This window comes from Eretmochelys imbricata, chromosome 1, assembly GCF_965152235.1.
Source record: "Eretmochelys imbricata isolate rEreImb1 chromosome 1, rEreImb1.hap1, whole genome shotgun sequence".
NCBI classification, from domain to species: Eukaryota; Metazoa; Chordata; order Testudines; family Cheloniidae; genus Eretmochelys; species Eretmochelys imbricata.
Window position 1 is genome coordinate 61,587,406 of NC_135572.1, and position 51,249 is coordinate 61,638,654.

The following is a 51,249-nucleotide window of genomic DNA, read 5'->3' on the forward strand; positions in this document are numbered from 1 at the left end:
ATTCAGTTGATTAATTTGGCCTTTCTGAAAAGCCTGTGTAACCCATGTGCCTAATAGGGAGATATCTCTTTAAGAGACCCATTGGTGGGGAGGTAGAAGTGAGCTGTGTCTGTGTCAGTTTTTTTTATTAAATCTGAATATTTTCCCAGAAGCCCAAGAAATTCACAATCTTATTTCATTTCCAAAAGGATTGCATAGCCAGACTATACTTTTTGTTGATCTGCAGATGTACATGAATGCATACAGGGTTCAGAGTAGCAGCCGTGTTAGTCTGTATTCGCAAAAAGGAGTACTTGCGGCACCTTAGAGCCTAACAAATTTATTTGAGCATAACCTTTCGTGAGCTACAGCTCACTTCATCGGATGCATTCAGTGTCATCGGATACATTCAATGGAAATTTCCACTGAATGCATCCGATGAAATGAGCTGTAGCTCACAAAAGCTTCAAATAAATTTGTTAAATCTCTAAGGTGCCACAAGTACTCCTTTTCTTTTTGCATACAGGGTGAGGTTCATTTCTATGGGTATGTCTACACTACAAAATTAGGTCGAATTTATAGAAGTCAGTTTTGTAGAAAACGTTTTTATACAGTTGATTGTGTGTGTCCCCACACAAATGCTCTAAGCGCATTAACTCAGCGGAGTGCTTCCGCAGTACCAAGGCTAGAGTCGACTTCCGGAGCGTTGCACTGTGGGTGGCTATCCCACAGTTCCCGCAATCTCCGTCGCCCATTTGAATTCTGGGTAGAAATCCCAGTGCCTGATGGGGCTAAAACATTGTCATGGGTGGCTCTGGGTACCTATCATCAGGCCCCCGTTCCCTCCCTATCTCCGTGAAAGCAAGGGCAGACAATCGTTTTGCGCCTTTTTTCTTGAGTTACCTGTGCAGACGCCATACCGCGGCAAACATGGAGCCCGCTCAACTAACTGTCACCGTATGTCTCCTGGATGCTGGCAGATGTGGTACTGCATTGCTACACAGCAGCAATTTATTGCCTTTTAGCAGCAGACAGTGCAGTATGACTGGTAGCCGTCATTGAGGTAGTCCTGGGTGCTCTTTTAATCGGGCGCCTGGGCAAACATGGGAGTGACTCAGCCAGGTCATTTCCCTTGTTTCGTCTTGAGGCGATTGAGTCCTACTGGCAGTGCACTGTCTTTTAACCTCCAGCTAGCAGAAGATGATGGCTAGTCGTACTGCACCGTCTTCTGCCGAGCACCCAGGAGATGATGGCTAGCGGTCGTACTGCACAGTCTGCTGCCAGCAAGATGTATAAAGATAGATGAAGTGGTTCAAAACAAGAAATAAACCAGATTTGTTTTGTATTCATTTTCTCCTCCATCCCTCCGTGAAATCAACAGCCTGCTAAACCCAGTTTTGAGTTCTATCCTTGGGGGGCCATTCAGTTTCTCGCAAAGCCACCCCCTTTGTTGATTTTAATTCCCTGTAAGCCAAGTCATCAGTCGCACCTCCCTCCGTCAGGGCAACGGCAAACAATCGTTCCGCGCCTTTTTTCTGTGTAGATGCCATACCACGGCAAGCATGGAGCCCGCTCAGATCACTTTGGCAATTAGGAGCACATTAAACACCACGCGCATTATCCAGCAGTATATGCAGACAAGAACTTGGCAAAGAGATACCGGGCGAGTAGGCGACGTCAGCGCGGTAACGTGAGCGATGAGGACATGGACACAGACTTCTCTCAAAGCACAGGCCCTAGCAATGTGGGCATCATGGTGCAAATGGGACAGCTTCATGTGGTGGAATGCCAATTCTAGGCTCGGGAAACAAGCACAAACTGGTGGGACCGCATAGTGTTGAGGGTCTGGGACGATTCCCAGTGGTTGCGAAACTTTTGCATGCGTAAGGGCACTTTCATGGAACTTTGTGACCTGCTTTTCCCTGCTCTGAGGTGCAAGAATACCAAGATGAGAGCAGCCCTGACAGTTGAAAAGCGAGTGGCAATAGCCCTGTGGAAGCTTGCAACGCCGAACAGCTACCGGTCAGTCGGGAATCAATTTGGAGTGGGCAAATCTACTGTGGGGGCTGCTGTGATGCAAATAGCCAAAGCAATCAAAGATCTGCTGATATCAAGGGTAGTGATCCTGGGAAATGTGCAAGTCATGGTGGATGGCTTTGCTACAAGGGGATTCCCTACTGTGGTGGGGCCATAGACGGAACCCATATCCCTATCTTGGCACCGGAGCACCAAGCCGGCGAGTACATAAACCGCAAGGGGTACTTTTCAATAGTGCTGCAAGCTCTGGTGGATCACAAGGGACGTTTCACCAACATCAACGTGGGATGGCCGGGAAAGGTACATGACGCTCGCATCTTCAGGAACTCTGGTCTGTTTCAAAAGCTGCAGGAAGGGACTTTATTCCCAGACCAGAAAATAACTGTTGGGGATGCTGAAATGCCTATAGTTATCCTTGGGGACACAGCCTAACCCTTAATGCCATGGCTCACAAAGCCATACACAGGCAGCCTGGACAGTAGTCAGGAGCTGTTCAACTACAGGCTGAGCAAGTGCAGAATGGTGGCAGAATGTGCAGTTGGAAGTTTAAAAGCACGCTGATGCAGTTTACTGACTCGCTTAGACCTCAGCGAAACCAATATTCCCACTGTTATTACTGCTTGCTGTGCGCTCCACAATATCTGTGAGTAAGGGGGAGATGTTTATGGCAGGGTGGGAGGTTGAGGCAAATCGCCTGGCTGCTGGTTTCACACAGCCAGACACCAGGGCAGTTAGAAGAGCACAGGAGGGCGCAGTGTGCATCAGAGATGCTTTGAAAACCAGTTTCATGACTGGCCAGGCTACGGTGTGAAAGTTCTGTTTGTATCTCCTTGATAAACCCCCCACCCCTTGGTTCACTCTACTTCCCTGTAAGCTAATCACCCTCACCTCCTCCCTTCGATCACCGCTTGCAGAGGCAATAAAGTCACTGTTGCTTCACATTCATGCATTCTTTATTTATTCATCACACAAATAGGGGGATAACTACCAAGGTAGCCCAGGATGGGTGGTGGAGGAGAGAAGCACCAGGAGGGGTGGTGGAGGAGGGAAGGACAAGGCCACACAGCACTTTAAAAGTTTAAAACTTTAAAACTTATTGAATGCCAGCCTTCTGTTGCTTGGGCAGTCCTCTGGGGTGGAGTGGCCGGAGGCCCCCCACCACATTCTTGGACATCTGGGTGAGGAGGCTATGGTACTTGGGGAGGAGGGCGGTTGGTTACACAAGGGCTGTAGCGGCGGTCTGTGCTCCTGCTGCCTTTCCTGCAACTCAGCCATACGCTGGAGCATATTGGTTTGATCCTCTAGCAGCCTCAGGATTGAATCCTGCCTCCTCTCATCACACTGCTGCCACCTTTCAGTTTTAACCCTCTCTTCAGCCCACCACCTCTCCTCCCAGTCATTTTGTGCTTTCCTGCAGTCTGTCATTGTCTGCCTCCACGCATTCGTCTGTGCTCTGTCAGTGTGGGAGGACAGCAGGAGGACAGCAGGAGCTCAGAGAACATTTCATCACAAGTGCGTTTTTTTCGCCTTCTAATCTTCACTAGCCTCTGGGAAGGAGAAGATCCTGTGATCCTTGAAACACATGCAGCTGGTGGAGAAAAAAGGGGACAGTGATATTTAAAAAGACATTTTCTAGAACAATGGCTACACTCTTTCAAGGTAAATCTTGCTATTAGCATTACATACACAGCACATGTGTTTTCATTCCAAGGTCGCATTTTGCCTCCCCCCACCACGTGGCTAACCACTCACCCCTCCCCGTGGCTAACAGCGGGGAACATTTCTGTTCAGCCATAGGCAAACAGCCCAGCAGGAACGGGCACCTCTGAATGTCCCCTTAAGAAAAGCACCGTATTTCAGCCAGGTGACCATGAATGATATCACTCTCCTGAGGATAACACAGAGATAAAGAACGGATGTTGTTTGAATGCCAGCAAACATACACTGCAATGCCTTGTTCTACAATGATTCCCGAGTATGTGCTACTGGCCTGGAGTGGTAAAGTGTCCTACCATGGTGGACGAAATAAGGCTGCCCTCCCCAGAAACCTTTTGCAAAGGCTTTGGGAGTACATCCAGGAGAGCCGCGAATGCCAGGGCAAATTAATCATTAACCATGCTTGCTTTTAAACCATGTATAGTATTTTAAAAGGTACACTCACCAGAGGTCCCTTCTCTGCCTGGCGGGTACAGGAGGCAGCCTTGGGTGGGTTTGGGGGGTACTGGCTCCAGGTCCAGGGTGAGAAACAGTTCCTGGCTGTCGCGAAAACCGGTTTCTCCGCTTGCTTGCGGTAAGTTATGTACGACTTCATCATCATCATCATCTTCCTCATCCCCAAAACCTGCTTCTGTGTTGCCTCCATCTCCATTGAAGGAGTCAAACAACACAGCTGGGGTAGTGGTGGCTGAACCCCCTAAAATGGCATGCAGCTCATCATAGAAGCGGCATGTTTGGGGCTCTGACCCGGAGCAGCCGTTTGCCTCTCGGTTTTCTGGTAGGCCTGCCTCAGCTCCTTAAGTTTCACGCAGCATTGCTTCAGGTCCCTGTTATGGCCTCTGTCCTTCATGCCCTGGGAGATTTTGACAAATGTTTTGGCATTTCGAAAACTGGAACGGAGTTCTGATAGCACGGACTCCTCTCCCTATACAGCAATCAGATCCCGTACCTCCCATTCGGTCCATGCTGGAGCTCTTTTGCGATTCTGGGACTCCATCATGGTCACCTCTGCTGATGAGCTCTGGCCAGCGTGGCAAGCTGCAGGTGACCATGCAAACAGGAAATTGAAATTCAAAAGTTTGCGGGCCTTTTCCTGTCTACCTGACCAGTGCATCTGAGTTGAGAGTGCTGTCCAGAGCGGTCACAATAGAGCACTCTGGGATAGCTCCCGGAAGCCAATACCGTCGAATTGTGTCCACAGTACCCCAAATTCAACCCGGCAAGGCCAATTTAACCACTAATCCACTTGTCAGGGGTGGAGTAAGGAAATCAATTTTAAGGGCCCTTTAAGTCAAAAAAAAGGGGGCTTCATCATGTGGACGGGTGCATGTTTACATCCATTTAACGCTGCTCAATTCGACCTAAACTCCTAGTGTAGACCAGGGCTATGTGTAGAGGATCCTCATAGGTAGATTAATCACTGCACATCCAGAAGATACTGGAACTGGGTGTGGTAGTTTTGGGTCTGCTGCAGTACGTTCCCTGTTGCTGGGGTCAGACTCCATAAAGGCAAGCAGTCTGGGCATCTAGTGAGGAGCTGAGCCCAGAAGCAGAAAGCAGACTGTTGTCCCTAACTCTGAAGTATTTTGCAGCAGGGTTTTCTTTAACCAATCACTCAGTTAAGTGTATAGATTTAATCAGTTAGCTAACTGGCTAGTAGTGATTTCAGCAGAGGAAGTGTCTGCATGGATTCCAACTGAAGATTCCTACAAGCAAGTGGAAGGAAGATGTTATTTTAGACTCAACAGACTATAGATTTGATGATCAAAGACTGAGATTTAGGTGAACAAAACCTAAGCTTTTGGGAACTCTTTCTTCTCACTGTGTTTCTATGGGGAGTGAACTTTTCAGATCTTAATTTGTTTTCTTTATTTATGTTTCTGTATAACTGAAGGTAATGGCTGTGGATTATAAAACAGCCATGTCATTCTGTAAACATTAGATTTGTTTCTTTATCAGAAGATTTTATAAAGTTATTTAATTAAATTCATTTCTTTAGTTCCTTTTGGAACTTGAATGTGGGGAGGTTGACCCAGTGCAATTCCTGCTGAAAATCCTTAGAGACTGAACTTTAGGTCTCCAGCTATTTTCTGTGGAAGTTGGGGTTTTTTTTAAAAGACACTGGAGAAGGGCTATAACGTGAATGATAGCCCACCCAAAGGTTACACCTGCACAGACTACTACAATCAGTACAAAAAGCTATGTAACACTTCAGTTTAATGGCAATTATAACTACAGCTAACTATAAATGTAAGATCTTGATATCAAAAGGCATGGTTAGTACTGTTTTAGTAAACAAATTATACTTTAAATTTCATCTTTAAGTAATATATATCAAAATGATTAAGTATCTAAACATTCCTAAATGCTTTGTGTTCTGGTGCTGTGATCATGTTTAATCCAGATTGAAAACTCAAGAGACTTTCTTTATACTAATTATTTATAATAAATCACACTATACTCAGGCTTTATCTACTTCTATTATGGAATATCCTGCAGAATTGACTCCTTGGTATGGAGTTGTACTCGGAGTTCTCTCTCAAAAAAGAAATGTTTCTAGCCCTTGTAAGTACAGAGATAACCTTGAAAATGTAACCACAGTACAAACTGATGCAGTGGTGCCTGCCAGAGCCTGGAAAGAACTTGAAAACAAGTGAGGTCAAACTATATTATCGACCTTAAAAGGGTCTGCACTCTGATTCCACAGTTAGAGTTGGACTTTTCTAATACACAAATTTGGCATTTTTGCTATGGCATTTACCATTTGCTGCAGCTAGGCACGCTATATTGTTTTTTGCCCTTCCTGTCCTGCATCTTGCTCTCTAGTTTTCCCTACAAGATAAGGTTAGTCTGATTACAGTGCATACTTCCTCCTACACTGTTCCATGGAACCAAGCAGCAAAGGTTTAGGGAATGATAGCTCAAGTTTAGTTTGCAGCCAGGGAGTGACAGGAACCAGAAGCGTTGGTTTCAGAGTAACAGCCGTGTTAGTCTGTATTCGCAAAAAGAAAAGGAGTACTTGTGGCACCTTAGAGACTAACCAATTTATTTGAGCATGAGCTTTCGTGAGCTACAGTTTCCACGGTATGCATCTGATGAAGTGAGCTGTAGCTCACGAAAGCTCATGCTCAAATAAATTGGTTAGTCTCTAAGGTGCCACAAGTACTCCTTTTCTTTTTTCCAGAAGCGTTGGCTGTCTGAAGGAGATACTTCTTTGGAATATACAATGGAAATGAGGTTCTGGGGCGGGTTGCTTGGACAGTGCCCAAGGAGTGTGGCAAAAATCCCTCATCTTCAAAAATGGTCCAAAAATTGCTACATTTTACACTCCACTGTAAGCCACAGCTGTGTGGAGGTGAAAAATTCATGGTAGAATCAACATTGCTACATAACATGGTCTGATTGTGCCTGACCTCTAGGTGCTTAAAGGTACTATTTCAGACAGATGCTGGCTGAAGTATTTTATTACAGCCTGAGTCCCTCACAAGCACAATGCAAGTTGCCACTAGTCCCTAACTTTGGTTGTGCCCACCTGCTCCAACTTTATCTTTGATAGCCCAAATTATAAACATCCCAAATAACTGGCATTAGGGCAGTGTTTTTCAAACTTTTTTTCTGGCAACCCAGTTGAAGAAAATCGTTGATGCCTGTGACCCAACATTGCTGAGGATGAGGGTTTTGGAGCATGGGAAGGGCTCAGGGCTGGGGCAGAGGGTTGGGGTGCAGGGCTCAAGGTGTGGGAGAGGGCTCTGGGCTGGATGCAGGAGGGTGTCTGTGCTGGGGGTGCAAGCTCTGTGGTAGGGCTAGGGATTTGGGGTGCCAAAAAGGGCTCCAGGTTTGGGGGGGCTCAGGGCTGGGGCAAGGGAGTGAGGCACAGTGTTGGGGTGTGGGATTACCTCGGGTGGCTCCCGGTCAGCAGCTCAGCGGGGGTGCTAAGGCAGGCTTCCTGCCTGTCCTGGCACCATGCACCACATTGTGCACCAGAAGCAGCCAGCAGCAGGTCCGGCTCCAAGGCGGAGGCACGCAAGCAGCTCCACACAGCTCTTACCTACAGGCACCACCACCACCCACCCCCCCAAGCTCCCATTGGCTGGGAGTGAGGCCAATGTGAGTGCGGAGCCAGTGCTCAGGGCTGGGGCAGCATGCTGAGGCCCGTGGCCGCCCCACCTAGGAGCCAGACCTGCTGCTGGCCACTTCTGGAGTACAGCACAGTGTCAAAACAGGTAGGGATTAGCCTGCCTTAGTTGGGTATCACCACCGACGGGACTTTTAACAGACGGTTGGTGGTGCTGACCGGAGCCACTGCAACCCAGTGCCTTACATTCCTCAACCCAGTACTGGGTCACGACCTGCAGTTTGAAAACCACTGCCTTAGCACAGGACATTCCTTTCTTCCCCCTACTGAAGAAATGCCAGCTCAGGGCAGTTCTAGAGCTTCACGAATAGGCTGTCTTCCAAGAATAGGCTGCTCTTACTGCTTCAGAACTGACAGCCATCCTTAGGTCACATCCCCTTTCTCTACTACCCTAATTGGTAGGTCTCTGCTCCCTTCAAAATCTGCAGCAAGTTTGTAGTCCTCCCAGCATCTCCAAAATACGGGAGGAAGGAGACAGAAGGATGGCATTTTCCTTCAGCTACTGGAGTCTCCCAGCAGAGGAGGGGGGATACTAAAGTCCATCTTTTTAAAGGTATTTTGGTGCCTACATGCCTGCCTTCTTTCTTTCTTCTGTCCCAGCCAGTACAGCAGCATCTCCCTACTTCAAGCAGAGTTAGGGCATTTTAAAAACTCAGACAAAAAATGGTTAAACTTTCACGATATTAGTAAGTTGGTAGAATTAAATACACAATGTTTTACTTAGATCCAGGGGTGAAGAGGAATTACAAACAGTCTTGATTGTTAATTAGGCAATAAGCATTGTCGAAATGGGAAAACCAAGTTGAGTGAGTTTAGTTAAAAATTTATTTTAGATCCCCAAAGGCCAAAGCATCTTTACATTTGTGGGGAGAATGTTTTCTTATACTGAAATAAGACTTCTCCCATGCAGATAAGGCATGTGAACACAAAGCATAAAAACATTCCGTTTCCCTGTAACATTCCATATGAATAAATAACTTCACTAGCACAATAAATCTATGAGCAGCAGTAACAAACTGGGCTGAATGAAACATACATTCAATATTTCAGAACACACTGATATGATCTAATATGAAAACAAAGTGATGCAATTCTATAAGTCAATATTTTTGGCACAATAAAGATAATTGCTTTGGTGATTTTCTGAATATTTGCATATCCCTTTCAATGTGATAAGTTGCAGCATGAAAGGTTAGTAATGTCATTTGACAGGTGGTGCACATTACTGCAAATGAGACAATATACTTGCATATACATTACCCACAAACTCAACTTTTTGGTACAGTGGATTGGGGTAACCTGCCTATTCTGCATATCAAGCAGCAATGAAAATTCAGTCATACCTGAAAAATATAGAACATTTCTGCAAGAGGCTCATACTATTAATACTAACGTGTAGATGAAAGTACAATTACAACTTATAATTTCAAACATTTAACTTATCTTAAAATGTCTTTCTTCCCCCCCAGACTTTTCCTTAAGAAAAGTTGTTTAAGAGCCCTGGCACTGCTGGGCAAGGCTATTTTGATGCCTTCATGCCATTTAGGATTGTAGGCCAGTGTTTTAAGTATCTGTGGCATGGCTTCTCTCCAGGAAATTGCAAACACGGTTCCTTTTCTTTATAGTTAGATGGGAATGGAGTCCCAAGACTTTTCTGTTATAATGTGGACTCATGGTTTGGAAAAGGTTGGGAATCACTAATTCTTCCCTCATATCAGGGCAGCACAAGAGGGACAGTGAGAACTGTGAGGACTTCTAAACACTTGTAGTTACTGTCAGGATGTCCATTTTACCCACAGCAATCCTTTGCAAACAAAGGCATTCCAATTGGGATCAAAGATTCTGGTGTTAAGCAGCGGGGGGTACCGAACATGCAAAGGACTGTCTGACCTTTCTATCATGGAGCCCTTGGGTCTGCAATTGCAAGCCTGTCAAACTGGAAGTGAATTAGCTTGTCAGACTTCCCACCTGATTTCTGTTACTATTAACCTATTTCAGAGTAACAGCCGTGTTAGCCTGTATTCGCAAAAAGAAAAGGAGTACTTGTGGCACCTTAGAGACTAACCAATTTATTTGAGCATGAGCTTTCGTGAGCTGTAGCTCACGAAAGCTCATGCTCAGCTCACGAAAGCTCATGCTCAAATAAATTGGTTAGTCTCTAAGGTGCCACAAGTACTCCTTTTCTTTTTATTAACCTATTGACACTGTGTGACTGAAATATACATTATTAGTTACAGGAACTCTATTTTAATGTAGCTAAATGATGAATTACAACATACAGTTTGCAGTACCAGCGGAATATTCTCTTACTGACTATTCTAAGTACACTCTAACCAAATGCCTCAGAACCATCCCTAGGTTCCATTTGTAAGCAAATGTACCTCAACTTAGCAACAATGCATTTTATTCATTCTAAAAAGTGTTTAAGTTCTAAAAAGTTTAAATGATATATCCTTAATTTTGTTTTACATTCTGTACAAAAAATATTTTGCAAAGATGTCTACACAAAAGTTTAATTGCAGTAATACAGACAGCACAAACGAGCATAACTATGCATCATAATTTTTACCTTAAAACATTCGAACACTTTGAAAAGTAATGCTTTTACCTTAACACTTGGTATTTTCAGAAAAGTGCCTTGTGCATTTAAAAAATACCTACTTTGTGCATCTTGAAACCAACCATTTAAACACTGAAATATTAAGAGTGAAATCCACACTAGAACATGAATTGCTTTAAGTGCAACGTATGCCTATGCAGATATTGTAATGAATGTTTCAAGATGAAATCTCCATAGACCACAACTGTACACTTAATCCTACACTGCAAGCCGCAATGGATCCAGAATAGGCATTCACTTCACTCGCTCCCATGCTTTTGTAACTGAATAAACTGCATTCATACAGTAACCCTGATACTAATTTTCTTTAGTTTATGGCAGAAAGTTTTCCTGCACAAGTCAAAGGAAAAGTAGAACCTACAAAGAAGTCAACTCACACTGCTCTTAAAAGAAGTTCTATTAAAGTAACTTCAGCTGAACTCATTTTGCTGAATGAAAGCATCAGCACTGATGAGCACAATTCTCTAATTCTTGTTTAGGAAAGTAGCAATACATTAGACTGCCTCTTTTGGATGTATGCTCTCTGTATGTAAGCATCTGCATTTCTTGAGCTTTCAGTCATTCAACTGCCTCAATGTGTGGCATGCATCTTTCAGGTGATGTGTGACAGCCACTAACTGCTTAAAGCAGTTCCTCTTCATAAGACTCAAACAAGTATTGAAAAATTAAGTCCCTCTTTCACAGGAGGCAGATGGGAGAGTGAATGCTCTATTTTTACTACTTTTTTTGAAGTCTATAGATATTAATTTCTTGATAAAACCTGTTAGAATCCCTTCTATTGAAGACCAAGAATAAGGTATCTTAAAAAATGCCAGACCTTTCTCAAACATGGAAAATGGTGACAACAACAAGTCATGTCACTGAAGCGTCATTGCTCTCAACGTAAGTTACATATACATTTAAATGATAGACGGCAACAGAAATGTGCTCTGAATCCAGAAGTTCATTTAACAAGTATTTTTACAAAGTCCTGGAGTCACTTGGAATAAAATTTTCAATGTCCTGCACTTGAACTCCAAGACATCAAAAATTTCAGAAGCTTAATCAACTATTTATGACCACATTAATACATCAAGTTTCATCAGTATGGACAAAAGAGTGAGGCTCTTCCATTACCTACTTACCTCTGGACAAACAGATGTAGCTCTTTTCCTATTAAGATTTCATCCAGAAGTAAAACATTTCAGCAGAAAAACCTCTGGAGTTGTACCATACATTATGTCCAACAGCATTTAAACAGTTGATAGGAGTATTGCCAACTTTCGGTTCCATTTCAATAATTGGTGCATAGCATTTGGCACATCAGTTAAGCATCCACAGTTCTGAGATCATTTTATGTATGGTCTCGATTTACAATGTTCTTCTGATAGTCCTCCTGCTTTTTGCCAGCAAGTCCTATGCTCTGATGAGAAAACACTAAGGAGCATTTTTAAAAAGATGCCCTGAGTTCAAATACCATGTCAGCACAGTCTACTGATTTATTACACAATCTTGCATCTTTCAGAAATCCAGTTTCTTCAGCTGTTCGTATGTCAAAAAGAACTGTGCAATTAGTCAAGGAAAACAATTGCAGATATTTGCATTTTTTATTTAACACACTTGTGATGCGTAATTCCTACTGCATTCACTTAACTACTGACTGCAGCCCTGTGAAACTTTGGTCTCCCATTAAATGCCTCCTAACACAACCACCAGTCCACCACAAAACAAGTCACTCCTCTCCAGCAGTTGCTATAATGTTCCCTATAGTCCAGGGCACAGAGAACTCTAGGCAATATTGTAGCAAACTGCTAATGGGAAAACTTGTTTCAGTGCATGTTACTCTCACCAACAGGATCCTCCTAGTGCAGCCTAATTCTTCCCCAAGTTCTATCCCAAACACCTTAAACATGAAAGTTAGAATTGGGGAAAGGTCAGAGAGGCCACAATAGGAGAGGAACCCACAGCCTTTTTGACTCCTATCTTCTTAGTGGGTGAAACTCTGAAGCTGTGTAGATTCTTGTTTGTGGGAAGAGAGAAAGGAATATTACAGCTGTGCCTCATCTTCTCACAAAACAATGAACTTAAGGATAAACATATGCCAAATGGTCTACTGTACAAGTTGTATAATAAGGTAAAAATTGGTGTGTGAAAAGATCTTGTGACCATCTACAAACAGTTTTATTAATGCAGGAAATAGTTTCAAACAGAAACCTACCCACCCACCCTCCTCCACCCAAACTGCTAATTGACCTGATTACCATTTGCATGTTTTTAGATGTCAGTTTAGTTGACATAATAGTGAACTGAGAGCTAAAGGAAAAAATGTTTTGAAAAAGATTATATTTAGAGGTTCAGCTTTATATAAATCTTAGGGACTATTAATAGGTGCCATAGTACTCCATTTATAAAGAGATGGAAAATAAATTTACTTTTATACTGACAAGTTACACCAAATGTTTTATATGAAGCACAATTCACTAGTCAATTGTCTCTCTACTCAATGCCTACTGCTCTTCACAAAAAAGTTTAATAAATATTTCCAAATACTTCTGAAGAGGATACGATAATATTCCAAGGACCGAGTCTCAACCAGTTTGGCCAGAATCCTTTATATAAAGCAAAAAAGCCTTCATACCTCCAGGTCTGAAATAAATATTTTAAAAACGCATATGAATGAGAAAAGAGTAAAACAAAACTTTCATTGAAAGATTATATCCAAAGAACAGCTAATACTTTACATAATGAATGCAATTACAAGGTGCTCTGTGCTACCTCAGGAGGAAGACATTTGGTTCAATTCACAGTAATCGTCTCTTGTCTCATAGCAACTCAGACTGGGAATGTTGCAGAATTACTGCCCATCCAGTTTTGGGCAAAGACAAGAGTCGTGACTACCTTGATAAAACCTTTTAGGGGAAGTTTGGCACTTAAACCTGCTGATCAGTGACATTCTTGTGGAATCAGCAATAGGACAGCAGGAGTTTTCAACACCAGACTGAGTAAATTAAGATCTTACTTTAACCATAACAATGTGGATTATTTAATTTAAATATAGAGCATATATTTAAATTAAATAATCCACATTGACAGCAACATTACAGAACTAATTTAACTGTACTAGAAAAGACATATTAAAAACTAAATTTAAGCCCAGTAAGGGGGTTATTTTTGTCCAGTAAAGGAGCATGAAATATCAGACATAATATTAAGAATCAGACCTAGTCAAAAAGGGTAAGTTTGCGATTGTTTTTTGAAAACATTTCCCCACATTTTTGAAGTTTGAAAAGTTTCAGCTGCTCTCACAAGAAACATTTAACATATAACTTTAATTAAGACTCAAACAGAGCAAGTCATATGCGACTACAGGCAATAACTAGAGTCTTTTTGAAGAAATAATTTTCATTTTCAAAGATAATTTTATGTAGTGTTATTTTAAAAAGGGATCTTTCATTTACATTGGGCCCACAATTTCCCCTTCCCAGTCATCCACTACATACAAAGAACAATATTAGGTTTTATGCATTATGGGGAAAGATTAGTATATTTTTGAAACAGCTTGCATTGCAAAGTTTCTGGAGGGAGATTTAACTTCCCATGCGGCATTGTGAACCCAAATAGCAAGTTAATTCCCCATTCCACACCTTGCTCTGTTTAAACTTCTTCAGTGAAGACTGAAGACTAGGAAACCCACACCTGAAATCTATGACACAAAGGGTATGTCCACACCACAAATTAAGGAATAATTGTAGCAGGGCTAGGCGAACCCACTCTGGCTTTGATTTAGCTAGTGAGGGTAACAGCATGTGACAGCATGTGCTAGCCATCCCAACACAAGCCAACTGGGGATCCTAGGTATGTATTCCAGCAGCTAGCCCAAACCAAGGTCCATGCTACCATGTCTTCATTGCCACTGTTACCAGTACTAAATTAAAGCTGTAGCATAGGCAGGCATACCAACACTACTTGCCCCTTAATTTGCAGCAGAGACATACCCATGTTTCCTGTTGCTATTTGGGCTACAAAAAGCTGTTGGGTTTTTTTTAGCATGAACCTTTACAAACATATTTTAAAACACAAAGCAACATTTAATGACAAGACACCAGACCCTAAAAACAGCCATATTGGGTCAGACCAATGGCCCATACAACCCAGCAACCTGTCTCTGACTATGGCCAGTGGTAGACTCTTTTCAGAGGGAATGAAGACAACAGGGCAATCTTAAATGATCCTGCCTGTAGTCCAGTCCCAGGCTCTGGCAGTTGCAGGTTTAGGGACACCCAGCGTATGTGGTTACATCCCTGATCATCTCGGCTAATAGCCATTGATGGACCTACCCTCAGTGACCTTATCAAATTCTTTTGAACCTGTTTTACTTTTAGCCTTCACAACATCCTCTGGCAATGAGTTCCACAGGTTGACTGTGCATTGTGTGAAGTACTTATATTTGTTTTAATCCTGCTGCCCATGAATTTCATTGGAAGACCCCTAGTTTTTGTATTATGTGAAGGAGTAAATCACACTTCCCTATTCACTTTCCCCATATCATTCATGATTTTAGACCGCTATCATATCCCCCTTAGTTGTCTCTCTTTTAAGCTGAGCAGTCCCAATCTTTTTAATGTCTCCTTGTATGGAAGCTGTTCCATACTCCTAATTATTTTTATTACATTAGAATTGGAAAAGGTGTGACAAAAGGAATCTTTTTTGAAGTAACAACCAGAGCTGTATGTAATATTCAGCGTGGGCACACCATGCATTTATATAGTGGCATTCTGGATATTGAAAAAACCTGGATTTGTGCTGGAAATGGCCCAACTTGATCATCATACACATTGTAAGGAGAGTGATCACTTTAGATAAGCTATTACCAGCAGGAGAGTGGGGTGGGAGGAGGTATTGTTTCATGGTCTCTGTGTATATAATAAGATCTTCTAAACTTTCCACAGTATGCATCCGATGAAGTGAGCTGTAGCTCACGAAAGCTTATGCTCAAATAAATTGGTTAATCTCTAAGGTGCCACAAGTACTCCTTTTCTTTTTGCGAATACAGACTAACACAGCTGTTACTCTGAAACCTGGATATTTTCTGTCATCTTATCTTTCTTAAAAGTTCCTAACATTGTTAGCTTTTTTGACCTCTGCTGTATATTAAGCCAGTGTTTTCAGGGAACTATCCATGACGACTCCAAGATCTCTTCCTTGAGTGGTTAACAGCTAATTTAATGTGCATCATTGTGTATGCACAATTGGGATTTTTTTTTCAGTGTGTATTACTTTGCAGTTATCAACATTGAATTATTTCTGCCATTTTGTTTCCCAGTCACTGAATTTAGTGAGATCTGTTTGTAATTCTCTTCTCAGTCAGCTTTAGACTTAACTATCTTGAGTAATTTTATATTATCTGCAAATTTTGCCACCTCACTGTTTACCCCTTTTTCCAGATCAATTACGAATATGTTGAACAGTGATTTAGGCACAGGTGGGAGTTACTTAAAAACCTGCAACTGAAACAAATGGCCAGGTTGTATTTAATTCATGTTAGTTTCCAAGACAGCCTCCCCAAAAGACCTTGCAGGAGGTAATGACCCGTAATCCACTTACAGCAAAACAGCATTCAGCACCTTTAGACACCAATCACCAAAATCAGTCTTTCCTACTGGCCCTAGCAGCTTCTTCTGGTACCGTTTCCCTCCTTCACCAGCAGGTGGCCCTGTGTTAGATATGTTCCCCTATAAGACAGTGGTCTACAATCTTTTTACACATAAGATCACTTTTTGAATTTAAGATCCACTGAGGATCTATCCCACCCCTTCCCCAAGGCCCTGCCCTGCCCACTCCATTCCCCACTCTCTCCATCGCTCGCTCTTCCCCACCCTCACTCACTTTCACTGGGCTGGGAAGGGGGGCGGGCTCTAGGCTGGGGCCAAGGGATTTGGAGTGTGGGAGGGGACTCTGGGCTGAGCCTGGGACGGGGGGTTGGGGTGCAGGAGTGAGGGGTGCCAGGTGATCAACTGGCAGAGGCTCCAGGATCAACCAGTCAATCGTGATCAACAGGTTAGTGAACACTGCTGAAAAGTGGGTGGAGACAATACAGTAGCCACCACAGGGGGAAACTGCCAGTCTAAGCCATAGACTACAGCACCTGTAGCATAGAAATTTCTAGAGCGACACATTATCTACAGTGACAGAAAAACTGCTTCTATCTCCCCATGCAACAGTAGCTAGGTCTACAGAAGCTTTCTTCTATCTGCCTAGCCACATCTATACCAGGAGTTAGGTTGGCATAGGTACGGCACTCAGAGGTGTGAAGCTACATCGAACTAACTTAAGCATAGACCAGGGCTTAGTACCCATTAACGCAAGATGCAGCTGGTAACAGCAAAAGGTACTACACAAATGCCTCCACCTAAAAGAGGAATGGAGTTCATTATGTCCTGGTAAGAGCCTTTGGGTGACTGTCTCCTTGGAAGCAGCTTCCAATTACACTTACAAATACTCAGGAACAGGATGTTTAACTTTGTTTCCCATAACCCTTTCAAAAAGTTGCTGTTTGTTTCCTACCCACTTCTCTTTTGGAGCCCCGTCTCCCAGTCAGTACAATCCAGGCTCACTCCCTCCAAATAATCTAACTTGACTCCTTCTAGGGGAAGTCATTGTTTTTGGCACAGCCAGTCAAAACCTAGGATACAACAAACCACTTCCTGTCTGCTCTGGCTATAATTCTCCTGTCCCCTGCCTTCAAGCAGGAAGTAGAAGCAAGAACTGTGAAAAGTGAGAAATCTTTTTTTTTTTTAACTGATTGATTTCTGGCGATACTACACCTCTTCATCCCAACTGCAAATGCAAGCTATAAAGAACTGTCAACCTTGGTAGGTCCCTATATTCAGGGATTTGAAATATTCTCCTTTCTCCTTGTCCCAATATTTCAATAAATATTTTCATAAGTTATTCAGTACCTTTTTAAAAAGTGTGCTCACATCAGAAGAATTCCCTGTTAGTATACCTGACCTAAATACCAGCAGGAATGAATGCATATATGTTCCTCCATGTTGCAAGCAGACCTATTTCCATTTCATCAACACTGAGAACAGATTTTACATAGCAGAAGGTGGGAGAGATGGGGCAGGATTTGAGTCCAAATTTTTGAAAGATGCACATGGCACAGCAAGTTCAAAAGTTAAAATGTATTATTTCCAGAGTTCTCTCTACAAGTCCTAAACCACAGAAGTGGCTTTCTAGAACACCTACCTAGATTCTACATTCTACCTAGAACACTGTCTACCTACAATGCAGAAAACCCTCTAATTCATGTCTGATATCACAAGATTGTATAAAAGTTACCACTAGTTGCTATACACTTTGTACTTACTTGTAATAAGCAATCCAAAGTACCCTTGTACCCTGAATGTGTTCCATCTCGAAATTTTCTCTGATTCATCATCCGTGTCCTCACAACATCAACTGGATTTGATGCAAGTGCTCCAGCTAATCCACAGGTGAAGCTTGAGCTAATGAAAGATAAACCATTATAAAAATATGACCTACTACCACCAACTTAGAAGTATACAGAAACTTTCCCTCCCTTATGGAAAATTTTAGCTATAGCATAGACATTTTAAAGTTGTGTTTGCATTTTTATCAATAAACTACTTTTTCAGTTAGTTTTACCTGACAAAAATATATATCAAGCTAAGACTTGTTATACACACACACACACAGAGTAACAATCAGGAAGACGTTTCACACTTTAAAAATCCATCCCTTTATTTTCAAAGTAGTAAACACATTTTAGTTTCAGCCTTTATATACATACCTAATTTAGGTATTTTGAACCATAAAAATGTCTACACAGGTCAAAAATTACATAAATAGCACAAAAAAACTATTACCTTCCATGGCATGAAATGTCATTTGAAATAATACTACAAGTAAACATTTAAATACACTAGAAGTATATTTACATCTCAATTGATAGTGAGAAAAAAATGTGAGATCTAATTATATTCTCTGAAAAGTCTAACATTAAGAGATTAATGTGTAACCTCTGAAAGGGGATTTAATCATACAACTAGATCTTTCTAAACTTAACTCTTATGCTTGTTCAAACTTACAGGAAGTGAGTATACACAGTGTCTCCCATGAGTCCAGACATAATTATGTGCTTCTTGGTGAGATCATAGACTGGCAGCTCCACTCCCACAACAATAGCAGCTCTCTGAGCTGTTAAGGACACCCCCTGGCAAAACAAATGTATAATGTTTGAGATTTTAAAAACGGCATCATTTATGTCTGGTTGAAGATAACTCATATACCATTACATTTTAGATTAAAAGCACCTAGGAAATATTCATAGAACAAATTTTGTATACTGAGAAAATACACTTTATAAAGTTTTTTTAAAAAATAAAGTGGTGTATGGTATAAAGGTGTGTAAATGTACTGCTTGGAAAAGATCCCAGATGGACCAACCTGGTGACTGGAGTTAATTTGCAGAACAGAAAGCACAGCAGCAATACAAACTTCCCCATACTGCCCCACCAACATCTCAGCCATGACCTACAGCAGATGTTCTCAAACTGAAGTCTATGGACTGCTGCTGGTAGTCTGCTGAGAGCTGGCAGGCTGGTGCTGGCTCATCTTACAGTCAGCTTAGAGAAACCAAGAATATTGAGGGGGGGAGATAAAATGGAGAGCAAAAGTAGACTGACTGCATTTTTCAAAGACTAACCACTAATTGTCAACAGGTGGAAGTGCAAATATTTTTCATGCACAGAATTTCAGTAGCGGCCAGAGAGATTTTCTGTAATCATGAATGGTTTACGAGGCAGTCCATGACATGCTAAAATACAATCCACACTGAAAATTTGAAAACCCCCAATCAGTTACAGGTGAGAAGGTAAGTTCATTAAATATTATTTAATGCCAAGTACAGTTTATTTTAAATACCATAGTGCTTTTCATCAGCAGATAACATGTTTTACAAAGGACTTCCCACACCATTTAAATGGCTAATACCCAATTCCTCCACACTGCAGAAATTATTCCAATTTTGCAGAAGGGAAAAAGATGTGCACAGCTTAAGTAGCTACTTCAAGTTCACATGGTGCTTGGTAGAACTTGGAATAAAATCCTATTCTCGCAGGTCCCATTCTCCGAGACACATGCCTTAACCCACTGGATCACAAGAAACTGACCACTGAACAACTCCTCTACCATCATGGGCTAAATCTGAAACAGAAGATTATAAATCAAGAGTCTATTCAAATTATCAATCCCCAGAGCCATTTGGTCCCTGCCTTCACAGACATTCATCTAAGGAAGCAAGCTTCCCCATACTGAAGCTATTTAACAAAACAGCCTGCTCTTAAACCAAGATATAATATATTTAAAGGTGTCTTTCAATTTTAAGTCAGCCAGTAAAGGTATACATAGTTAAAATTAATTCTACATGGTCGCAATACTCCTTGTAAGTGTTATAACTTGAGGTTAATTAACTCAAGTTCATGGAAGAGTTCTATTCCCCATGCCAAGGAAATATTTTACCATCACCAATATAAGTAACAGTTTTCAGCTGGAGAGGATAACTTTTGTCAATAACTTATAGCAGAGCTAAGGTTGAGAAGCATCATTTAAAGGCTAACTCCAAGTGTTCTAATATCCACATGCTTATTCTGATTGCCTTGAAATTAGCTATACTTCAAAGGGTGAGCTAAGTATCCAAATTTGGGGTCATTTGAGCAAAGGAGTCCCTGAGGGAAAAAAAGAGACCCTTAAAAAAACAGAGCATTTAATGTTCACAAATTCTACTGATGTGTTTTGTGCAGATATGGGACTTAAATCATGGCTTTGATCACACCCCAGATTTAAACCAGATAGTGCATGCCATGCACTACCTCTTTGGAGAAGTAATATTGAAAATGTTGATAAAAAAGAGAAACTTTCTAGAGAGGTCTGCACTCAATGTTCACGTGCCAAACAGATTACAAAGTACACGTGCAGGAAATCTAGCCAAGAGGTTTCTAGTCAGCCAGTTTCCACATGACTTGGGTGGCTCCTGGGGACATGCTACGGTCATTGAACTTGAGCTGCACGCAGGCAATAAAGTTTGAAACCTACATTTGGCAGAAATCTTTGAAATATCTATATGCATATTTTGTACAATCCCCTTGTACCAGGGTATTTTTTTGTTCGGGGAAAATATAATCTGAGTACATCAGGTAATTCAGAAGGTGCTCAAACTATTTCTGAGAAGAAAATAAGATACACCTGCAAACAACTGCTGGGAGGATTAGAGGCAGAGGAGTTGGGGAGGGGCTGAAGTGAGCAAGAGGTTGGGGGCTCAAGTCAGAGGGAGTGGGAGGCAGGGGGCCTGTCAGCTCCCCATCCTCCCCCCCCGTGCCAGGATCTGGGAAAGTTCTACCAGATGGGGATAGGAGCCCCTCTCTGCTCTCCATGTGAGCCAGGATCAAGGAGCTCCTGAAGATAAAGCAAACTGAAACCTCTAAAAAACTAGGAAATGTGTCAAGGTGACTCCCCTGCAGGGGGTAGAACAGATAGGTTAGGGGAAAGCTGGGGAAACCTGCCTGAAGCAGGGGCAAAGGGGCCCAGTCTAACCAAGGAAGTGTGGAATCCTCCAGTAAGGTGCTGCCCATCATGTGTATGCAGCAGAGAGTGCCACATCATATTTATGCAGCAAGGAACAACCTTCTATGTGCTAATGGCTAAATGGGACTGGAAAGGGAGGCTGAGCTAGATGCTGGCTTGGGGCTAGATGTTGCAGGGAATGGTGGGGAAAGAGTGGAGAAGGACAGACACCAGTCTTCTCACACTTGCTTAGTTACTGAAAATGCCATGTAATAGACACAGTTTGTCCCAAACTCCTGATATAGCTGATGAGAGGAATCAAAACTGTAAGCAGTTATATCCTCCAAAACATTTCAAAGCATGACCACTGTCCCCATTCCACTATAACAACGTGCATAGGAAGGTCAAAGTGTATATAGGAATCACATAACTATGTGGCCCAGTAGACAGAGCCAAGGAACTGCGACTCAGCAGACCTGGGATCTATTTCTGGCTATGACACTGACCTGCTGGGTGAACAATATAATGTTGTTAACCTCCTTTGTAAAGTGTTTTGTGATCTTCTGATGAAAAATGCTGTGAGCTAGACATCACCACTAGCCGTGCTAGCATCTCAACTGCAAACCTATGAAATAACTACAACTGCGTAAATGACCACTAACTCCTACAAAAAATTACTCAAACTAGGAAGTTCACTGACAAGAAACTTCATTAATCTGGAGTTAACTTTGCTCAGTGATGTCTTGAACCCTTCCAGAATGTCAAGTTTAGTGACATTCAAACCTCTGAAAACCTGGAAGTGAAGAGTTAAGGGTCATGCCAACGTAACCCGAACAATGCCCTAGTATGTCCATAAACTCTCACTCTTGTACACTACACTTTTTGTAAAATGGAGATAATATTCCAAAGAGGTGATGAGTCTATCTACATACATTAATACTTCTCAAGTGCTTTTGAAATCCTTGAATGGCAAGTAATATAGCAGTTAAAAATATTAATATACATATATACAACTTTAGGTACATCTTACACCAATATTTTGGCAGACATTGCAGAGCTATATGCAACAATATGTAGAACAGTAAATGGATTTTTTTTAACGTACTATGGCAAGAACAACCTCGGAAGAGTTAGTGTAACAGCTGAAGAACTTACTTTCCATAGTCCTCTAGTGCCTTCTTTTTGGTAAATTTGTATGAAATTGCCCATCATTCCTCCTTGAATCACACTGCCTTGGGCCTGCATTCTGATCTAAGGCAGCCCAAAACAAAAAGCAGTTATCAGTTTTCAAACACTGAAAATTATAATTTAGTTTAGTTTCTCAACATTATGAAGAGGCGCTGCAAAATATTACAGTTTAAAACATTTTCAAAATATGATCTCTGCTTCTTAACTATACAAGTATGGACTGACTGCACCATGGTAGTACCACCTATCTGGAGATACATATCAGCTATCCTTCAAGTGCAGATGCTATATTTGGAACAGTTGAATTTGAACTAGTACTTGGTGTAGCTTTTAGATTAGTTACCACAAATCACTGCTATTTTTGAATTGGTGCACTAACATGTAGATTAGATTGACAGAAGACTTCTGCATGGTGTCCTTTACAGTGTTCTCCCTTGAACTCACCAGCTACATCTTAACACAAAAGGTCAATATGATGAAAGTTTCAGCTGGGAAGAACTATGTACTTTACTTTTTGGATTTGAAATTAAAGACTGATTTTTCAAGGACAAACTGCTGGATTCATGGTAAGTGTGACAAGCAAATGAGAATTCACCCCTAATTTTAGGAGTTAGTGTTGTCACCCAGCCCAGCATGCATATCATCACTCCAGAATAGAGCCTGTCACAAGTTCAGGGAAACCGCAGCTGTATTCTCCCTCTACGATGCAGCAAGGGCACACCCCTCTAGGCTTCCAGCTCCCCAACCATTGCCTCTTCGGGGGAGACATGCATCTCTCTCCCTTCTAACTGGGGTATTTACAGGCTGCACAGACTCCTGACCATGTGATTTTCTCAGAAAGAGGCTGTAAGCAGGCATGATTCAAGTCTCACCTGAGAGTACACAGTGTGATTGTCAGTTTTGAGTTACCACACGGCTATTTCTAAGCAAGCAGATTTATTCTTAAGGTAGAAAGCATTACAGAGAAAACACTAAAAACATTAAAACATACGTGCATGCTAAAAAGCTTGCCAGAGATCACCCCCACGCTACAACAAGTATTCTAATTGGTGATTAGTCCTTCAAATCCCACCCACATAGCAGTGCTCCCTATGGTCATAAGTTGATCACACCTTCAACTCAGAACAAGTGCTCAGATTATGTGCCCTCAGTAGGTCACAGTCCTTCCAACCCTTCCCTAAAGATTGGGACCCACCTTGGACCAGAAGTCCTGTCCGTTTCCAGGTTAGAAAGGCCCTGAACCTGTTTAAAACCAGGCTATTTATCCAAAAATCTTTCTTTGTCCATTGGTTCCTGGAGAAACCAGTTTGACCTAGTATATATGAAGTTCTGCAGAGGCAGCTTCAAAGGGCCAATAACCAAAGGAATTATGTTAGCATCACCCTCCTTCTAAAAAGTTGTACACAATCTCATAATGCAAACAATTGCATTTTCAAATACAATGAACTCCAGTGACATTTAACTTAATTCATTAAAGTTTGTCCAGGGTATTGTCCTCTGTCACACTGTATGCTATAATTCCAGAATAGAGCCAATAAAGGCTTACCTGTGTTGATACTTCCACTACCCCTTCTATGAAATGGGAAGTTTTAAACAATTTGTTTTCATTCTATTTTATTTGAAGGAAGGAGGACTAAAATTAGGCACTATGTAAAAAGCAACGTTTTTCCCCTCAATCCTCAGAAAACTTTAGCATGTGCAGAAGCAGCAAAGTAATCTCAGGCCATGATCTTGTAAGTTAAATAGGATCAACCTTACCAGTACTTGGACAGGAGATAATCACAAATTTTAAAACAGTTGCTGAAAATGTGGTGTGGGTGATTTCACTAAGTGGCACTCTGCTTAAGTCATTAATGCACCATGCAGGGGCATTGTTTCAAAGTGACATTGTGCTACTAGTTTGATAGGTGACAGAATAGAGATCCTGACCTACTGGATTTTTTTTCTAGAACCCTAATGCTTCTTCCAACCTAGAGATTTCTGGATGTCAGTGATTGGTAAGTAGTCCTTTACATACTTCCAAATGAACAGCATTGTAAGTTGTGTAGGTCAACTTACACTGATTTCTTTAAATTTAGAGTACAGCTTCAGCACGTCAAGTTTGGAGCAAAAGGGGGGCGGGGAAAGCAACTTTAGTAGTTCATTGTGTTCTGAAGCAAGAAAAAAGTAATCAATCAAGTGTTTCTCCTTGCCTCCAAGGACACTGATTTCATCAAATTGCATGCCTCCAGCTGACCAGCATGCCTGGAGGGAACCCCTGAATTACTGAGTAAGTAATTTCAAAGTGAGTATATTTAAAGCAATAGAACACAGCATGCAATAATCATCGTGTAAAAGAAGCAGTGAGAGATAAAGGCATCTTTTAAAAAGTGGAAGTCAAATCCTAGTGAGGTAAATAGAAAGGAGCATAAACACTGCCAAATTAAATGTAAAAATGTAATAAAAAAAGCCAAAAGGGAGTCTGAAGAACAGCTAGCCAAAAACTCAAAAGGTAATAACAAAATGTTTTGGTTTTTTTTAAGTACATCAGAAGCAGGAAGCCTGCTAAACAACCAGTGGGGCCCCTGGATGATCAAGATACAAAAGGAGCACTTAAAGATGATAAAGTCATCACAGAGAAACTATATGAATTCTTTGCTTCAGTCTTCACGGACGAGGATGTTAGGGAGATTCCCAAAGCTGAGCCATCTTTTGTAGGTGACAAATCTGAGGAATTGTCACAGATTGAAGTGTCACTAGAGGACGTTTTGGAATTAATTGAGAAATTTAACAGTAACAAGTCACTGGGACCAGATGGCTTTCACGCAAGAGTTCTGAAAGAACTCAAATGTGAAATTGCGGAACTATGGTTTGTAACCTGTCCTTTAAATCAGCTACTGTACCCAATGACTGGAAGGTAGCTAATATAACGCCAATATTTAAGAAGGGATCTAGAGGTGATCCTGGCAATTACAGACTGGTAAGTCTAACATCAGTACCGGGCAAATTAGTTGAAACAATAGTAAAGAATAAAATAGTCAACAACATAGAAGACCATAAATTGTTGCGCAAAAGTCAGCATGGTTTCTGTAAAGGGAGATCATGTCTTACTATCTAATAGAGTTCTTTGAAGGGGCCAACAAACATGTGGACAAGGGGGGATCCAGTGGACATAGTGTACTTAGATTTCCAGAAAGCCTTTGACAAGGTCCCTCACCAAAGGCTATTATGTAAATTAAGTTCTCATGGGATAAGAGGGAAGAGCCTTTCATGGATTGAGAACTGGTTAGAAGACATGGAACAAAGGGTAGGAATAAATGGTAAATATTCAGAATGGAGAGGGGTAACTAGTGGTGTTCCCCAAGGGTCAGTCCTAGGACCAATCCTATTCAACTTATTCATAAATGATCTGGAGAAAGGGGTAAACAGTGAAGTGGCAAAGTTTGCAGACAATACTAAACTGCTCAAGATAGTTAAGGCCAAAGCAGACTGTGAAGAACTTCAAAAAGATTTCATGAAACTAAGTGATTGGGCAACAAAAATGCAAATGAAATTTCATGAGGAAAAATGTAAGTAATGCACATGGGAAAAAAACCCCAAATATTATACATACAATATGATGGGGGCTAATTTAGCTACAACTAAACAGGAGAAAGATCTTGGAGTCATTGTAGATACTTCTCTGAAGACTTCCACATAGTGTGCAGTGGCAGTCAAAAAAGCAAACAGGATATTAGGAATCATTAAAAAAGGTATAGAGAATAAGACTGAGAATATCTTATTGCCCTTATAGAAATCCATGGCACGCCCACATCTTGAATACTGCGTACAGATATGGTCCCCTCATCTCAAAAAAAGATACTGGCATTAGAAAAGGTTCAGAAAAGGGCAACTAAAATGATTAGGGGTTTGGAACGGGTCCCATATGAGGAGAGATTAAAGAGGTGAGGATTTTTCAGCTTGGAAAAGAGGAGACTAAGGGGGGATATGATAGAGGTATATAAAATCATGAGTGGTGTGGAGGAAGTGAATAAGGAAAAGGTATTTACTTGTTCCCATAATATAAGAACTAGGGGCACCAAATGAAATTAATGGGCAGCACGTTTAAAACAAATAAAAGGAAGTTGTTCTTCACTCAGCGCAAGGTCAACCAGTGGAACTCCTTGCCCAAGGAGGTTGTGAAGGTGAGGACTATAACCCGGTTTAAAAGAGAACTGGATAAATTCATGGAGGTTAAGTCCATTAATGGCTATTAGCCAAGATGGGTAAGGAATGGTGCCCCTAGCCTCTGTTTGTAAGAGGGTGGAGATGGATGGTAGGAGAGAGATCAGTTGATCATTACCTGTTAGGTTCACTCCCTCTGGGGCACCTGGCATTGACCACTGTTGGTAGACAGGATACTGGGCTGGATGGACCTTTGGTCTCACCCAGTATGGCCATTCTTATGTTCTTATCAGTAGATTGTTCTCATCTCAAGAATACAAAGGAACCTATGCCGAAAATAGAAACTGGATAAAAAAGATCACTTACCTTCAAAACATCTGTAGGGTTGGCAATAGATGATGAAATCACCCCCGAAAGAACGCCACACAATACATTTACCACCAGGGTTTCATCTATTTCCAGAAGCAAAAACAAATTCTCAGCCACAGGCTTTTACACTGTGTTAAGACATCAAGTGCAAGTCAATGCTTTACCTTCTTTAATGAAAGAGGCAGTTGAAAGTAAGTAGCCAAACCCTCAAAGTCAATTCTTCTTGTTTTTAAGATAGCTCAATTTTTGTTGGAATTTCATTTGCAGAAGCATTTTTGAAATAAATATAAAGCTGATGCATACATACATTTCATTGATACAATACAATGTATGTATGCATCATATGACTGATATTGAAACAATATAAACAACTTTAGATGAAATATATTAGCAAGCAGTGGTAACAAAGCTGAAAAACCCGCTCACCTTCTGGTTGCTCAACAAACACTCTCTTCAAGCTTTGGTAAGTGCCTATTTTTATTGTTCCATACGAAGCCTGGCGTAACATTGCAGGGGCAATCCTATAAAAATAGCAAGAAGCAGATAATGTATACATTCAAAGCTTCCTGAAGTCTCGGTACCCAGAAATACGGTTTATTCAATGAATTTTTAAGAGTAGGATAGGCTGAACTCAGGGTATGCAATAAAAGTGAAAGGTTTGTTCATTTAAACCAGATGATTTCAGAACCAGGACAGATAGGGGGAAGGCCTGCAGTAAAAATTATATTCAAGCATGGAAGAAATGAAGGTGCGGTGGTACTACCGACCCTTTTAAAAGGGCTGAGGAAAAACCCTGACCACAGTGATTGCCATAATGAACACTGGTACTGATTTGGCAATCATTTCCTGCTTGGCAACGAGCTGAAAAGTCTAAAAATCAATGTATACAGAACAAAAGATATTCTCTGAATAATGTTTTAAAACAGTAATTATAATTTCCTGTAACTTGATGTGGTACTTTGAAAGTATCGCCTGACATTAACAGTGCGAGTTTAAAACATGTCGCTAAAGTATAAAAGCTATATTTGAATACATATATGCACAGCACATGCATGTTTCAATATTATGTCAGCTACAATGAGAGAATACCAGTTTTTCACTTTTGTGTAGGAAAACAAATCTCTTAAAAATAAGGTAATCATTGATTTCATAAGAAACAGGATTTTTTAATCTAATGCCCTATAAAAATCATAACAGTGAAAGTCAAATGGACTTTTACTGCTATTGTTATAATTGATGCATTGCATGTGCGACGATATACTATGACATGAGATAATTTCGCTACTACAAGTTTACTACACCTAAGCTCTAATACAAACGTACACACACACTCTTCATTTCTATGCTAGCTCATGCTTGTATTAATCAGTTCAGTAGAGATGTTAACCCTACAAATGGATTCCCAACACCACCACACAAATGAAGTTAGTTATCACTTGGTGAAGGAAGTTGGGATTTAAATTTACTTTTGCCATCACTAATATGAAATGAAGTATCTGACTTACATTAGCTGATAGAGGGTTTATCGTATAATAGTAAAAATGACTTTTCACAATAACTTACATGGAAGTTATATGGTATTTTATTGGTCTATTCGGATGCATTTTCCAAAAATATAATGCATTGTGAACTACAGTTATAACAGTACACCTATGATCTCAAAGCGAACTACAAAAAAACCTCCCTTCTACTACAGTGGGTAAAGTTTATTAAAAAATAAAATGCCATTCACACATAGCAATTACCATGATGTAAAAATATTGTACTTTGAAATTATGCCCTATATTCTGAACCATTTCTATTCAAATACTTTGTCAGATATGGCCTGCCTCTCCCTCATGATCTCTTTTTTAAGTGGGGCAATAAATTATTTTTTTTTAGTTAAAATCCAATACCATTGTATGTGACAGTTTTTCATAAACTGTCCCAAAATTCACAAATGCAAACTGGTTACATAAAGTATATTTTATTTTACCCAGAATACAGTGCTTTCAACCCTTCTTCTTTCCATATCCTCACTAGTGCATGCACCATTCCTCTGTAACGAATCTCTTTAAATTTGGCATCATTAGTTTGACCTTGAACCTGGAGACGTGTTTTGGTGAGATCAATTGGGAAAGTACCTTAAAGTCAAGGGAGGAAAAAGTATATTAATTTAACATGAAACATTTGTCTACCCAAAGCAGATACATCATAAACCAAAATGTTAACATAATGCAGAACCTCTGTTTTCTAAAGACAAAAGAAAACGTATAATTAGTTGCAGGCTAACAGAGCCAGTCATTTACATTCAAATGGCTTTATAGAGAGCTCTACAGTGGCAGCCAGTGCTTCAATATCAAGTTATATAGGCTCAAAACAGGAACTTCTGCTACAAACCACATAAGAAGCTGAAGGCCTGGACCTGCAAATCCCCTTGATCATTTTCACTAACTACAAGTAACACCACAGCTATTGATGTACAATCTCACAGAAAATGAACTTTGGGAGTCTGCTCTTAAACTGCACCTATTTAGAGCCAAATTCTGAAGACCCTTACTCATATAAGCAATCCTTGTTCATATCTGTAGTTGCACTGATGTGTTGTGTTACTTGTAGTTAGTGAAAAATGTGATTCAGCCAATCTAGACTGTGTGCATGCTAAATTATACACATGGTAAGTGAATTGAAAGGCTATCATGATTTTATTTTACTGTTAGATGTTTCAAGCTGTACACAAGGGCAAATATTTTGGGAATCAGAAACCATATGAGCACTTATTGTCTGCAAATCTTAAGAAAATGATTCCTTCCAAAAAAAATTGCTCCTGATAATGTGTTACACAAATTCTCTTGAGGCCTGAGGAAGAAATGGCTGCTTCTTCACATCTATCCCCTATAATCTCTATTTGCGTTTTAACCTCTTATGAGATCACCACCATATTTTATCATAATACTCTATTGGACAGCTATAAATAACCATGAAAATTCTCATATAAAAAAGTGCAGATGCAACACTCTAGTTCACCATTTATTTGACTGCTGTTATTTCTATTTTCTATATCTCTAACATCTGTAAAGTTCTGTTCAAAAATTCAACAGACTAAATTGAAACTACTTATCACATGAGACCTAAAGCCAATAAGATCAGTACTATTTCCAATACCACACTTCCAGATCTCAATGCCACATACATTCACACAAAAAAATCCAGCATTCAAGGCTTCCCCATTCAATAAAAATTTAAGAAGTGCTCTAGGATATCATGGAGCAAACAATTCCTTTTTCTTTAAGGAAACAAGTTAACATGACAAACTTTTATTTGGCAATATGAAAACACTTGAGTATCATTAATTGGGTTGGTGACTATTTCTTTCCTTTCCTTCAACAATACACATTAGACAAAAAGCAACAATAGCCCTTCAAAATTTAAGTTCTTCTGGAAGCACTTTAAATGTAAGTTAGTAATCTACTGCAGTAGCTATTTTATTTTTCACATTACATAAATTTGAGAGTTGAAACTGAACCTCCTAATGTAGAATAAGTCATGCAAACAGTTAGAAGATTAACTTCTTACCACATTCTGCCGTGATTGAAGCTAAGCCTCCATAAACAAATGGCTTCCAGTTCAGTGCAGACATTCTTCTGGATTCTTCTTTCTACGAGAGGCAGCAATGGCTTTTATTAGGTATTCGAAAGATACAAAATCTTAGTATTTTTAGGGGAACTACATTGCTCAATATTCTGAACTTATTACTAATATTCCTCCCTCAAATGCATTTATTTTTTTACTACAGCAGCAAGGGATCTAGACTATGTGTGTCACAGTACAGTAAACAGACAGCAAAGCACTGTGTTACACATTAGGAAGCTTGGCATGCTTATAACAGAACATTTTAAAACAAACTCAAATGCATTATCAATTAAAACATTAACCTTCAGAAAATGTAGAAGAAGAATGTGATACTTAATTGACTTTCTGGTTAGGAGAAAGACAGTTAACAATGCTGTCACACATCTGGATTTGAATCAGGATATTCAACAACCGTTTTGACTACCAATATCTTGATTGTAAAAGGCTAAGACAAATACTTATCAGGGATAATTTTAGGCGCACAGAACTCAATACTATTATGATTGACCTTTAAGATCAAAAAAGTGCCTCCCCTCCCATGTTTCTACAATTCTAGCTGAGCTAATATTAATCGGACTATGGCTTCATATCCAGTGTGATTTTTAAGTAAGTCATTACTGAATTTTTTGGGTCTGTTCTTTTGCAATGAAAAAGTTAACACTACAACCAAGAAACAGGTAGCATTGGCTTACTAGCATATGTGCATACAAATATCTAGATATTTGCATTTCAGTGTTACTGAATGTGCTTGTTCTTTTATTATGAAAAATGCTGGGTACAATACATGACCTACCTTCTCTATAGGCAACATTCATTTTATAAATCTGACGGGGGAGGGTGGGAGGCACATAGCCACTAGTGTTGGTATCTTCCATATTTGCCAAAGCAAAAAAAAAAAAAAGGAAGAAGCCTTCTTAATCTTGGGCCTTATGTTCAGAAGTGTGGAGAATCCAGAACTCCAAATGAATTTAATGGAAGCAGCAGACTCTCAGCAAGTCTGAAAGCAGACCCTCCTATCACATTATTTTATGCGAGAATTATTTGAGACACCAGTTTTCCAATGGTCTCAGGACAAGAAAAAGCTACTAGACAGAGATTTCAAATATTTTACCCAATGCCCAAATCTACATGGGAATTCATCCTGCTCTCACTATTATCCCTGCAGTTTTTAACAGAGCTGACAGCACATGTTAGTAGTTTTCCAAAGACAAGTGGTACAAAATCAAGCCATCTTTAAAATCAAAGCCTATAGCCTGTCCTAGTCCTCTCCCCTGAAAAACTGGGAAGGCACCAGGAGGAGAGGAGATCTCTGCTGCCGAAAGCAAGGCCGAACGGCAGCACCTTCCTCGACGCATGCCGTGAAGCGGGGCACCGAGGCAAGGACACATCCCTCTGAGGCAGTTTTCACTTTCACCCAAGAAAGCTGAGCTGAAGCTTTTATTCGGGGGTGGAGGGAGGGGGGACAACAACAGGAACGTCAGTCAGCCTCCTTGCAAGGCTAACTTGTAAAGACAAACGTGACAAAAGCGCGGGCTGAGGAGGGGAAAGCAGGCCGGCTGGAGGCGCGCACCGGCCAGTGTCCGGCACCCGCCAGACACGGGACTGTCAGCGAGCCCGCCCGAGAAAACGCCCCCTCGGCGCCGCCGGGACTGTGCTTCAGACCCGGGCTGCAGCACGAGGAGACGCCGGCGCAGCGGCTCCCGCGGGTAGCCGGGAGCGGTGCCCACAGCAGGGCCCCGCCGCGGGGCGACGCGCCAGAGCCCAGCCGGCCACACGCGGGCAGGGCCCCCGGCCGCCCACTCCCCTCCCCCCACGCGCGCTTACCGGCGGCGCCCGCCCCGCTGGGTCCCAGCAAACCCGCCGGCCCGCCGAGGTCTCGGGATCAAACAGCGCGGCAGCCGCTTTGCTCCGCGGATTTATACCCTCCGCAGCCAGCCCGCGCCCTGCGTAGGCCGCCCCGCGCGCCGCCGCCAACCCCCGAGCCGCCGCGAGCCGCGCCCCGTCCTCCCATTGGTGGAGCGGTGCGGGGCTGCCCGTCAGTGCCGGCTCACGATGGGGCGGGGGAGGGGCGGAGCGCGGCTGAGCTGAGGCGACCTTTGTCCCTGGGGTTATTTACAGGGGCTGTTGGGGTGACTTTAGGTCTCAACCCTCCCCACTCCAGCCCCGCACAGAGCCATGTGCACAGTAGGCTCTTCTGCGGGGAGGGCGGGCACTGCCCCTGTGTCTCCAACCAAATGATGCCCTTCTTCAGGACAGCTGGGTTTTCTGGCACTGGGAGACCTTGGACAAGTCACTTGTGCCTCGGTTACTGCTCTGCCTCAATTTCCCCATCTGTAGAATGGGGATAATTCTGACCTTTGTAAAACACTTTGAGATTTACTAATGAAAAGCACTGGGCTCCTGCAGCTGAACCCTCTTTTATACACACACACACACACACAGCTGGGCTGCACCCACCAGCAAACCCCATGTGAAACCTGATTGATAAAGTGAGGACCGAGCCCACCCCCTTGTGCTTACACCAATGACGATGGGTGCTGACTGAACACTTAGGGCACTGGTGTTAGCGCCTGGGCTCGGGACCACTTTGACCACTAACCCCAGGCACCAATGGGCCCCACAACAGGTATATGGCCCGGCTACAAGCTAGTCTTCCAAACAGTTTTAAATAAGTCCTGCCCCATCCACTCCAGCCAACACAGCTGCATGCATACAAATGATTCTTGAGAAGCAAGAGGAATGGTAGTGATGACAGAGCCCTACCTTTTCCAGTGCTAGAAACCACCTTCATTCAGGCTCCCCTTCATTATTACAGGCAGGGCTGGTACCTCTTTGGTATCAAACAATAACTGTTTGGGCTGAAATTTTCCATGTGGAGGTCTGTCTCAGGATGAATTTTTTGGAAATTTCAGCCAAAACAGTGAAGCCATTTCCAAGAATTAGTAGGGAACATGGGTGGCGGTGAAACCCCCCTTCAGGGAGGCTAGCACCCTGGCCCTGCCCACCCAAAGGAGCCCCAAGAGCCCCTAACGGCCTGAAGAGCCCCCGCTGGCCGACCCCAGGGTGGGGCCTCAGGGCAGAGTGTGGGCTGGGCCACAGCCTGGGTTAGGGGAGGCTTAGCCTTCCCTGGCCTTTTATATCCACCGCCCATGGTAGTGAAAAAACATTTGGCCCAAGTTAAAAAACTCTGGTGACCATTTCTTTGAACAGCTCTAGCACTCCCATGCTCTGGAGCAGGGACTTGAAATTTGGAAGTGGGGTGGCCTTTGTGTCAGCGGTGTGCCTTTTGGCATCCCCATGAAAATCCACCTACATTTGGCCAAGTTATAAGCCTTTAAAAAATCTGAAAAAAGAAAAGGAGTACTTGTGGCACCTTAGAGACTAACCAATTTATTTGAGCATAAGCTTCCATGAGCTACAGCTCACTTCATCGGATGCATGAAAGCTTATGCTCAAATAAATTGGTTAGTCTCTAAGGTGCCACAAGTACTCCTTTTCTTTTTGCGAATACAGACTAACACGGCTGTTACTCTGAAACCTAAAACATCTGAGTAGACACTTAGAGCTAAAAATCAGCTAAATCTCTGAGATTCAGTCCTTACTGAGCATCCTCAAGCCACTCACAGCTCCTAGTACTGACCAAACTGCATATGCCACCCCCTCACAGCTTGTGCATGAGACAGGACTGTGCATGTGCCACCCTCAGAGAGACTGAACATGCTTCTATATGTGAACTGCCTGCACATATACCATCCCCACAGAGAGACTGGAGCATGCTCCCTCCTTTCCCCCTGGGTTACACAGGAGCGAAACCAGATTTTCCCTGTAATGGCTGCTCTGGGGTAGGGTGGGGCAAGCACGAACTGGAACTGGGAGAAGGGAACCGGTCTTTCTTGTGCACTCAGTGACCCTGTTGCTGGGGCCCATTCAATGTGAAGGAGGAAGCTTCCTGATTCAAATGCAGAGGGGACAAAAGCTGGGGGAGGAGGGGAATACTGAGATAAGCCTGCTGCTGAGACGGGGACGGGAGTAGAGAGACAGAAATTCGGACTGGCTGCTCAAGGAGGCTGTGACTGGGAACCTGGAAGGGACTGAGATCAGATGAGGAGCTGTGGAGCTTGGGACTACCTGGACAAGGAGACTGGCAGTAGGAACCATGTGGACTGAATGAGGCAACGTTCCTATGGAAAAAAATAGTATGTGATCATATAGTTAAAGACTGTATCCTAATACATATGCACAAGGGACTGAAATAAGGTTGCACAGCCAACCTTAATTCTGGCATTTGACTGCTTGACTTTGCAACCTCAATAATGTCCTTGTGGTGTAGTTTTTTGGGTGTAATTATTTATTAAGGGTCAGCAATGTACCTGGCCCTACACAAGAGTGAAAACTAAAACAGACCTGGCTGAGTAAAGAAATATACAATTGAAAACCTTACAGCTTGTGTCAAGAATCCCTGGAGCAGAGGTCAAATGAAAGTCATTCCTATATTACCTTGGACAAAAATTAACCTCCCCTGCCACTATTGCGAGAAGTCTATTTCAAGATGTTGCTAGAATGGCATTTTACTCTGCACATTTAAGATTTGTTTTCTGATACGGTTCCACGTGATGGAAGCAGGTCTGTCAGGTATTTTAACTCTACCCTGTTAAGGAGCAAATTTCTCCCCTCCTTCCACCTCCTGCTCCTCCCCACCACCACCTATAGGGACATAGATTCTTTTCCACATATTAAAGTTGGACGACCATGATTCCTGCACTGTGCGTAAGGACATGTGTTCTGTTTCTTTAAATCTGTCATAGGAAGCCAGGCATGAGTGGGCTGGGAGAGGTTCTACACAGATGCTCTACGCACAGTGAAGCTGAGAGACAGAGAGAGAGAGAAGCTTTAGGGATTAAACATTTTTTTAAAAAATTCTAGTAAAGAATCTTTTTTAGTGTTAGACCAAAGCAACTCCTTATATAATTCTTTACTACTGTCACATGACACTGATTCCAAATAAAAATGCTTCTTTGCATATGGCCATTGACATTATTGCATGCAACATATTAGCTATATATGGCATTAAGCAACAGTACATATAGTGCCTTCATCCTGAAGGATCCCCAACTTGTTTTACAAATAGGAATTACTTTAGCACAACTCAAAAGCAGACACAACTGGGGAGGAATTCAGAAGTTATTTAAAAATACTGCACAGCAGTTTAGGACAGGAAGTTAAGTAGCCAACTGAATCTGCTGGCGTTATGTCGGGAGGCAGGCTGAAATTACTTGAACTCGAATTTGATAAGGACACAGGTTAACAGCTCACCTCTCATGGAAAGGGCCAAGTGATATTTAATGACTCCAAGTGGTAGGGAGATTGGTTTTACATCTCCAAAGAAAGAGGCTTTTACAGCATTCAGAGGAAATTACATTACATTAAATTGTACCTCATGTGAATCGACAATAATAACATAATCTTCCAGAAGAAGCCCCAAGCAATCAGAACCCTCCAGCTGTAGTCTGTAAACAAATATGTTGCATACAGAGGAACTCTTCCAACTATGGCAGTAGGTCATTCAACCTTTATCCCATTTTAGGCCATGCCTGTACTACAAAATTATGTGGACCTAAGTTACACTGGCTGACAGCTGCCACAGTTACTACATGCCTTATGCACATCCACACTACGGTCCTTGTGTCAGCGATGTGCATCCTCACCAGGAGCACTTGTATTGATGCAGAGAGCAGTGCACCATGGATAGCTGTCCCACTGTGCAACTCACCCCCATTCTGCAGTGTTTTGGAAATTTTTGCAACGTTCCAGGGGCTAAAAAGAGTTAGTTGCTCAGGGGCGATTCGGAGCATGGGTTCAACATCCCATAATGCAGTGTTCTGCATCCCATAATTTCATCTGCATCCCATAATAATTTGCACTTCTTTCCAAAATCACCCATGCAAACCTGCATGTCCCTCCTCGCTGTCCACCATCTGTGACATGGATCCTGCGCATCTCTGCACTATTGTTATGAGCGTTGTGAGCATGGGGCACCTGATCCTCCAGTATTTGCAGAGCCACAAGAGGAGCCACGGGAAACATGAGTCCTTGGAGGCTAGCTTGCTGTGGGACATAGAAAGAAACAATTCAAAGCATAAGCACCAACTCCGTGAATGTTCTGGGGCTGGAGCACCCACAGAAAAAAATAGTGGGTGCTCAGTACTCACTAACCACCTGCCAATCAGCTCTTCCCCCCACCCGCTGCCGATCAGCTGTTCGGCGGCGGGTGGGAGGTGCTGCTGGGAGAGGAAAGAGCGGGGGTGGGAAGAGGCAGATCAAGGGTGGGGCACGCTCAGGGGAGGAGGAAGAGTGGGGGCAAAAAGAGGCGGGGCTGGGGTGGAGCCTCAGGGAGGGCGGAGGAGGGCCAGGAAGAGGTGGAGCAAGGGTGAGGCCTTCTGGGAAGGGGCGGAGTGGGGCAGAGCCAAGTGGGGGTGACACACCCTCAGGGAAAGCTGAAAGTCAGCGCCTGTGATTCAAAGTTGTTGTTGGCATCCATGGACCAGCTACAGAAGGCTAGGACTATAACAGGATTTAAAAGAGAACTGGATAAATTCATGGAGGTTAAGTCGATTAATGGCTATTAGCCAGGATGGGTAAGGAATGGTGTCCCTAGCCTCTGTTTGTCAGAGGGTGGAGATGGATGGCAGGAGAGAGATCATTAGATCATTACCTGTTAGGTTCACTCCCTTTGGGGCACCTGGCAATGGCCACTGTTGGAAGGCAGGATATTGGGCTGGATGGACCTTTGGTCTGACCCAGTATGGCCATTCTTATGTTCTTACGCAAACAGTGAAGTGCTGTTTCTGGACCCAAGAAACAAGCACGGACTGGTGGGATCACATTGTCATGCAGATTTGGGATGACTAGTAGTGGCAGCAGAACTTTTGGATGTTCAAGGCCACATTCCTGGACCTGTGTGCAGAGCTCACCCCCAGCGTTCAAGTGCAGCAATAAAAAAATGAGATCCACACTGACAGTTGAGAATCACAGAATCATAGAATATCACGGTTGGAAGGGACCTCAGGAGGTCATCTAGTCCAACCCCCTGCTCAAAGCAGGACCAACTCCAACTAAATCATCCCAGCCAGGGCTTTGTCAAGCCTGACCTTGAAAACTTCTAAGGAAGGAGATTCCACCACCTCCCTAGGTAACCCATTTCAGTGCTTCACCACCCTCCTTGTGAAAAAGTTTTTCCTAATATCCAACCTAAACCTCCCTCACTGCAACTTGAGATCATTACTCCTTGTTCTGTCATCTGCTACCACTGAGAACAGTCTAGATCCATCCTCTTTGGAACCGTCTTTCAGGTAGTTTAAAGCAGCTATCAAATCCTCCCTCATTCTTCTCTTCTGCAGACTAAATAATCCCAGTTCCCTCAGCCTCTCCTCATAAGTCATGTTTTCCAGCCCTCTAATCATTTTTGTTGCCCTCCGCTGGACTCTTTCCAATTTTTCCACATCCTTCTTGTAGTGTGGGGCCCAATACAGGTCCCTCTGTATCCTATCCCTACCCTCCAGCATATCTACCACTCCTCCCAGTTTAGTGTCATCTGCAAACTTGATGAGGGTGCAATCCATGCCATCCTCCAGATCATTAATGAAGATATTGAACAAAACCAGCCCCAGGACCGACCCTTGGGGCACTCCGCTTGATACTGGCTGCCAACTAGACATGGAGCTATTGATCACTACCCGTTGAGCCCAATGATCTAGACAAATATCTATCCACCTTATAATCCATTCATCCAGCCCATACTTCTTTAACTTGCTGGCAAGAATACTGTGAGAGACTGTATCAAAAGCTTTGCTAAAGTCGAGGAATAACACGTCCACTGCTTTCCCCTCATCCACAGGGCCAGTTATCTCATCATAGAAGTCAATTAGGTTAGTCAGGCATGACTTGCCCTTGGTGAATCCATGCTGACTGTTCCTGATCACTTTCCTCTCCTCCAAGTGCTTCAAAATTGATTCCTTGAGGACCTGCTCCATGATTTTTTCAGGGACTGATGTGAGGCTGACTGGCAATTGAACAGATATTGAACAGAACCAGACCCAGAACAGATCCCTGTGGGACCCCACACATTATGCCCTTCCAGCATGACCGTGAACCACTGATAACTATTCCCTGGGAATGATTTTCCAACCAGTTATGCACTCACCTTGTAGTAGCTCCATCCAGGTTGTATTTCCCTAGTTTGAGAAGGTCATGCGAGACAGTATGAAAAGCCTTACTAAAGTCAAGATATACAACGTCTACCGCTTCCCCCCATCCACAAGGCTTATTGTTAGATCATATTAAAGAAGTTCTGTATTAAAATCACAAATGAGTTTGATTCCCCATAGTTTAAATTCCAGGGTATTACTAATTAAGAGGTCTCTTGGTTTTTGGTACTGTTTCTCTCCCTCTATGTGTGAAACTTGCAAGCTGCTAATTGTGTTAGTACATTCTAAGACAGAGTCTGTTCTCAAAGCAATTCGCACAGAGAGAGACTCAAAGCAATACTCTGTAACAACAGAAACAGCACCCAGAGACTCCCCGCCCTTTTGTTGTATTAACAATTGTGATTAAAATAGAGATAGAGGATGTTTGTGGATGGATGCTTGGTGTGGATAATGACTGAATGATCAGGGAGGTGCCGGCCTAAGAATCCAGTGTCCATCGGCTGAAGAAGGCATCAAGTGGAAATAACCAGAGGACCCCCAGAGGGCAGACTGGAATCCACCCAACAGCCTCAAGAATGGGAGAACCAAAGAACAAGATAACATCTAGCAGCACGGAGCCGTCAGGAACTTGCTATCTGCTGATTGATTCAGCAACAGCATGATGAAGCAATTCCCATAGACTGGCATAGGAAGAAATTCCTATAAAAATGGACTCTAGAAAGTGAGAACTTTGGGGGTCTGATTCTGCAAACCAACTTCCAGGAGCATCAGATGAGCATCTGACAAGGCCCTGCTCCCTCCTCATGTCCAGGCCACCTGGCCAGTGGCTTGGCATGAGCAACTCTAAGGCTGGTAACTATGATAACAACCTTGCAGAACCTGTGTGTGTGTTTGTAGGAATGAATGTGTGAATAAATATGAGATTGAATGGAATGTTATAGCTATAACTAACTGCTTACTATGATTCTTTCTGTATTCACAATAAATGTGGTATTTTGCCTTTTCCTCCTTAATAAGATCCTGCTGGTTTTTATTTTATTGGTATAACATTGTTACCCTGTCAAAGAAAGCTATCAGGTTGGTTTGACATGATTTGTTCTTGATGAATCCATGCTGACTGTTACTTATCACCTTATTATCTTCTAGGTGTTTGCAGCATGGTATGAATCTTATAGTGAAAGCTGTGTGTTTAGGAATATAACATTGCCAAGGCACCTATTAATATTGTTTGAGAAGGATGTTATGGGTTCTGAGACAAAATGAAGTAACAGGACATTGGTGGATGTCAGACATGCTCAGCACCAGCCAGCATATGTTGTGAACTAATAAAGATGACTTGTGTTTCAAAAAATAGAATTTGATTCTGTAACAATGCAATAAAAGAAATGTATAACATAATAAAACTTAATAAATTAAGGGAACAGAACTTACAACGGGGAAAGAACTGTCATTTCCATTTCAGATATACATACACCAACCATGTGTTTCACAGGTCAGTGTATGTGCTATTGTGATTGTCTTTAATGTTCCCTGGGGTGCAGTGGTAGGGGTAGTGGATTGCAGAGTATCTCCTTGAAAGATTCCGAACATCCCGTTTGCTTTTTTGACTGCCGCTGCACACTGCCTGGACGTCTTCAGAGAACTATCCACGATGACTCCAGGATCTTTCTCCTGATTAGTTGTAATAAATTAGCCCCCATCATATTGTATGCATAGTTGGGGTTATTTTTTCCATTGTGCATTACTTTCCATTTATCCACATTAAATTTAATTTGCCATTTTGTTGCCCAATCACTTAGTTTTGGGAGATCTTTTTGAAATTCTTCACAGTCTGCTTTGGTCTTTACTATCTTGAGCAGTTTAGTATCATCTGCAAACTTTGCCACCTCACTGTGCCACCCTTTCTCCAGATCATTTATGAATAAGTTGAATAGGATTGGTCCTAGGACTGACCCTTGGGGAACACCACTAGTTACCCCTCTGCATTCTGAAAATTTACCTTTTATTCCTTTCCTTTGTTCCCTGTCTTTTAACCAGTTCTCAATCCATGAAAGGCTCTTCCCTCTTATCCCATGATAACTTAATTTACATAAGAACCTTTGGTGAGGAACCTTGTCAAAGGCTTTCTGGAAATCTAAGTACACTATGTCCACTGGATCCCCCTTGTCCACATGTTTGTTGGCCCCCTCAAAGAACTCTAATAGATTAGTAAGACATGATCTCCCTTTACAGAAACCATACTGACTTTTGCGCAACAATTTATGGTCTTCTATGTTGTTGACTATTTTATTCTTTACTATTGTTTCAACTAATTTGCCCAGTACTGACGTTAGACTTACCGGTCTGTAATTGCCAGGATCACCTCTAGAGCCCTTCTTAAATATTGGCGTTATATTAGCTACCTTCCAGTTATTGGGTACAGTAGCTGATTTAAAGGACAGGTTACAAACCATAGTTAATAGTTCCGCAATTTCACGTTTGAGTTCTTTCACAACTCTTGGTGAAAGCCATCTGGTCCCATTAACTTGTTACTGATAAGTTTCTCAATTAATTCCAAAACGTCCTCTAGTGACACTTCAATCTGTGACAATTCCTCAGATTTGTCACCTACAAAGGACAGCTCAGGTTTGGAAATCTCCCTAACATCCTCAGCCATGAAGACTGAAGCAAAGAATTCATTTAGTTTCTCCGCAATTACTTTATCATCTTTAAGTGTTCTTTTTGTATCTCAATCGTCCAGGGGCCCCACTGGTTGTTTAGCAGGCTTCCTGCTTCTGATGTACTTAAAAAACATTTTGTTATTACCTTTTGAGTTTTTGGCTAGCTGTTCTTCAAACTCGTTTTTGTCTTTTCTTATTATATTTTTACATTTAATTTGGCAGTGTTTATGCTCCTTTCTATTTACCTCACTAGGATTTGACTTCCACTTTTTAAAAGATGCCTTTTTATCTCTCATTGCTTCTTTTACTTGGTTGTTAAGCCATGGTGGCTCTTTTTTAATTCTTTTACTGTGTTTTTTAATTTGGGGTATACATTTAAGTTGAGCCTCTTGGCTCATTTAAGTTGAGTGTCTTGGAAAAGTGTCCATGCAGCTTGCATGGATTTCACTCTAGTCACTGTACCTTTTAATTTATGTTTAACTAACCACCTCATTTTTGCATAGTTCCCCAATGTTACTCAGAAAAGTTTATGTGGCTGATATCCTCAGGTTTTTGGCAAATCAAAGGACACCTGATTTCTTCGTACTCAGCAGTGTGTGGGATAATACAAAGCTTCTGCAGGGTAAGATACATTTGTGATTGACAGTCCACTTCCCCATTAAAGCAGTGTTACAGGTGTGGAAGTTCTTTAATTGGGGTAATGCTGCTCTTACAGTGAAGTAAAATGTCAAGAATGTAGGGGTCATAACAAAAAGGTACGTTATCCACAACATAGGACTTGACAAGATCCAAAAAATGAGCATATGTTTGTGAAACATCTGAAAATTCAAAGTTGTTTTCATTTTAAAGTGCTCAGAATGCACTAATTTTTGATTTTTCCCCAATTTTTTCCCCAAGTTGTTAAAAAAGATCATCCACATGATTATCAATTGACTTTCCTTGCTGAAAACCTGGTTTGAATAATGTTTTTGATAATGATTTGTGATTAAAAATTTATTTTAAAAAATAATGAAAAATTTAGACAACAAAGTTTGTTTTTGAAAACAAGGTTATTTTTCAATAGGAAAAACTATTCTTTCAAAAAAATGTTGACCTACTCTACATCTGATAACACCACTGTCACAAAACTAACCCAGTGCTTGGCCAATATGACCTCATGGGTGAGGAACAGCTACCTGAAGTTCAAACCTGAGCAAGACACGGTATGCTGGATAGTTGAAGCAAACACTTGGAGGAGTTTGCCACCACAATACAGTCAGCTGTGACCAAAGATGCACACCTATGACTGGACAAGTCGGCCAGCAGCTTAGGATTGCTCCTGGATTCCTCAGTGATGCCAGATTCACATAGCAGCATCCCAAGTAGCACTTTATAGCGTCTGTGCCTGGCTAAGTGACTGCACTTCCTCATGGTGGATGATGACCAGGCCTCAGCCATACATGCCTTTGTTACCTCCTCACTCGACTACAGCAATGGAATCCACCTGGGTGTGAAACTGTAAGCGCTCTAGTACAGAATGCAGCAACTCACCTCCTCAGTGACATGGGCTACCATGAGCACATCCAAACTGACCTTCCTTCTCAAAACTCTCTACACTTTCCACAGAATAGTGTGTCAAATTCAAGGTTTCAGTCCTCATCTGTAAGGCGCCCAATGGTCTGATCCTGGAATATCTAAAAAAAGAAAAATCACATAACGGTCTGGTACAAGGACCATTGATGATAATTCTACTTCTGTGGAGCAATGGGATATCTACAGTAAGGATAAAGTTAATTTGTGCAGGAGATAGAGCTTTCTTTGGGGCCAGTCCAAGGCTATGTAATGAACTCCTGCAGGATCAAAGAACAAGTACAAACTAGGGCTGTCAAGTGAGTAAAAAAAATTAATAATGTTTAATTGCGTGATTAAAAAAAGCAATCGCAATTAATCATGCAATTAATTGCACTGTTACACAATAATAGAATACCATTTATTTAAATATTTTTGGATGTTTTCTACATTTTCAAATGTATTGATTTCAATTACAACACAGAATACAAAGTGTACAGTGCTCAGTTTATATTTATTTTTATTACAAATATTTGCACTGTAAAAAACAAAAGAAATAATATTTTTCAATTCCCCCATTGCAAGTGCTGTAGTGCAATCGCTTTATCATGAAAGATGAATTTACAAATATAGAATTATGTTTTAAAAATCCTGCATTCAAAAATAAAATAATGTAAAACTTTAGAGCCTAAAAGTCCACTCAGTCCTACTTCTTGTTCAGCCAATTGGGAAAACAAACAAGTTTGTTTACATTTATGGGACATCATGCTGCCTGCTTATTATATACGTCACCTGAAAGTGAGAACAGGCATTCACATGGCCCTGTTGTAGCCAGCGTCACAAGATATTTATGTGCCAAATGCCCTAAAGATTTTATGTCCCTTCATGCTTTAACCACCATTCCAGAGGACATGTGTCCATGCTGATGACAGTACAAAGCAGTACAGACCAACGCATGTTCATTTTAATCATCTGAATTCAGATGCCACGAGCAGAAGGCTGATTTTCTTTTTTGGTGGTTCAGGTTCTGTAGTTTCTGCATCAGAGTGTTGCTCTTTTAAGACTGCTGAAAGCATGCTCCACACCTTGTCCTGCTCAGATTTTGGAAGGCACTTCAGATTCTTAAACCTCGAGTCAAGTGCCGTAGCTATCTTTAGAAATCTCATATTGGTACCTTCTTTGCATTTTGTCAAATCTGCAGTGAAAGTGTTCTTAAAACAAACAACATGTGCTGGGTCATCATCTGAAATTGCTTTAACATGAAATATATGGCAGGATGCAGGTAAAACAGGACAGGATACATACAATTCTCCCTCAAAGAGTTCAGTCATAAATTTAATTAATGCATTTTTTTTTAACAAGCATTATCAGCATGGAAGCATGTCCTCTGGAATGGTTGCTGAAGCATGAAGGGGCATACAAATGTTTAGTATATCTGGCACATAAATACCTGGCAATGCCGGCTACAAAAGCGCGAATGCCTGTTCTCACTTACAGGTAACATTGTATATAATAAGCAGGCAGCATTATGTCCTGTAAATGTAAACAAACTTGTTTGTCTTCCCGATTGGCTGAACAAGAAGTAGGACTGAGTGGACTTGTAGGCTCTAAAGTTTTACATTGTTTTGTTTTTGAGTGCAGTTATGTAACAAAAAAAATCTACATTTGTAAGTTGCACTTTCACGATAAAGAGATTGCACTTCAGTACTTGTATGAAATGCATTCAAAAATACTATTTCTTTTGTTTATCATTTTTAGAGTGCAAATATTAGTAATCAAAAATAACAGTATAAAGTGAGCACTGTGCACTTTGTATTCTGTATTGTGTTTTAAATCAATATATTTGAAAATGTGGAAAAACATCCAAACATATTTAATAAATTTCACTTGGTATTCTATTGCTTAACAGTGTGATTAAAACTGTGATTAATCGCTATTAATTTTTTTCCGTTAACTGTTCAGTTTTTCGTGTGAGTTAACTGCGATTAATAGACAGTCCTAGTACAAACCTCACTACTTTCCATTCTGAGTATAAAGCAAGGGTAAAGAAACAACAGGAGGAAGAGAGACAAGAAAACCAATGAGGAGAGACAGAGAAACTTATGAAAGGAGATGCTGTGAGTGAGGGTGAGGACAGAAAAACAGACATGTAACTGCAGCAGCTCCTTCTGCAGCTAAACTGGCCAATAAAACAAAACAAGAATCTTTTTAAATGAAAAGAAATCTCTTCAGTAGTGAGTCTCCTTTTGAAAGGCAGGGGGGCTGTTGGTTCCATGGTAGCTGATGTGAAAATAAAGGCATTTGGAAAAGCCTGTTCCACTCTGACCATCTCTGGGATTTGGACAGAAGAACGGACACAGGCAGCCAGAGGAAACTGCTGCAGTTGAGAATTGCTTCCACTAACACAACCTTTTTTTACCCAAGACCCCCTAAACCACCAGCAGTGATGCGGGGGGGATGACAACTGGAACAACATGCCCCCGACCCAGATTTCTGCCTTCCATTTGGCCCTGCAACCTGATGTGATGATGTAGCAGAGCAGAGCAATGGTGTGTTTCCTTGGCTAGCTTGCCTGCTCATGGAGTCAATGGCTGTGAAGCAACCCCTTCTGATGGGAGGGAGAGATCTCTCCTCTGCAGTGATGCTGCAATTTTTGGTTGTGTCCCACCCCCCAACCAGTGTTCCCTCTAATTTTTCCCACATGTGTGCAGAATGAATGTTGTTATGTGCACCAATATGGAGGTGATGTGTGACATGTCACTTTTATATTGGTGCACATAACAAAATTAGTGGGGGGGTGGGGTTGAGGGGTTCAGAGTGTGGGAGGGGGCTCAGGGTTGGGGCAGAGGGTTGGAGTGCAGGGGTGTGAGGGCTCTAGCTGGGGGTTCGGGCTCTGGGGTGGGGCCGGGGACGAAGGGCTCAGGGCTGGGGCAGAGGGTTGGGGTGCGCGGGTGAGGGCTCCATCTGGAGGGAGCGGGCTGTGGGGCTGGGGATGAAGGGCTTGGGGTTCAGGCTACTCTGGGGCTATGGTGGGGAGAGAGGACTCCCCCCAGCTCTCTCTCTCCCAGCAGCAGCACCTGGGCTGGGGGGGAGAGGGGCTCTGGCACAGCAGGTCTGGGCCGGGGCTGGGAGAGGGGTGCCCCTACCCCAGCCATGGTTGGTCCAGGGCTGGGTTCAGGCCAGGGGAGGGGCGCCTCTCCTCCAGCCCCGGCAGGTCTGGGCTGAGGCTGGGTTTGGGCTCGTGAAGGGGTGCCTGTCCCCCGGCCACAGCAGGTCTAGGGCTGGGTTAGGGCTAGTGGAAGGGTGACTCTCCTCCAGCCCTGGCAGGTCCTGGCTGGGTGGGTACCTTGAGCGCCTGCACAGCACTCAATAGGCTGCTGCACGGCCATGCAGCTTACAGGGAACTTAGACCCCAACCCAGACAGACTGGGTGGCCTCCTGAGGTGAGTCAGGGGGTGGAGGTGGCTGAAGCCCAAGCCCTGCCACCTGGGGCTTAAGCCTGGCCCTTAGCAGACCTCCTGAAATCTGCTCACAGCCCGCCAGAGGGCCCCAGACCTGCAGTTGAGAACCAGTGCACTAACACCTTTCACAGCCTTAGAACCAAAATGTTGTTGATTCTGCAAACTGCTTAGGAAGGTGATTGGAGGCCAAGCCAACGTTCCCAAAGAAAGTCCAGATGCAGAGAAGGAGACCAAGTCAGAGAGGGAGGGAGAGCAATCCTGGCAGTCATTCATGAGCCAAGAATACAAAGACCACAAAGGTATGGTCTACATTGCAGCCGGGAGCAAGCCTCCCAGCCCAGGCAGACAGACTCACACTAGCTCAGCTCGAGCTAGTGTGCTAAAAATAGCAGTGTGGACTTTGCAGCTCCAGTGGAGATTCAGGCTAGCCACCTCAGCTCAGACCCAGGGGCTCAGGTGGGCTTCAGAGCCCAAGCTGCTGCCTGAGCCATAACAGTCACCCTACTTTGTTTTAGCATGCTAGTGCCATCTGAGCTAACCTGAGTTTGTCTACCTGGGCTGGGAGGCTCACTGTGCACTGCAGCATAGACATACCTCAGCAAGCTATACTATGCGTGACAGGGAGAGACGGTCACCAGCCTGCCATGGGATCAAAAACTGGGAAATATAGCCTGACATCACAACCTGATTATGCCAAACAAACTGGGATTGTAGAAACACTGTGATGCCATCGCTCAAGAGACCCAGTATCACAGCTGGAGTGTGGGCAGACAGGCCTAATGGGTGGAACCAGAGTCAGGGGCCAAGGACCAGACCCAAGGGTCAGAGCCAGAGGCTCAGGAACCATAGCTGAGGGTCAGAAGCCAGGAACCAGCAGCAAGGCAAAGGAGCGGAGTCCATCACAGCAGCCTGTTGAGGATCCACCTAATTGCAATGGACAATTCCTGGCGTTCCCTCCAGGCTTAAGTAGTGTGCCTGGACCAATCAGGGACCCCAGGAGCACTGCCAGTCAGGCCATTTGTGGCCAACACATCGGTGGCTCTTGGGCCTGCAGCCCCATCAATCAGTGCTTTACCAGGTGGAGCGTGGATACAAAAGTCACCATGGAGCCAGCAGACCTAGGTCCTAGGCCTGTAGATTCTCATTCCCAGTATGATCATCAGACCCCCGGGCACTCATCTGGAGAACAGGAAATAGCAGATGCTAGGACACCTCCTTGAGGGTGTTCAACTTTTGGTTTTTGCAGTATCTGTAACTTTTATGGGAGACTGGACCAAACCTGGAGGCTCTAACACAGGCTGAACTTCTGCTGGATTCTGCACAGCCTTTGAGTCCACTGCTTTTATTATTTTTATGAGCTAAGTGCTCTGCTCTCTACAAAACACAATACCTGCCCTGAAGAGCTTATCAAAATAGATGGGCTACATAAAATATAGGGAGAGGCCCAGAGGTTCTGTCTAAGAGCATCTTTTTTCCCTCTCTCTCCTTTAATAATGGGTGGATGACAGCACGTTTGCTGATGTGGGTGAGTATTTGTTGGCTTCATAGTTGAGTTTTGAAAGGAAAGGGGATTTTAAAACAAAGCATATATCTGGAACATTGGAATAAGGAGGGAATTCTAGGTGTAGTGGAAGTGAAGAAGAAGGCACAAAGCTAGGAGCAGGAGTAGGATATGAAGGGAGTTTGTTAGCAGAGAGAGTCAGTGACTGGTAAAAAATTAGAGTAGTGATATGTGCACAGAGTAATCTGGTTTTGCCCCCTCTATACTGAAGACCAAGGAGAGCATATAAATCTACATGGCGTGACTAGAACCAAATTAAGAAAAGTCACATGGGATCATATCTTGACACAAGGATGAGAGGATATAGACTTAGCAGCTCCACCCAATTTATCTGAACTTGACTGATTTTAGACAATCAGCTCAACAAGTCTTTAATCAATGAAGCAGAATCTAATCTAAAAATCATCTAGCTCAGTGGTTCTCAAAGCCAGTCCACCGCTTGTTCAGGGAAGCCCCTGGCGGGCTGGACCAGTTTGTTTACCTGCCACGTCCACAGGTTCGGCCAATCACGGTTCCCACTGGCCGCGGTTCGCCAGGCCAATAGGGGCTGCGGGAAGCAGCGTGGGCCAAGGGACGTGCTGGCCACCCTTCCCGCAGCCCCCATTGGCCTGGAGCGGCGAACTGCGGCCAGTGGGAGCCATGATCGGCTGAACCTGCGAACGCAGCAGGTAAACAAACCGGTCCGGTCGGCCAGGGGCTTTCCCTGAACAAGCAGCGGACTGGCTTTGAGAACCACTGATATAGCTCACAGGTTGGGGGGGGATGGGAAAGCTAGGTTAGCAATCCCAAAGCTGTACTGCACTTCATAGCTCTTTGCTACCACGTTACCTAACAGGCAATCTGGATTTTTGATCCAAGCACTAACTTCCTTAAGGTTAAGGAATTTGTCATGGGATACACTCATTGCTAGCAGCGCCTCCTGCTGGCCATCTTGGGAATTAGCTCCACCAGGCTTGCACTCCCTCTGGTGGTATCCTCTCCTCCCTGTTTCACTCTGCAGTCCTGCTCACTCTCAGATCTGCAATCTCTTCATGGCTTGGCACTACAGCCAGGTCACTAACGTCCTCCCCTTGTGGGGAATTCACAATCTTTCCAGACCCGGTATCTGGCTGGCATCTCCAATGCCCTTGCCACTTCCCAGCAGCTGATAGGGGAACTCAGGCCACCCTCTACTTTGTGTTCCAGTCTAGGGACCCTATAATAAGCAGCCAAGGTCTCTGTACTATCCAACCTCTTGCTGCTATTTCCCTATGCTTCTTCCTACCTGTCTGGCTTCCCATCCCACCCTGGGTTTGCCAGCATACCAACTCCCTCCATTCAGGGAGTGACTGCAGCCTACTTCCCGGTAGCTTTTGCCTGCAGCCAGCTATCTGGCTTTATACAGGCCCGCCTGTTCCTGCACAAGTGAGCCTGTTTCTTTAATTAGGACTTTCCCCTTAGCATTCAGTCTACCAGGTTAACTGGCCCATCTGGCTTCTATTAACCCCTTCTACTTCTGTGTAGGGTGGACACCTGATCACAAGATGCCACTTGTCAGATGAGTTCAGTGTGAAAGACCTATAAACATAGCTTGAAGCTTCTATTGGACACTAGCCATGAAATGTTTTTAAGAATTTACTGAACCTAATGTCGCCCCTCTAGCAATCCCACTTTGTGCTGTGATTCCTGTCAGACTGTGCAAGAAAAGTAAGGCAAGGCAAAGTTTGGAATAGTAATTGGATACTTCCAAAGAAAAACTTCTAGGTGTATCAGGAAGACCCGTTTAGAGATTAAGTAGATGAAACTCTAGTATTAATGTAGTTTTGCTTCTCCTTACAGGAAAGGTTTGACACACGTCCAAATCAGAATACATGCGAATAACAGATGAACGTTATGGCCTAGGTCATTCCACTCTCCAGTCCACAGGTTTTTAGTTTGCTCTTTTGCATAAGCAGCAATTAAAATATTCTCGCACTTTTATAGAACAAAGTTCCCTTCCAAAATCTGTTTAATCAGACTGAAGAACTATACTAGCTTTCTCTTCTACTTCCTATGAAACAACCTCCAGTTTCTTCTCCCCCATCCACTAAAGTCTTCTCTCTCTATTTTTCTAGCAAGTCCAAAGTGAATGCACCAGGTTCTGAGGTACCTACATTGTCCTGCACACATACAATAATGGTGAAATCAGACTCTGAACTCCATTAATTTATACAACAGCTTCATTAAATAGTTGTGTCCCATTCCCCTCTGTTCTTTGTTTGAGGGAAACAGCCATCGCCATTTTATTTATTACAACTGCATCTACACTGGCAAAACTGGGACCTGCGATTCACTACTCTCAGGTTTTATCTAGAGTAGGATTTAAAGGTGTTTTTCTATAAGGTGTTAGCTATCACCAGTCTAACAAACATGTTCTGAAAGTCTGGAGATGACAGGCAAGGTAGACAGTAGCCCAGGGGTGGCCAACCTGAGCCTGAGAAGGAGCCAGAATTTACCAAAGTACATTGCCAAAGAGCCACAGTAATATGTCAGCAGGCCCCCATCCGCTCCCCAGCCCCCAGTGCCTCCCGCCTGCCAGCAGCCCACACCAATCAGCGCCTACTCGCCCCTCCCCCCCGCCCACCACAATCAGCTGTTTCACATGCACAGGAGGCTATGAGGGGAGGGGGGAGAAGCGAGGGCATGGCAGGGTCAGGAGAAGGGGCAGGGGCCTTGGAGGAAGGGGTGGAGTTGGGGCGGGGCTTGGGGCAGAGCAGAGGGTTGAGCAGTGAGCTCCACCCAGCACATTGGAAAGTTAGCCTCTATAGCACCAGCCCCGGAATCAGTGCCTAGGTAAGGAGCCGCCTATTAACCTCTGAAGAGCCGCATGCAGCTCCAGAGCCACAGGTTGGCCACCCCTGCAGTAACATGGACTAAGCTGATCAAGTTAAAGCCTAGGCTTGCCTCTAGGCTCTAACATATGCTAAGATGGTTGAGTGAAGTATAAACTGCTTTGTCTACACTAGAATTTTAGAACACATTAGCTCCCACAATCTAACACACCTTTTATCCTAGTCACTCTAGACAAAGCCTAAATTACGTTAGAAGACATAGTGTAAAACACATCTGTATACATTGTTAGTGCCACTCATGGAGTTGCACCAATGTTGAATTATATGTCCAATTTTTCCTAGTGTACAGCAGGCCAAAGCGTGGCTCAATTTTAAAATCTTCTCAAGCTTAAACTGAAATTTTTGCCATTGGCCCTATAATTCTCCTAGTCTCCTGAACTCTTTTTATCAGATATAGCTGAATGTTTCATACGAAGAGCCCTAAGAGTTGAAAAAGCGCTTCAGAACATTAACGTGGAAAGGCTCAGGACTCAAGGGACAATCAACAGCTCTGTGGGACAGGTATAAAATGAAACATTATACAATAATTCTCATCTCTTAGGAGTAAATCTAAGTTCTGCTGTTCTCTTGCATTTCAAAA

At 42.8% G+C, this 51,249-nt stretch overlaps 1 protein-coding gene across 2 annotated transcripts; it reads right to left on the reverse strand.

The window, feature by feature from the left end:
• Window positions 1–2,951: 2,951 nt before the first annotated feature.
• Window positions 2,952–32,330, reverse strand: SLC25A30 (solute carrier family 25 member 30). Of its 2 annotated transcripts, XM_077811663.1 has the most exons (12): window positions 32,190–32,330; window positions 30,309–30,390; window positions 28,729–28,876; window positions 27,180–27,274; window positions 26,751–26,836; window positions 22,209–22,304; window positions 18,581–18,705; window positions 17,839–17,977; window positions 13,032–13,112; window positions 11,612–12,029; window positions 4,178–5,438; window positions 2,952–3,604 (listed from the first exon to the last, which is right to left on the reverse strand). In XM_077811663.1, the coding sequence occupies exons 2-10, from the start codon at window positions 30,370–30,372 to the stop codon at window positions 11,988–11,990; spliced, it is 876 nt and encodes a 291-aa protein (XP_077667789.1). In that variant the 5' UTR covers window positions 30,373–30,390; window positions 32,190–32,330; the 3' UTR covers window positions 2,952–3,604; window positions 4,178–5,438; window positions 11,612–11,987. The 2 variants fall into 2 exon arrangements, with proteins under 2 accessions (XP_077667789.1, XP_077667797.1); XM_077811671.1 differs by lacking the exons at window positions 2,952–3,604; window positions 4,178–5,438; window positions 11,612–12,029; window positions 13,032–13,112 and adding an exon at window positions 16,118–16,179.
• Window positions 32,331–51,249: the final 18,919 nt, after the last annotated feature.

Bases quoted from the DNA above. Each gene is read 5' to 3' on its own strand.
- SLC25A30 (XM_077811663.1), bottom strand. From the start codon at position 30,372: ATGTCTGCACTGAACTGGAAGCCATTTGTTTATGGAGGCTTAGCTTCA. The intron at 28,877-30,308 runs GTAAGAAGTTAA...CTTGACTTTAAG, and splicing joins TTCAATCACGGCAGAATGTG to GTACTTTCCCAATTGATCTC. The intron at 18,706-22,208 runs GTAAGTTCTTCA...TTGTTTTGCCAG, and splicing joins GCACTAGAGGACTATGGAAA to GGGGTGTCCTTAACAGCTCA.